At 39.5% G+C, this 72,089-nt stretch overlaps 2 protein-coding genes across 6 annotated transcripts in view; one reads left to right on the top strand and one right to left on the bottom strand.

The window, feature by feature from the left end:
- Positions 1–6,342: 6,342 nt before the first annotated feature.
- LOC121318561 (TBC1 domain family member 30-like) lies at positions 6,343–51,379 on the bottom strand. Of its 5 annotated transcripts, none has more exons than XM_041255358.1 (14): positions 50,785–51,379; positions 44,519–44,683; positions 36,253–36,314; positions 35,492–35,557; positions 29,220–29,345; positions 27,127–27,312; positions 26,653–26,821; positions 26,000–26,168; positions 23,856–23,961; positions 14,427–14,518; positions 13,160–13,299; positions 9,843–10,049; positions 8,945–9,013; positions 6,343–8,103 (listed from the first exon to the last, which is right to left on the bottom strand). In XM_041255358.1, exons 1-14 carry the CDS (start codon positions 51,308–51,310, stop codon positions 7,301–7,303), a joined length of 2,886 nt encoding a protein of 961 aa, XP_041111292.1. In that variant the 5' UTR covers positions 51,311–51,379; the 3' UTR covers positions 6,343–7,300. The 5 variants fall into 5 exon arrangements, with proteins under 5 accessions (XP_041111292.1, XP_041111296.1, XP_041111293.1 ...); XM_041255362.1 differs by lacking the exons at positions 44,519–44,683; positions 50,785–51,379 and adding exons at positions 38,484–38,559; positions 39,367–39,454; XM_041255359.1 differs by lacking the exon at positions 8,945–9,013.
- A 5,425-nt stretch (positions 51,380–56,804) lies between these two features.
- The window catches only part of LOC121318565 (N-acetylglucosamine-6-sulfatase-like), an 18,411-nt gene continuing 3,126 nt past the window's right edge, over positions 56,805–72,089 (top strand). Inside the window, exons 1-13 of the mRNA XM_041255368.1 lie at positions 56,805–57,116; positions 58,268–58,327; positions 60,200–60,406; positions 60,535–60,600; positions 61,407–61,505; positions 62,221–62,388; positions 62,722–62,804; positions 63,872–63,990; positions 64,587–64,690; positions 65,469–65,570; positions 67,481–67,591; positions 68,884–68,994; positions 69,847–70,007. Of these exons, the coding sequence (XP_041111302.1) occupies positions 56,964–57,116; positions 58,268–58,327; positions 60,200–60,406; positions 60,535–60,600; positions 61,407–61,505; positions 62,221–62,388; positions 62,722–62,804; positions 63,872–63,990; positions 64,587–64,690; positions 65,469–65,570; positions 67,481–67,591; positions 68,884–68,994; positions 69,847–70,007 (1,544 nt within the window). The 5' untranslated portion in view covers positions 56,805–56,963. The remainder of the gene's footprint in view (positions 57,117–58,267; positions 58,328–60,199; positions 60,407–60,534; positions 60,601–61,406; positions 61,506–62,220; positions 62,389–62,721; positions 62,805–63,871; positions 63,991–64,586; positions 64,691–65,468; positions 65,571–67,480; positions 67,592–68,883; positions 68,995–69,846; positions 70,008–72,089) is intronic.

A 72,089-nucleotide genomic window follows, 5' to 3' on the forward strand; every position in this document is an offset into this window, starting at 1 on the left:
TGGATACAATGTGTTGTGCTGTGTGTATATGAAGTGGATACAATGTGTTGTGCTGTGTGTATATGAAGTGGATACAATGTGTTGTGCTGTGTGTATATGAAGTGGATACAATGTGTTATGTTGTGTGTATATGAAGTGGATACAATGTGTTGTGCTGTGTGTATATGAAGTGGATACAATGTGTTGTGCTGTGTGTATATGAAGTGGATACAATGTGTTGTGCTGTGTGTATATGAAGTGGATACAATGTGTTGTGCTGTGTGTATATGAAGTGGATACAATGTGTTGTGCTGTGTGTATATGAAGTGGATACAATGTGTTGTGCTGTGTGTATGAAGTGGATACAATGTGTTGTGTTGTGTGTGTATGAAGTGGATACAATGTGTTGTGCTGTGTGTATATGAAGTGGATACAATGTGTTGTGTTGTGTGTATATGAAGTGGATACAATGTGTTGTGCTGTGTGTATATGAAGTGGATACAATGTGTTGTGTTGTGTGTATATGAAGTGGATACAATGTGTTGTGCTGTGTGTATATGAAGTGGATACAATGTGTTGTGCTGTGTGTATATGAAGTGGATACAATGTGTTGTGCTGTGTGTATATGAAGTGGATACAATGTGTTGTGCTGTGTGTATATGAAGTGGATACAATGTGTTGTGTTGTGTGTATATGAAGTGGATACAACGTGTTATGTTGTGTGTATATGAAGTGGATACAATGTGTTGTGCTGTGTGTATATGAAGTGGATACAATGTGTTGTGTTGTGTGTATATGAAGTGGATACAATGTGTTGTGCTGTGTGTATATGAAGTGGATACAATGTGTTGTGCTGTGTGTATATGAAGTGGATACAATGTGTTGTGTTGTGCTGTGTGTATGAAGTGGATACAATGTGTTGTGTTGTGTGTATATGAAGTGGATACAATGTGTTGTGCTGTGTGTTGTGCTGTGTGTATATGAAGTGGATACAATGTGTTGTGCTGTGTGTATATGAAGTGGATACAATGTGTTGTGTTGTGCTGTGTGTATGAAGTGGATACAATGTGTTGTGCTGTGTGTATATGAAGTGGATACAATGTGTTGTGCTGTGTGTATATGAAGTGGATACAATGTGTTGTGTTGTGTGTATATGAAGTGGATACAATGTGTTGTGCTGTGTGTATATGAAGTGGATACAATGTGTTGTGCTGTGTGTATATGAAGTGGATACAATGTGTTGTGTTGAAGTGATACTGTGTGTATATGAAGTGGATACAATGTGTTGTGCTGTGTGTATATGAAGTGGATACAATGTGTTGTGTTGTGTGTATATGAAGTGGATACAATGTGTTGTGCTGTGCTGTGTGTATGAAGTGGATACAATGTGTTGTGTTATGCTGTGTGTATATGAAGTGGATACAATGTGTTATGTTGTGTGTATATGAAATGGATACAATGCGTTGTGCTGTGTGTATATGAAGTGGATACAATATGTTTTGCTGTGTGTATATGAAGTGGATACAATGCCTTGTGTTGTGCTGTGTGTATATGAATGAGTGTGGAAGGGTTGACGAAAGACCAGGAAGCGAATGAAACACACAGTGAATATGGGGTGAAAACAAACAGACAGACTTCAAAACACACAAAACAAATTGCACAAGGGCCAAACCAAATAAACACAGAACACAAAAGAACAAGTATAGACCTGTAGCAATTGTTTGCCTGATAATTTAGACGCGTGTCTTTTCGCCTCCTGACACTCCAACCTGCACTGACAAACAGTAGGTATTTTATATCTTAAGCTGAGTGGTGTACTAGGTATCGATTAATCCTATCGACAAGGGCTAGCCAGCTATTCTCGCTGAACAAATGTCACCAATATAAAAACAGTGCTATTTTTACCTGTTATATCGCCACCCTGCTTTTTTGTTTTTATGGAATTGTTGCTTGGATGATTTGACACTAAATGAGTGTTTATGTTTTTAAGTATAAGCTGTTTCTCAGAAGTGACCATGTATGTTTCATACAGATGGGAAAGGATGATAAAAATGTCACTAGTAGATCTACTGTTGTGTTAAGAACTAGTAATGTTTTATTAAAATAGCCTGGAGATACTATAATTGTATAACTTAAAAAATAATAATAAAGTTTGAATGTATTTCAAACATATAAGGTTGTGTATGTGTGTGATTTTTTTATTTATTTTAATTTTGTTGTTGTTGACCGTCACTATAATGCCACCCTTGCTTATTGCTCATTTTTGCCCATGGCCCTTACCTGGCGGTATAAAGAGGGTTGACTGTACTTTAACTGTTAAAGTGGTTATAGTTAAGAAAATAACTATTGTACATAAATCTGCACTATTATGCACTTCCATTCGTTATGTAGGTCTCAAATGTGCAGTTTTGAAAGAAACGCATGCTACAGTGGATATGTATTGTCATTTTAAAGCATGATGTCTGGTTGGTTACCGTGTCGTAAGCTATTTCTAAACGAATAACAAAAGTAGGTCCCTACTTCAGGATTATCAAGTCATCAAAATGGGGTTAGCTGTAAATTTGTAAATTTGTTTAATGGTACTTTTAAAGATGGTACTGTGGTCACGTTTATCATCTGAGAAGAATTTATTGTATTTTACATTTTTTATTTGATTATAAAACGGGCAATATAAATCGAATAACTGTTGAGGCAATTCAATAGGTCAATGTCATTGAACTAGAGCTTTACAAAGCTGCATCATTTATAAAGTACAGTAAGCTGCTGTCCTTAGAGAGTACTAAGCCAGTGACAATCAAGTATTCAGTAGTCTCAATAAATGTGGCTTTCAATAAATGTGATTTGATAAGACAAATTGCCCCCTGAATAGTATATGAATAGTAGTTATAAAAGCAAATCTTTATATATTTTTTTCGTAGTGTAGAAATTAACACCAGTTAAGCCCCGTTAATGTGGATTTAATTACCTGTATTCATTCCATGTTCCATTGTAACAAATGATGTTGCTAATATGTATAAGGCACTCATTTGTGCATGAATTAACACTTCTCTCAATCCCTTAAATTAACTCTTACTCTTTAACACATAGTACATATGAAATCGTGAAATGTCCATTGATTTGAATGTAATGCATTTGCTATATAATTTAAATGCATTCCAGTAATTAGTCCTACAATACTTGAAACATTGTCTCCCTTAGGCTCAATCACTGGTTGGACTGTCTGTTTTGGCACAGGAATCCACAGCTACTGTAGGTGCCAGTACTCCTGTACTGGGCTGGCTTTGCTGTGCCAGGTTATTTTTATTTATTTATTTATTTATTTATTTATTTAAAAGCACGCTACTGCCCTCTGCTGTTGAAATAAACACACCACAAACAAATGCAGCAAGAGCTTCAGTACAATACATCTGAACTATGAAAATGTATTTGATAGCTAAAATGCATTTTGACCCCGTTTTGTATAAAGCAAAAAGATTATTCACATGTAAAGTTAATGTAAAGTATGTGTTTCACAGTCAAAGAAAGTGGATCCAATTTCCAGGAGGCAAATGTGACCGTGGAAGCAGTATTCAGGCCCTGGATTCTTTTTTGCTGAAACTCCTCCGGTTTCTTTGAAGAAACGTCACTGAAACATCAAGGTCAAGTCGGCTCTGATTGGTTGAAAACACCACTTCCAATAAATGTGTTCAACTTGGATATGATTTCTCTGACTGTGGTAAAAAGTTTGTAAGGATACATTGGCAGGAAGTCAAGCAGACGTGTTGTAGCAGCACGCATGGAGATTTATCAAATTAGTTTTAACTTTTTGTAAAAAGAGTACTTAACCCCACCGTAGAATCCCCCTGGATTGCATCATCAGGTTATTTTTAGTGATAATCGTGGGATAACCACAAATACAGTAAATGGTCGATACATTCTAGGGTTATCCCACAGTGCAACCGTGGTTTGTTAAAATTATTTTTAAAAAAAAGAAAAAAAAACAAGGGACATCTTTAAATTGTAGGAGACATGAAACATGCAATGTGTGTGTTGTCTGAGTGTGTTTAGTTCTATTAAATAAATCCTTCATTTCTTGTTAATAAGAGACCATGTCACACTTTCACAGGCAACTCCATTTATTTAGAACCACGATGCAAAATTGCACAAAAGGATTTTTTTCCTTCCTTCATTTTATGGTCAATTGTATATCATGCCTCTTCAGCACTTTACATTCAGTGACAAGATATTCACAGAACTGGAACATTGAAAACATCAGTATATTATTCATCAACAACGGCTTTTAATGCAGATTTGTGAGTGGCAGGCTGTCACTAACAGTTTGCAGTTTGTATCAGTTCAGAAATGGTGGTTACTTAAATTGGAATGACAAGGCTTTTGTGGACCAGCTAGGCTATCTAACTTTAAACTTTGGCAGCATAGGACTTCTTTCTTCAAAAAGCTATAAACATGAAAACATGTAGGATATACTGACACAGCCAATAAATAAATGGCACTGCAAAAAGGATAAGATGGAGTAAACATTTGCTTTGGAAGTGATTTCATCGAGTATACTGGCAGATCTTGTCTGTTGTCACATTCTTGTTTTATTTCATGTACTGAATCCTGTGAAGCAACTTAGCTAATTTTAAGGTCTTTTTTTTTTCTTTGTTTTTGCATCTATTTTTCAGTCCCTCTTTAAACAACTTCAGTGTGTTTGTTTGGCATTATGAAAGGGGATACATTTTAAAAGATGACAGTGCTGAAGATCCAAGGAACATGGAAGAATTTAGAATGGGCCAACAGACAAGGTCATTCCTGCAGAGGTAGCTCCATTAATGGTGAACCTCCACAGGAAACATTGCACAAGAGAGGCCTGCTGGCTATGACATCTAAATAAAACACAACAATTTTCACTTCACATAAAGAACAGTGCATCTGTACAATGCTGAAAGAATATATTTGAAGAACAGCAAAGTTCAAATACTGTCAAGTCAGTAATTCACTCGATCATAAAATCTGAATAAACTGCAAAACTGTCTTTTATTATTATTATTATTATTATTATTATTATTATTATAGTAGTATTATAATAGTATTATAACTAGTAATTTAACAGACTCTATTATCCAAAGCGACTTACAAAGACTAGGTTGTGAACTATGCTTCAACAACTGCTGCTGGAGAGTCACTTACAAAAGGACCTTTTACATCTCATTCGAAGGACGGAGCACAAGGAAGTTAAGTGACTTGCTCAGGGTCACACACAGTGAGTCAGTGGAGGAGCAGGGATTTAAACAGTGAAAATATTATTCCTGGACCCCATCCTTAGAAGTCCAGTGTGCCAGACACAATGTAAAGCAGGGATACACAGATTGAAGCAAGGCTGAACTAAGACAAAGGCTTGCTTCCCAGGTCTGCACTGCTCACTGCCACATCAAGTGGAATTTAGGATGTAGTGCATCTTACTCTCCACCAGGGGATACCTCCTACCAGACCAAAACTGGTGCCGGGATACAGAGAATGAAAAGCGGTTCAATGAAAGTTTGTGACCTTTTCCATGGCTTCAATGATGATGACCTCAGAAAAACAATAGCTTCACAATAGCCAGAAGACCTGGCCAGGGGTGCTTTGACAGTGTGAAAATGCAAACAAAGAGATCCAAAACATCCATGCTAAATTTGGCTTCGGGGGGCAAAGTACTGTAATTTAGTATGCTGATTTCATATAGATGCAGATTGTTATTGTACAAGCAGCTGTGGTCAGTTGTGAAGTTGTTAAGACGACAATAAGGCCCTTTAGTGTAGAAAGGAGCAAGAACCAAGGCTTTAAAACAAGTTTCTTACCTGTTATTAGCATCAGCAACATCATCACTAGTCCTCTTACCACTGTGCTGAATTGGGCTGATATTACAAACTTCCTGTGCTAAATGTCAGTTGGCCACAGGAAGTAATAAGACACCAGGAAGAGCAGTTTCAAGTACACAGTGTTAACAAAGCAGTCAACACTCACATATCTGACCCTATAAAAATTTGACTTCAGTGATGGTTAAACACAAGTGACTCATATCTGATTATTTCATTATTTCAGATTTTGTTGGTACAGCAGTAGTATTTTAATTCAGAATGACATGATAATGAAAATATCACTTGCAAATCTAAAGAGACGACACATTAACTGTAATGCAGTACATACTTTTAAATCCGGTACATACTGTAGCGGTATGTAAAATTTCCCATTAACGACCAAACAACAATGAAATCTAAATGTTACCCATGCACGGAACTGCGTAAAACGTAAAAGGCAATGCAATTTAGCAAAACCAAAAGATAAAAACAAAGTAAATAAAACAAAAACAACAATGATTAACTGTTATATTATCCTAGCTTGTCTCGTTCGCTTTGTTTTGGCTGCATTTTTTTCAGGTGAAACTGGAGGAAGAACTGTGTAACTGCACAATAACTGACAGACTGAGTTTGCATTAGAGAGAATAAAATAAAAAAAATGTGGGCTGTGATGGATGTTCAGATAAACTGTAACACTGAAGAGATGGGCTTTGTATCAGAAAACTGGGAGCGTTTAATACAAAGGTGGTAAAAACGACTGAAGTGTATCTGGGTAACAGATATCTGAGTGCTGACTGTAAAACCTTCCTAATGTTTCTGCCATCACTTAATTTACACATTTGCTTTTTTAAAAGACGCACACATAATGGTAAATGTGTATTTCATTTTTAATGTTTTATTTATTTATTTTAAATAATGAACAAAATGCATTGATTGCTCCAAGTAGACATCATCTTCATAGCTTTGTTAAAAAAAAAAAAAAAAAAAAAAACCCTTTAAAAAATCAAATACACATTTACCAAAATCTTTTACACAGGAAACTGACCTAAGAAGCGATGGTAATGCATTAGGTAAGATTTAAGGGAGTCATTTAGTTTATACCTTAAGCTTCCTAAAGATACATAGTGACTATAGCCAATTAAATTAATTGATACATAAAAAATATATACTAAAAAAAAACACCAATTATGGAACACATTGATCTTCCTCACTAAATGATCATCTGGACCTTTGCACAAAATAGGACTGTATAAAGGATGGAGTGTTTTGTTTGGTAGATTATTTGAAGCCCATTTTGGTTAATTACATTACAAGTTTGCAGTTCTTGATTCCTTTTGGTTCAAAGCAAAGTTTCATGAAACATTTTTTAACGTGTTGGACAAAAACAGGCCTTTAAAACCTGATTCTGTGAACAGGGCTCGTCGTTGCTGGTGCTAAAAAAGGTGTTTGGAATGGATTTCAAAGCCTTGTTCTGCACTCTTTAACACACTGACATTTCATCACCGCTTCTTGGTGCCGCTGCCTCCGTTGGAGATCCGGTTGACGTTTTTGCTCATATGAGGGAAGTGCACGGTGGGAGTCCGGGATGTGGGCCCGTACAGTCCTAAGTTCCTGGCCGCAGCCGACTTCCTGGGCGGCTTGACGCTGGGGAAAGGGCAGAAGGGCTGGGTCTTGAGGATGCTGGAGCCCCCGCTCTCAGAGCCAGAGGAGTCAGACGCTTTCCTTTGGCACCGGGGCAGCTCCGGATCAGGAGGCTCTGGATCAGTGGCGGTAGAGCTGAGCTCCAGAGCTTCCAGCTGGTGCTGAACCTCTGTGATGCTGGCGTCCCGGTAAGCTGGCACCGGGGACTGACCGTCAGCTTTCTCAACTGGCCTCTCCTTCTCCTCCTCCTCCTCCTCATCATCATCTTGCTGCTGCTCCAGGTGCTCCTCCTCCTCTATAACCCCAGCCAGTTCTTTTTCGTCCCCCCACTTCTCAGAGCCCCCTTTTGTTAAATCCCCTCCCGGTTTGGGGCTGTGCTCCCCTGGCTCCTCGATCAGTCCGATGGTGTCCCCGTAGCTCAGCTGGCCCCGGGCTCTGGCCAGGTTTTTGCGATGGACTCGGACGTGCGTGCGCCAGGGGGAATTAAGCTTGGTCTTCATGTCTTCATGGGGCAGAGGAGCCAGTTTGGCTCCAGGGATGTGCACAATGTTGTTCAGAGAGCCCCTCTGGGTCTGCTTCAGCTTTTTGCCCAGGAGGAGGTGGTTCATGGCCGGGGAATGATGGATCTGAGATGGCAGGAGGCTGGTGGCGGGTCCCTGGTCTGTGAAACCCAGAAAGAAAATAAATCAATCACTTAAATGGCCCCACATAAGGACAAAATCCACCACCACTGCTACCACCAGGAGATCTTCCACCAAGTTCATGAACTGTTTCTGAAGTACAAGAATATAGAATAGGGTTTGGGAATAAGACTCCCAGTGCGAACAGGCTTGATGTGATTCCAGGTTTTATTCAGACCTGCATGGTGTAATTAATATTTCACCAGAACCTGGAATGGTTGTTCAACGGGAATTATATTTCCAACCATGAAAGGATCAAAATCTTAACAGCTTCTACAAGTGAACCGTTAAATATGTTTTTAAAAAGGACAATAAACAAGAATTCCTGGTTTTGGCCCATAGTTGATGGTATAAAGTTTAAATACTGATGTCAACTGAAGGACCATAGAATTTTCTGAATTCTGTAATTGAGTCATGGGTGCTCAGTCACTGATGACTCAACTGCAAATAGCAGCTCCAATGACACGATTTGATGTAATGCAAAAGGCACATTGATTCTGAAAATCAAAGGTAAAATCCTCAATAACCAAACAAACAGAAGAATTGCAGAGGGAGGAGGGGGAGATCAATTCAAATCTTTTGGAAAATGTGGGGAACACTGTTACTATTCTGGGTGCACCCATTGAGGTCAAAACAATAAGCTAAAACCAAGCTTCATGGTTATATCCAAATGTATAGTCTTTAAGTTAGTAAAACTTTAAGTTCGCCAGTCTTGGCACACGAGACTGTCCTTGTACATTTCTTTCGCTGTCATCGTGATCTTTAACCACCGTCATATGATTCTGACTCCCAGATCCCAATATGAAAAGGTTGAACACTAACTTTCCGTGCCATTCCAGGACTGGCTCCTGGGATCAATCACAATCCCAGGGTTAGGCTCCTCCTCTGTACCTGATTGGGGGGAAAAAAACCCACAAAAAAGTGAAGCCAATGGGCACATGCATAAAACAAGACATGTTAGGAATGTTAACAGGCCATTTGTCCCATAGAGGATCTCCCGTAACTAGCAGATCATCATCAGTCCTGGAAATCAGAAGAGCTCTGTTAGACAGGGGTATGCTTGTATTGCGGAACCTCAATCTTTGATTACTTTACCTAAAATAACATTGTGTAGTCCATGATTAGTGCTAATGTAGCTTTGGAAAACCAGCCACTTATATTAGGTGAAATATAATTTTTAAAATTGCTTATGATTACATAATTACATACATTAACACAGTTATTGTCCCGATCATATCTTGGAAGAACATCTGTTGAATAATAATACAAAAGTACACTGTAGCTAGAATTCAATTAAAATACTTCTTTTGAAGTGTTAAATCCTTCTTTAAAAATATATAAATATACATAACAATAACAACAACTCAGAACATTTACTACAATGAATAATACCATAAATACCTTTTAAAACAATATAATCTGAAGGGGAAAAAATCAAAGTGTTTCTCTGTTAAATATTCATGTAAAATTAAGGCTTTTTTTGGGATGTACACAAAAGGTTTAAAAAAGTATTGAACAAAGTAGCTGTGAGGAAAGAAAAGTAAACACAGTGCAGTCTTTACTTTTCTTTCTAAGGACTTTTGTCTAAAACACCCTGAAATAAAAAAATATATATATCATTTAAACCTTTTGTGTACACCTCCCCCCTGATAACTGCAGTGTATATAAATGTACAATATACAGCAATGTGTTTAGCTCTTGTGTTCTACCCTACACTTACCTGCTTTGATATAGATGAGGTTAGCCTGCTGCTGCTGCCTTCGTTTGATCCGGGAGTACTGTCTCTTGAGAGCGCTGATGTCTGTGGTCATCCTCTCCATCATCATGCTGTTGAAGCTGGCTTGGTATTCACTGCGGCTCGAATCAATGGCTCCAGGGCTCAGCTCTGCAATGTTACTGAAGCGCAGGCTCTGTACCTCCTTGTGATCTGGAGACCAGAGAGCGAGGGAGAATAGGAAGGCGCCGGATCAAGCCACATGGAATGACATGGATTAGCAAGCAACCATACAAACGTCCAAAGCGTGTCTGAGCCATGAACTCCGAAGACAAATGGAAGATTTTCATTGGAGCCAGAAGTTCCAGTTGCCCTGGCAGTTGTTTCTGTTCCAGGGCCTAACACAGACCTGCTCTGAGCAGCGTTACCATGTTGCTTCATCCACAGTGAGCAAGTCTCTGGGTTCGATTACCCAGGCATTGCGCAGGGTCTCAGTCATGGTTAACACATCAGCCTCTTCCATAATAAAATAATACTAATCAAACCGGTTCATCCCTTAAGACTCTACCCTCCGCTGCTGCCTTTGTGTTAAGCTCCTTTAAAAGCCCTTGTCCTTCGCTCTGCTGAGGGGCTCTTGGTTGCTGGGGTTGCCAAGGCAGACTGTGCACGTCAGAGTCACTGTGGCTCAACAAAGCAAGGCTATCAATCAACAAGGTGCATTCTCTGTTAAAACGAATGATCATGTTCGAGCAACTCCTATGCACTTGCAAATGTTCTGTTTAGCTTATGTTATCATTTCAGTATGTTGCACAACATGCATCATCAGACAGGGTCTGCAAGCAGCAGAACGCTTTGTGTGTTTCAGAGCTGTGCCACTGCATTTCCTATTCTGTCAAGGAAACTTGTCTGAATTAGCCTAACGGCAATGAGATGATCTGACCATAGTTCTTCGTTTAAAAAAAATGTGTATATGCAGTATATGTTTTTGTAAACCAAAAAACAGGGATACAGTGGAGGGGCAAATGCAGGTACAGTAGTGTTCAAAAGTTTGGAAACATCAAATGATTTACAGCAAGAACGGGGTGGGGATTGTATTGACCATTTTTCTCACTTAGACCCTTTACTTACTAAATAATTGTCTTAAATATACATATATTAATGAGCCAGACATCTCACAAGTAGAATGGTACCCTGAAATGTTCTTTTTCTAGAAAAGCAGTAAAACTGTGAATGGCAAGTTTGTTTCCAGATAACTTCACTCAGACTACTTGCTCACTAAATATCTTGGTATCCCAGAATAGAAAACCATCTCTTTAAAAATATGCTTGAGATTTTAATGAGCAGTTCCTCATATAAGAGTTGTTGTACCCCAAATATGATTCGCTTACTACCAATGCAGAATGACTGGGTACGACATTTTCCATTTTCTCCTCAAAAATAGGATTCTGGTTAAGGACTGCCAAGGACAGCACTTGTCCTTGGTAGGCACCACTAAGAAAAACATTTTCTGAATAAAATAGAGAACAAATGCTCCACCCAGTCATTTCAGAATTGTTGGTAACAGAATCATATTTAGGTTACCGCTGAATTTGTGAGACGGATTGCTCATTAAAATCAACAGCATATTGAGCATGTAGTCTTTATCTGGTAACAAACTCCCCCTCCCCAGTTGTGCTGGTTTCCTAGAGAAAAGAAGAACATTTCAGGGGACCGTTCTACTAGATTTCTGGTTCATTAAAATATTCTGCATATTTTTTAAAAGAGGAGACTATTATCTATTCAGAGATGCCTGTGTATTTAAATGAGTAATACAACCCCCCACCCCTTGCTGTAAATCATTTGTACACTGCTGTACACACTATAGTCTAACAGAAAGCACTTTGCCATAACGTTGTAACGTGCTGAGGATATTCTTCAGCACGGTTATTGAGGTGTACACAGCGTTTCTCCATCTTTCCAACTGTACTTCACACTTTCATTTTTACAACTATCCAGCTGTTGTTTTTGAGTTGTTTTTTTTTTTCTTCAAATCACAGTACACACTAAATGTATGCAATAAACATGATGTCCAAAATATCTGACCTGCTGTTTGGACAGTAACTTACTAGGTAATAATCCTGGAAAAATAGTTCTAAGTCAATATCATTTAAAGTCATGTGGCATTATCACTGAACCTGCCAGGAATGGCTCTCTAAAGCATAGTAGCTGAAGTGGGCCAGTACTATAGAAACTTCCAATGTACAGCTATGGACAAAGGGTTTGCATCACCTCAAATTTAAGGATTGAGACATCATTAGCAAAAAAAATATTATTTTTTACAGCAAGACTAGGGTGGGGATGTAAAGTACCAGATGTAAAGCTATATGAAGATAATTTATATTTTTTATTTAACATCATGTAATCAAAAAACTACAAAATGATATTGCAAAAGTCCACCAGAAGACAAAATAGTAGTACATGATTTCATGTTAGAGTTCGAAATGTCACATTTTTTAATTTGTAATGTTTTTGTTAAGCATATGGAAAAGCAGAGCAGTGTGTAATTCAATATGTTAACATAACATTATTCAGTATTTTGCATCCAACTATATGAAGCAAAATGTATTAATTCTATAGGGTGATGCAAAAGTTTTGGCCACAGCTGTACAATGATTTAAAAACAATAAACAAAGTAAAATAAACTGTAATGTTTTACAAAGACAGCATTTTCCTTTCCTATAATCCAGAAAGTGGCACAAAACACTGGTGCAGCAGCATGCTCTCATAATGTTTTTAGCACATGGTATTTTTAGCAGTTTTAGCATTTCAGAATCAAAATTATAAAATGGCAGGAATAGAGGGAGTAATCTCATTGGCTAAAGTGTTCCAACCTGTGCAGATGTGTCACCATTGCAGCATGGCTTAGAACTTTCAGAACCACTCTGCCAGATTGGGTTGCCATTCTAGAAGTGCAAAAACACACTCCAGGGTGTTCAAATACAGCCCAATATCTGCAAGCCTGGGCTGTGTCACACCCCTAGGTTTGCCAATATTGGACCATATTTGAACTCCCTGTTGTGTGGTATTGCTTTCTTGTCTGTGACATGGCTAGTGGCTCCGTGGTTAACCCCTAATAATCAGGTAAGTACAATCCTTGAGCAATCAGTTTGCCACAGTGCATAACAACTGCCTTGCTTTATCTTTCCACTCTCACTACCATAATCCCAGTGCTTTGCCGTCGGAAAGCAACAGGTTACAACCATTTACTGTATGTATATATTTCTCTTATAGCCACTAGATGGCGCCACCTTGCTATTTCTAAAGTAGACCTTCAGCACACATACCTGTCAGATGCTTATGGTATCTCTGCAGCTCCGGGGCCAGCAAGCCACTGAAGGGCCCAAGACAACCCACTGCGTTGACCAACGAATCCTCGTCATCGATATCAATCTCCTCATCACTGTCTCGGCTCTTACCCAGCTTTCTGCAAGAACAGCAGCACAGCATCAGCCATGCGCTTTGGTCTACAGAGAGGGTGGCGACCCTCAAAAAAGTGTCCCAGAAGCATAGTACAGTTTAATACAGCACAGTGAAAGCATGGTAAAGCATAAAAATGTGGTAAAGCATATATATAAAAAAAAAATACAAAACAAGAACCCCCTTTTTAACAGGTAGAATTGGAATCGGTGAGAGGGCTTTCATTAAATAGCTTATTTTTTTAAAAGAGAGAGTGCATGATTATTTATATGGATGATGTATTAAAATAGTGCCCTAGTGCAAGAGAAGTACAGGTTGATGGGCAAATCCATTCTAAACATTCAGGGATGAAATAAGACTCTTATTGTATAGCAGTTTCACCCATTCCAGGTTTTAATACGTGCTTGATTAGCCTCAGTGTACAGGTAGCAAGCTCATAGCCTCTTATTTTGGATGCGACACAATACCAGGAAATATCCCTTAAAACTTTTCCATGTCCTCATCCATTCGTCTTGTATCGGATCAATTTTCCAATTCAACTCAGAACTGTCACCAAATCCACTGCAGTAAACTGCTTGCTTTTCTACCTGAAAGTCATCATATTGTGGAACTGAACATCGTTTAATTGACTGACAGGTGACATGGTAAGTTGGCAGTGACAGTTCAAATTCATATTTAGTTTGATTAGACATTTTTAAGTGGTATAAACTGATTAAGTGATTATTCAAACAGCTCTCTACAGGTGAGAGTCATTGGTGTTGATCGGGCTAATTTACCATTCAGAGTGAAACAAGTGAAGAACCAGCTGATTGGGTTTGTGTAGATCGCTGTTCTGTGCAGAATCTAAGATAAGCAGCGATCGTCACAAATCCAAGCAGCTGTTTCTTCACTCGTTTCACTCTGAATGGTGAATCAGCCCAATCAGCACCAGTGTTCTCACCTGACTGTCAGCACCTGATTTCTGTGGCAAGTTCAATCTGAAATATTAAATAATCCATTCGTGTAACACTAATAAAGTGGTAAATCATTACATAATTTGAATAACTGAAGTTTCTCATCAGTCTGTTTTCAAGGCAGGTAACTGTGTGTAGGTGTGGGACTCCGGTCTGCAGTCCCTTGTGCAGGAAGACTCACCCAGGGGCTGGGAAGGGGGTGATGTTGTATGTGTACTTCTCTCGCAGCTCAGCCAGGTGAGGGAATGGGAACACAGCCATGGAGTACACCATCTGAAAGGGGAAACTATTAGAGACGTTGACAAAGCACACATCCTTATACAAGGCAATCAAGGTATTTGTCCCGTTTTCCCATGCGTTTCCCATGGTCACATTTGCTATAGTTTACACTGTGCTGTGCCTTTACTATGGGAAACTCTGAGTGCTGATTTTGATGTTTAATAAAGTATTAGTATTAAACTGACTAATTGTTGTATTGAGCAACTCACTCTGGGTTCATCCACAGCACTGAGCCGGTAACAAATCCTACTTTAAAACAATTCAACAAGTTGCGTAAAAAAAGGTTATTTTAAAGTTATTGCTTTGAAAAAAACGTGGGAGGGGTGGTGAGCAGGAAATAGTGCCATGCCAACAATGGGAGTAGAGAGACTCTGAGTAAAATGCAACACTACCTTATTTATGAGTACTTTCAATAAATATTGTACATATTTTAACGCTAGCTTATGGGGTATGCCTTAACTACAACCTTACATTTTAACTAAAGTTACTTTGAATTACTGTACAAAAACTTGGTCTTACAATAAAAACAAAAACAATAATTATTTTTATTTGCTTTAATTGAAAACCCAGACTTATTGGTCGCGTGTTTCTGGCAATTCCCAGGCAGACTTCAAGCTGTCCCGTCATTTCTCTAGCTACCACACGCAGTATATTCACAACTGACCATTGAGACGTTGGGAAACGCTGAAGTACAAGAAGCTTGATAATGTGCAAACTCAATCTTGCTCTGCATATTCGTTACACATTAAATTTAGTTATCAGAAGTAATTCCTATTTTTCCAATGTGTAAAACACCCAGTACACAGCACTGGAGCACTGACTGTAATACTGTAGTACTTTACCTGCCTTGAATGGGAAGAGGGATAATTCCTGTACATTTTAGTTTGAAAGAACATTTGACGCAGCTTATTTGGAGCGCTGCCAGGCAGGATCTTGTTTAAAATGCATGAATTACACACTTGTGTCTCCTTCGGTAGACCGTAATTCAGTTGTTACATCACAGAACTAAACAAACAGTCACTTGATTATGACTTCTGACCTCTCGAATTTCTGCAATTACTCCACGGCTTCTTTGAACAAGTACTCAGCGTATCAACAGTTTTTGGTCGTCACTCATTTCAGTTTGCAGCAACCAATCAGCAAAAGTTCAAATTACAACGTTTCATATCTGAGGCTGTAGGGTCGACTCATTGCTGACTGATTTCTCGGCCTGCTAAGTTGCTGCTGAGTTTTATGTTTGATTAGGTATTTTTGTACTGCTTATTTATTGAGTTTGATGTTGTTTGCAGTGGTGCTGTGAGCCTTTTGTCAGGTCATCATTGGAAATAAGAATTTGTTCTAAATTCACACATCTGGATAAATAAAGGTTTTGATTGAATGATTGACCCTTGGTGTGACAATGTCTATTCTTCCCTATGGGCTTCAGTATTCAATCCAATCAGCTTTGATGATTCTGTTGTTATTACTTGGGGTGTAGGGAAGTATTACTCCAATGGCCTAGCTGCAATCACATCATGTGACCTAAAATACAGGAAATAATCAGGTACCAGGAAGCAGGGGCTTCAATTTCCTTAATTTAGAATTCTGGAAAAATCAGCAAATCCCAGATAAAAATTAAAAAAAAAAAAAAAAAAACACAAGTGAAGAACAAAAGTCTGCATACTGCCAGTGATAATGTTCCTGAAGCCCAAGAGATAATCTTTGGTGAGAGCTTCTTTTAAACTCACTAACCTTTCCATGCATTACAGAGGTTTCCTGTTCTAGATAAGTCGATGGTAAATGTGATACTGAATGGTCTGTTTACAGTGGCAGTCTGGTACCAGGTTAATGTGTGAAGACTGTCAGGCAAATTGATTAATTTCAGAGCTGTTGTGAGTATAAAAGGGAAATAAGCAGGAGAGACGCTCCAACGCAAACAATAAGATGTGAAAAAACAAAGCGCGTCTGTCCAGGGAAAGCTCTCCGCAGGTCATTAGGGGAGGGAAAGCTTCCCTGGATATACATTGTGCTTAAAAAACACTCAGCCTGCTGTTTGCGATTTTAAATCTAAATGTCAGTACCGGATACATGCATCTATGAAAGCGCTCCAAACTCTTTGCAATACAGCAACTCTACTTACTAATAAAAGGAATTGTAGCTAATGTGGCAAATAGAGGGTTGTAAATCAAGAACACTTGAAACAGGTGGGGTATTTCTAGTGTTGCTGTCTGTAAAAGGATAAAAATTAATTTGCCACAGTTGTAAGAAACGGTATAATACATAAACGAATGTAGTCATTTTTGTTTGCATTAAAAAGGGCTAAAAATAATGTTTGTACCAAGTGTATGGGAGAAAAGACTACATCTCCCACAAGAAAGGAGAAGCAAGGTTATCTTCTATCTACAGTTACTTTGGCAAGTAGAAATGGTATGGTTTGTGAAAGTAAATACGCTGACGGACATTAAAGAAAGCTTAATGCATATGGGAATGCGTTGTGTGGAAATAACAAACCCAAAGATAATGTGCAGTGACACGAATGTGCAAATATCTGACAAGTGGATGTACAAAGGTTTATTACTGATAAAGGCAAATCTACTGTATGGACAAGTAACAGTGACGCATGCTGATTACTCTGTGTAGACGGAAAACTGCACGAGTGTGATATACCAGTCACACAGATAATAAATGCACGGTTTCGGATGTGATTTAACAACTGGTTGTTGTCAAAGAGAAATGCTGTCAACAACAATTAAAAATAAAACCTGAGATTTAAGAGAACAGTGTTTGTAGCCTGAAAAGGAAAACTAACAAAGTCAAAAGAAACACGCAGACAGTGGTTTAATAGCGTGTTTTATTGTGAACTGTTTGTTGAGGCAAAACTGCTAAGCACATCTTTCTGAAACCAGCGATTCAACAGGGCTGGATGTTTAAAATCCCAGCTGAGGAACTGCAACCTGAAAAAGAAAAAAAACGGTGGATTACAAATACTTTAAGGGGGCAGGCTGCTTAATTGCAGGTACGAGGACAAGTACCCACCTGACCTTTTCCTGCTGACCAAAAGGGGACAGCACTGGGACATCAGCTTGTGCATGCATCATTGCCCACGGAGGGGCGCCACCGCACTCAAGCTGCATTCCCCAGCTCTCTGCCAGGGGAGCCTACTTACCTGTCACACGAGCACCCTCTGTTGGGGGGGAATTCAAAGGAACCTGAAAAAGGAAGAAAGCAAGTTAACCTTAAGCCAGTCTAGAAACACTGAACTAAAACAAAAATAATATAATAATAATAATTTACTTACCTGTGTGGTGATCCACAGGTCTAGCTTCCAGTGGCAAGTCTGGGAAGTACAATCTCAGCTACACACTTGGGTTAATATTTGATGAACTTTTAGTTTAATTGATTACCGAGACTGCAAGCCGGAAAGCCCAACGTTAGGGACCGGCCGTAGTATTTTGGTTTACTCTTGATTTGCTGCTTAATAAATATTCTCTTGCAACGTCTGTGGTCCAGCCTTCTCTGTCCTCACACTATACTTCTTTCAGCCAGCCTACACTCAGTGAATACCTACCTTTCAAACTAACAAAATAGTACCATAACATTTCTCTGCCATGCACATGTATTGTATTTGTCTGAAATGTGCAGTTTTGAAAGAAACGCATGTTATAGCGAACACGTATTTTAATTTTAAAACATAGGTCATATTTTATAAAGAGTTTACTCCAGTCTTTAATGAACTCCTTTTTTGAGAAAAGAAAACACATCTATTGACAACAAAACTAGTATCAAACATGCAAATCATGCAATTAAAGGTCTCTTCAGCACTCTCCGCTTGCAAGTTTCTCAGTTTCGTACATCACTGTTGAATTTTCATTGATCAAAAAATAGGAGTTAACTAAAAACTGGAGTGAAGGCTTTGAAAATAGGGCCTAACAACTGGACCTACACTAGGTTAAAGAAAACTGCTTTTTGACTGTCTTGTACATCTGGGGTAATTTCACCTGGACAGTGTGATTCTACCCACCCCTTCACTGGCTTCAGCCAGTAACATGCTTTTACCTAGAAGACACAAATGGAATCCAGTTAAAAGAGTAGCGTCAGTTTGGGCTACGATCATGGTTTTAGTTAAGTGCATGGATGTAGACTAGTATGAAAAGAAAGATGGCTTTGTTACTAAAAAACAAGGGGGTACAAATATTCAGAAAGGGAAACCAATATTCTGAGGGGACATATATTGTCTTACACCGGCTGCATTATGAACAGGAGTGTTTCTGTCAAGTAGAAGGGCAGACTGCCCTCTGCAGACAGGGGCTTACACAGACCCAGTCACTGAATCTGTTACAACCCTTTAGTGCTGAAAGATTTAATGAAGCCCCGAAACCCAGTAGCCACGCTGTTTAGCTGCAATATGCAAAGAGAGGCATTATTGGCACCGCAACACAGTGCTCTGACTGGCCTGGGATCAAGCAGCAATTGTAGGATAAGCAGAAGAAAAAAAAAAATAATAAGCTATAAAATTTCCCAGAGCTCAGATTCACTAAAGCACAATGACAACGCAGAAACCAAAGCTGACAGGAATACATGGAGAGGAGTCCACTGGGAAACCTTTAGAAGGAAACGGTTTCAAAATCTTGCTTACCGCTTTTCGTGCTTGGCTTGTACTCTATACTTTGATTTGGAATATGCAGATATTTGAATGACAAATTAAAAGACAATCCAGGGTAAATCCAAGGGTACAGCTTAATCAAACCAAGTGATTAAACAATAGTATGTGTCCTTTTTAAGAAAAACTTTGGTATAATATTATTAACAACAACAACTGTGTTAGGAGTTGGTTGCAATCTAATTCTGTAAATTGAAATCATCTAGCTATAAAATCAGCTTCAGTAAAAAAATACATTACTCGTGTGATAATAGATTACATTTTTTTTTCACTATTTCTTTTTTCCTTGCTTTAAAAGTTCAGCCTGCAGGTTTTAATAAAGCAGTGCTTCTCGGTTCTCAGAGAGGGTCATCTTCCAGCTGGAACAGCAGCACAAGCTTTACTGATATCTGAAATTCCTGCCTCAGCAAGGAAAGGGGGGGGGGGGGGGGGGGGGGGGGGGGGGCACATTCCCACAGCAACATGACTGCCCTCGAAATGTGCAGATTAGGGGACCCTACAAAACGGGTTGTTCTGTTGTTTCTACAAGCTAGCTTTCATCTTAGTTGTTCTAATTTTACAATTAAAACCACATGGCAAGTAAATGAGTGTTTAACAGCAGTGACTGGTTGAATGGACCCTAGCAGGATGTGCATCTGTTAAAGCCTCCATCGCTTTTTTTTAAATCTACAAGCTTACCCTTATAAAATTTTACCACAGTATTTTTGCAGTTTTCCCCCATGCTTTTCCCTGGTTATACTCTGCATTTAGCATTGTTTACCCTGGTTTGCCAAGTTTATTAATGTGCTTTGCCATACCTTGCAAATACCAATGTAAATTTTTTTTACAATGCTTTACCATGCTTTCACTGTGCTTTATTACACTTTGCTACTTTGCTGTGCTTTTACTATGGTAAACTTTTATAAAGATGATTTCCATTACATGAGAGTATATATTAAAACTTCATTCCGATTTGAACTCGGCTCTCACCAAGATAAGCACCAACTAAGACGTAGCTTTGCAGTAAACTAATGTGATCCATCTGCATCTCCAAACATTTGCATTACTTTCCATCTGTTGATGTAGATATTCTTCTGCCTGATGCTGATTGTTGAAGTGTAATGCTGGCTCCAGGGATCAGCTTATTTTGCCTCCCCAGCACATCAGCACACACATCGGCTGCGATGCTGGCTCCGGGGATGAACCATAGTGAGGTCTCCCCAGCGTGTCAGCATGACAACTATCTGGATTGAGCCAAGTAGGGTACATCTCTGGGGTCTTCAAGTGGGCATCTTCTGTCCTCTGTGTTTTGTCTACTAGCCTACAAGAGGGCTCAACAGTGATTCTGGTGTTCCAGCATCACCTCCCTCCGTCCCCCACTCAGCTCAGCCCAGCTTACTTACCCGTACATCAGCGTTGCTTTCTTTCTATTGTGCTTGAGATTCCCATCCAGAATCTTTCGGTCTTAACCACAGCCAGTTGCTGCTCCTTTCTGCTGCTTCAGATAAGTTTGTCACTGTGCGACGCAACTCTTGGCCACTGAACCAGACATCTGAGAAACCGGGTTGTAGAGTGTGCCACAAATCCGACAACCCACCTCCACTGGGTAAACTCGGACTCTCCATCCTCGCTGTTCCGCTTCAGCAGCTAGTTGAGCATACCAAAGTTCCTTCCTCTCATATGCCTCTTCCACAGCATCCTCCCATGGCACTTAACTCTACCAGATGAACAAGACGTGCTGATCCAGACCATAAGACAATGTCTGGTCGAAGGATAGTGGTGGCAATCTCAGGTGGAAAAATAAGCCATTGACCAACATCTGCCAGCATCTTCCAGTTGTCCTGGGCGAGGCTTGGTTTTAACACCTTTTCTTGGTGGTTGCTCTCCCGCATGGAGGAATATTGTCTTGTGTGTAATGCTTTGAATGAACTGGTGGCAACTTATTGGTCAGGTTACGCTTGTCTTCCAATGTTAAGGCCAAACATCGCAGCACCTGGACATGGCGCCAAGTAAACCGTCCTTGGCCAAGACCCACCTTACATCCTGTCAAAATGTGCCTTAATGTTGCAGGTGATGAACACAAAGGACATGAGGGATCCTCACCTACCAAGATGTTTAGGTTCTGTGGTGATAGGAGAACATCATATGTTGATCTGATGAGGAAACTGATCCTGCTCTGTTCCACTGTCCATAGGTCTTGCCAGCCGATCTTGCACTGTTCCACACTCCGTTGAGCTGGGGTTGTCTTGTGCCATGTAGGAGGAGCTGAACTGAGACCAAGACCTCCTCTTCCATGCTGAACTTGCCCCATAATATCTCCGATTCGATGGGCAGCCTTAGCATCTTCCACAGCTTTCTTTGCCGCCCATTTTCTTACAGTTTTCAACACAGGTGCTGCCTCCCTTACACATTTGTCACGTGAATCTACTAATGTCATTTCCAGTCAGACTTTGAAAAACAAACCATGGTAAACTAACAATCTGCTTAACCATTTACCATACCTCTCTGTGGTTTATCATGCTTTCAATGTGCTTTACTACACCTTGCTATGCTTTTACTATGGTAAACTTTTATAAGCGGTTGGATGTCCTTAAACTTAAAAGCAGTACTTTTGCGGTGGAATGGATAGGGCAAAGTAGAGACCAGGCTGGATGGATGTAACTGTCTGTAGCCTGGAGAGCTTAAACAGGGCCAGAGGTGATTTGAGCAATTGACAGAGCCTACTGTTAAAATATTGCCATTACAAGTACTTAGTAGTAACAAAATATCCCAGTAAAACTTAACTAATATAAAACATAAATTATCCTTTATAACAGATAATAGGAATCTTGTATTTTAATGCTCTGCTAGGAAGCAGAGATGTTAAAATCCAGAGTTCCAGAAAAAGAAGCGACTGGTAGTTTTCAAAAGATGAACTGTGTGAAAAAAGTCTTTCCTGTTCCATGACTTGAATGACAAAAGTGTTCTGTAGTGATACATATTTTAGGATGCAATGCCTACGAGTAAGAAAGTTACTAGTTATTTTTCACACCCAAACGGCGAAACACCAAAAAACTAGCACTCTTAACAACAACAGTGTCACAATCACCCGCCGTTGGTATGGTAACAGACCTGAATATTATATTAACAATAAGACAAGAAACCCCCCCCCCGATCTACAAGCAGATGAGAACTTGAAGCATATACTGTATGGAAGTTGCTGTAAATCAAGGGTAGTATATTAGGGCCCGTATTCATAAACTTACCGACTCCTTTATCGTGGCAGTAACAGTGTTCAACATGACAATATTTCATCGGGTGATGCATAAACGCCATTTACCGTCACACGTGGAATAACGTGCCCTTAGAGACCAATTTTCTCATTAGCATATTATTTGTCTGATTCATAAATCTGTATTGTGCCAAACGGGATTGTTATTGAAGTTTATTTTTAGTTACTAAATACAATTGCAAGAAATATGTAGCGTTTTCTAATCCAATTTCGCTATGAAACCGAATAGTATTGTGTGACAGGCAGGATTTTTCAAAGGCATCAGCTAAATAAATTATTATTAATAATAATAATAATAATAATAATAATAATAATAATAATAATAATAATAAGCTTCAAGAGAGTAATGATATGCAACTGAATTGAAGAATACTAATTTATTTATGAAAAGCTTCATAAATAAAAAGACAATAAATGAAATAGAAAGGATAATCTCTGAAAGACAACATTTAAAACTATTGCTGATTATATATGGATGGTTACTGCATTCTTCCACAGTTCAGCTACTAGAATGCAGACTTTGCTTACATGCCAGTTTGTTTATAGCTTCCAAAGTAATTTTTTTTTTAGTGGGGTGGTCCCAAACTTTTGCACACTACTTCCTGATCTTGCCTTGCTGTGAGCAGTGCTGAAATAAAGCTCCTTCTTTGCACTAATGGAGTACTTTGTCACGACACTACAAGCAGACCACTACTAGTCTAGCATATGCTTAAACCATGCAAAAATGTGCCAGAATGCACAAATTTGTACCCAGTGGGAGGGAGGCCACCCCCCTCCCAATGCGCCTCGATGACATTGGTGCCCCTAATACCTTGTAAGTGTCACATGCTTCAAAACACATTGAAAACCCTGAACCTATAGTACCACTATCATGTGACTTGTTACACTCACACATCACAGTTCCCCAACAGCCTGACACTGATCTGCCGTCTGTACTTTCTTGTGAACTGCAAAGGAAATCTGTACTAACATTAGAGGATTCTCAACCAAAAGTAAAATATCATGAGGGGTGACAACACATTACATCTCTGATGGTTACAGTTCTTTTTTCAAGAAGGCATGTGCACATAAGCTATATAAAAAAAATATTTATTTATTTATTAATCAATCAAAACTCGTATACTGCACCTACCCTAACCTCTCACTTGTGTATAGTACCTGTGTGTGCAATTATTATTATTTTTAAAACACTAATATTTTAGACAACTGGCGACGGTGTATGCCATTGGCGTCTTAAATAAGGGACACACCTCATTTGTTTATCTCTGACAATTGGTTAGAAAATCCCTCGGTAACAATCCGTGATGGTAAATCACATCTAAACCCATTACTGGCCAGTAAAATAACCAGGTGCCTTTTTTATTCACAAACTAATGTCTGGATAATGGTAAAAAATAAAGTAACGGGAGCTTTCAATTAGAATGAAGAACCGCTTCACTGACCTGCAGGAGATCACTGGAGTCGATAAGATTATGTTCCAGCATGTCTTGGGTCAGACACCCCATCATACTGTAGAACTCATCCGCACTCTGGCAATTCTCTATCCGTCTGGAAAAGAAATGAATGGAAAACTTCCATGAGACAGAAATGAACTGACACATCACACACAGGTGCTGGGATGAAAAGGTACGAAAGAAAACACATTTTGGAGCTGGGACCCTTTGACAAGCTCAAACAGGTATCTACAGCCAATGGTATATTATTAAGGATCAAGTGAGAGGATCATAGAATATGCTGCATTCTGCAAGTGAGTGACCTTCATCATTAATATGACCTGAGGATGAAATGGTAAAAGGAATATATATATATATATATATATATATATATATATATATATATATATATATATATATATATAGATAGATAGATAGATAGATAGATAGATAGATAGATAGATAGATAGATAGATAGATAGATAGATAGATAGATAGATATTTTGATCCGTGTTTATTAAAAACAAGAAATGCATATTGCAGGGGGAGTTTACTGGTCTAGGAGGTGCAGTGAGTGTTTTTTAAATTGCCAAGGTCAGTAAATTAAACAGAATATTAATTACTAAACACACAACTGGAATTATTAAACAAGTTATCCATAAGTTTCTTTATATTGTTTTTGTGGAATAAATTACTGTGCTGTCAACTTGCTGAGCACACTGCTAGTTTTGTACAAATTTGCAAAACAGGGACGATTTAAGAACTTCACTGCTTCTGACTGGGACAGAAAAAGACGGCTGTGAACTGGGCAATCACAGTTTTCCTGTGACGTCTGGTAATTCGACACATGACCACCTCTCAAAAAAAAAAAACAGCATGCACTGGGCTGCTCACAGACCCTGATTAGGACTAATCTTGGACAACAGTATCTTATTGTACTTTGGGTAAGGTAGTCCAAGATTGGGTTCTGCTCTATTAAATGATAAATGGTGCGCTAGTAAGGGACGTGCCTCAATTGGATAAACTGCCTCTTCTCATTCTCAGTATTTTTTTCATCTGGGGTTTATGACTGCAGCCAAATATGAATGCAAACTTCAGAGAGCTCTGTGGTGTGAAAATTCAGCCACAGGAACCAAGGTCACACTGCCGCGTTAAACAGGAAAAGGAAATGAGAAACATACTTTTCAACATCCAGGCCACATAAGTGCGATATGGAAACAAAAAAAAAAAACAGAAAAGAGCTCTAGGCCCAGCTCTGGTGTCCAGACAATAAGTAATGCTGCAGTCAGTAATGCTGTTTGGAAAGATACTCAGCAAGGCCTGTCAATGGATCAATTGGATTCGAACAGGCAATCTCCAATATCCAGGAGCACTTTGCCCCCCTACTCACAGACAAAAAGTGTTCACGAGTTACTTCATGCGAAGAAGAAGAAGACAAAAGTAAGAAAGTGAAGGACAGCCAACAGAAATCAGGGGTATAAAACTAGCCTAAGCACTGCCAGGTTACAGAGCATACATAAGTTGCAGTCTGCTAAAGCAAAATCAATTTGTTTTTTAGTTGAGCTGGTCTCTACAAAACCATACGGTTATACCAAAATATAGTTTCATAAAACAAACAGACAAGGCAGCTAGGGGTGCAATGATTCGGTGCATATCAATGAATTATGATACTTTAACATAATACATCGCACCTTAATAGAGGTCTGAATCAACGGCATCATCACACAAGACCAAATGTACAACACAGCTCACTGTAGTTCAACAAGTGGTTCTTGAGTGAAGAATACGTGTGTTAGTTGGTATAAATACATACCTTCCCTTTCTTTTAAAACCACCATTAAATGGCCATTTGATTTTATTATGCAGCATACAAGTAGCCCATCAGGACAATCACAGGTATCGTGATACATATCACATCGCGACCTGCATATCATGATACGCATCATATTATGACGTTAGTGTACTGTTATACCTCTACTAGCAGGTGCAAAGTTGAACATATTTGTGAATCTTGTAATAGAACTAAATGAGTGGAGATCTGAAACCCACAGCTGGGTGCAGTGCTGGTGCTAACCCTGAACAAATACAAGAACTGAAATCACAAGGAGAAATACAATAAGATGGAGAAGAAATACACTTGTCAGTGGACTTACTCTCCCAGCTTTGCCCAGATGGCCAGGGCGACCCTCAGCAGCACCTCCGACCCTTCGAAGAACACAGAGTCCCAGATTTGCAGCACGGTGTGGTTTGGGAGACAGGTGGCAAACATGGTGAGGAACCACTGCATGGTGAAGACATTGGTGAGGGGCGGCTCATAGCTACCTGGAGAGGGAGAGGAGAGAGAGGAGAGTGAGCAGCCAGGAGGGGAGAGGGGAGAGAGCAAAGATGGAGAAGGGAGAGGAAAGGGGTGAGGAGGGAGAGAGAGAGGAGAGAGAGAGAGAGAGAGAGAGAGAGAGAGAGAGAGAGAGAGTAAATGAGACAGGGGAGATAACGCAAGACAATTTACAAAATGACAGGAAGCTATTCACCTCATTTAGCATCAACATGCCTCAGTAACCCATTCCATAAAATGAACCGGATGTAAACGAACGATCGGTCTCATGAAAAGTACATCACAACGACCTTCATGTAAAAAACTGTGATATACTGATGGACACACAGGCATCCATTCCACATACCTACAAGAGCGTGGGCTATCAAATACTCTTAGCAAGTTTCATAACAATTGGATAAGCTATAAGTATGCATGTCCATGGTCTACTCTAGAATATAAAAAGCAGGCAGTGGCTTGTGGGATAGACTGCACCTCCATTTTCTCTGTTGGCTGCTCTCTGCAGATGATCCAGATGCTGGGAGAGTTCGGGGAGCTTGATCCTCAGCAGGTCTCTGAACACAGCCATGTCCACTGATAAAGCACGCAGGTTATTGGCAAAGTAGCTGTCAGGTAGAACCTTGTCAATCAGGTATATCATAACCTGGAATTACATCAAAAAATAGCTCAAGCAGGCAACAGGAGAAGACAAAGGGCTATACTGGGTTTGATTCTGATTTATAATATTTTTCTCCCCATTCTTGAATTAACTCAATGTTACACGATGAAAAACAAAGCTCCTTGAGTGTGCTTAAGGGGACTTGAAATATATAACTTAGCTGTTGTAGTTTTGTAAAGGTGTTTTATGCTTTTTAAAAAAAAAAAAAAAAAAAGGTGTTCATTAAAGACTGGAGGAAAATATGGCCCAATATCAGTTTCATTGGCCTCGGCAAAAAAAGACACCCAGACCTTGAGCGCCTCTCCCTCGTTGCCCTCCACGACCTCCAGGATGAGCGCGGCAAGCACATTGAAGCCCTGGCAGTATCCCACGGCCTTGTTCCAGCGAGCGTAGGCCAGCAGCACCCTCTTGAGCCCAACGCGGTCCTGCTCAGCCTCCTGCCCACAGTACGAGCTGCAGCCTGTCCGGTGCAAGTCCTGGAGCAGCCACAACACAAGAACAGGCCTTCTATTATATACTGTTAGCACAAGCTGGCATCAGTTTTACCCAGTAACCTAAAGCACCAATCAAATCGATCCACTGGTCTGGGGAAGACCGCTCTGTCAGGGACATTTGGGAGAGAACATTTCTATATGTGCCGCTGAAACCATCCCAACCCCAGCTTGGGAATCCCTTTCTTAAATCTGTATTAACTTTCAGTTCGCAGTTCTTTCTGTCACACCTTTTTCCCCTCGGCCTGCTTTTTGTTCGTTGGCTTTTTAAAATAAAGTCATTGTTCACTCCCACAATTGAGAGGGGACCCAATTCAAGGAATCTTCCGATACATATCAATCTCTTGTATCTGTAGTCTGTGTTAGTTTCATGGTTAGTTACCAGGATCCCTTAGAAATACTTACCACGGTAAATTAGCATGGTAATTCTGCAGTTTTCCCATGCTTTTGCCTTTTTTATATGAATATGTTTTACCACACCCCTCTGTGCTTTGCTTTACAATGCTTACCTATTGTTCACTTTATTAAGTAATTGAGAAAAATGACAGAAATCTTAAAACTGTACTGGAACAGCTTGGGTTTATATGGTTTTTGCAATCAATTACATGGTTTTAAGTGAGGGAGAACGAACGCAAATGGCATTTGGAGTGGCCTAGAAGTACTTAAAAGCCTAGGTTAGGACAACTGTACAGTGAGAATTCAATAATCCGATCAATGGCAAAGGTTTTATGTTGACTGCATTAGTCTTCATTTTACATTTGCTAATGCAACGTTCTGTATTTGCACTGAAGTGCAACTGCGGTACATCAAACTAAGCATTCTATTATTAGCTCCACTGTATCCATGGCAGCAGAGAGGAGCAGTCATGTCCTTTGATTCCACGCACTGAATTAGAGTCTGAAAATGACTCAGGCAATATTCCATCTTAGTTAACAAACACGAACCCCTGGACCTGTTCTGCTTCACGCATTGACATTGCAAATACAGGAACCTGAAGGACATGAGAAGGACTATCAGTACAGCTGCACTGTATACAATGAGACTAAACGGAAAACAAGCCCAAACAAGCACACTTTGTAGAATAAAATGCATGTGTACAGCATGTCCACAGAGCCTCAAGATCACTCATGTAGTGGGGACATGGCCTAAGTATTCACAGGTTTTACAATGGTATTGTTCAGCCTGCTTGAAAAACCAAGCTTGATATTCCTGAAATGGATTATTTAACAGCAGTAAAAGAACAGTTTCAGGAATGTTTCATATGTTTTACTATATTTGCAGAGCAAAGCTGTAGTAATGCTGAAGCACTTAAAATAAGTATATAATAACACAATCATCAATTAAAAAATAAACAGTGTGTGTGTATTTATATATAAAGAATCAGTAATAAAAATGACTGCTAACCAAAACACAATAGGAACTAACTTAACAGGCTAACTTGGCAGAATATTATTTATTAAACACATAATCAGAATTAAGCAAGTTGTCCACATGTGTCTTTATTTTATTTGTGTATAATAAATGGCTGTGCTGTCAATTTACTGAGCACACTGCTAGTTTTGTACTCTCGGGACGATTTAAACAGTTTTACTGTTTCTAACGGGAACAAAACATTAAGGCTGAAAAGTGGGACAATCCCAGTTTTCCCAGGATGCCTAGTAATCCCGTCCACAAGTGCCTCTTTCATCAGTCTTGAATCCTCAGCTGTAAACCACTCATAGTGATTGCCATCTCAGCAGTGTTAGAACATATAAAGTCACTAGCTAAAAACATTTGCCAATTTGCCCTTTTGTTCACCGGACGAGTTATGCACAAGGATTTTTCTTTTACCACAACACAGACGATAGCATCAGCCAAAGCCATTGCCTACTTGACTTTCTTCCAATGTTTACCTTGACTATCTGTATTCCCATGGTGTCATCGTCAGGATTGCTGTGGTCGTTGAAGGCAAAGCGCATGGTCTTGTCCCAATCTATGGAGATGGTGTGGAGATACTGATCCGCTAGTGTCAACCAAACCTGAGCAAGAGAAAACAAGTCATTACTATATTCATAAGCCTGCTCCCGCCCCTCTGAACCCAAGCCATAGCAAGCAGGTATAGGCAATGCAATGATCTAAACAGTGGCTGATTTGTATTTTGCTGCCCTAAAATGTATAAACCTGATTTGTTGCAAATCTCATTTCTGTGTATTTGCATTGTATGCAGTAATGTTAATAAGTGGATCAGGTCAGGCTCCTGAGTGGCGCATCCAATAAAAGCATTCCATGTGGAGCGCAGGATGTGCCCTATAGTCTGGGGATTGCAGGTTCGAGTCCAGGCTATGTCACAGTCGATCGTGACTGGGAGCTCCCAGGGGTTGGCGCACAATTGGCCAAGCACTGCCCAGGTAGGGAGGGCTTAGGTCAGCAGGGGAATCCACAGCTCAAAACGCATCAGCAACCCCTGTGGCAGATAGGGCGCCTGTGGTTCAGCAGTGGAGCCTCCAGATCTGTGTTGTCCTCCGGCTCTATAGGTCTGGTGGCCTCGCTGTGGATCCGGAGTGTGAAAAATGACGGATTGGCAGGAGCACGTTTCAGAGGACGTGCGCTCCGTTCCCAGATGCGGCGGCGGGGTTGCAAGCGGTGAGCCGAGGATACAGATAATAATTGGGGAGAAAACCAGGGTAAAAAATTGGAGACGACTAAATTTATAAATATAAAAAATCTAAGTGGGTCAGTAATCTATCCTGGGGGAAATCCCAACAGGATCAATATCAGCGGTACTGGATCTAGCATTTTTGCTTTTAGACCTAACGTAGGCCTGCCGATATACTTCAGGTTCTTATCTGCTTGTGGGTTTCATGCCTTATTGTTGGTGTTTTTAGCTGCATGCTGACCTTTGCCTAGCTGTCTTCTAACATAATCTTCAGGTCTGAACAATAGCAGCTGCAGGCCAACTAATCTGATCAACAGAAGTGACAAAAAACACAGGCTAAAATATATTATTACAGAACAGGAAATAACTTTTTTATTGTACAAGTTATGTACAGAGAGGTGTTTTTTTTTGTTTTTTTTTTTGCAACAACAAATACATGTTTTCTTCCCCATATGGTTCATCATTTGCAATCTGTATAATCTTTGCTTGTCAGACAAACATGGGATCCACTGAGATCCACCTCAAATGAAGCCCTGATTAATACACAGTTAAAGATCTAAATTCTGCCACTGCTCAGACCACTGAAATAGATATCGGGTTACCAGATTTCCAGAGTGAAATACCCGTTATGTTTTTTTATCAATTCATTGAAGCTGTAGCAACTCTGAGGCAGTTAAAATAAGAATATAATAACAATCATATTTAAAAATGAAACATTTGGAGTATATACACACACACACACACACACATATATACATTATTTTATATATATATATCCCTCCTAAAGTCCAACTTCCACTGCCTCAAAGAGGCAGGAGGGTGACAACTGGTTCTCCAGACAAAGTACAGTGGGATACTCGCCAACCCACCCAATGATGAAAGCACAGACAAAAACATGGCCCTCGCTGCCCGGAGGCTGTATTGCCACAGACCAAGGCAGCAGCCGGTTAGGCATGAAGGCTGCCACAGAATACTGACCCTGGCCACATACAACTTCAGACCTCTTCCAGGTGAAGTAAGACTTGAAGAGTTGGAAGAATAACTTGGAGGAATGATGTCTCATTTGATAGGACTAAGCGTATGACGAAAAGACGAAGGACTACTAGAACTTCTGTTCTACCGAGGCACTACGGACAGACGAACAGGAGGCGTGGATTAATCGGGAATCAAGAATAATGTAGTAGAGATTGACAGCATGTCAGAGAGGTCCGAAAGACTGACAGTGAAAGTTTCAAGGAAGTATGAACTTCAGATCATCCAAGTATATGCACCAAGCTATTCGGATGAAGAAGTCGAGGATTTTTATGAAGTAGTCCAAGAACTACATGAAAATGAGAAGATCCACTATAAATTCATCATCGGTGACTTCAACACCAAAATAGGAGCCCAGCAAGAAGATGAGAATTCGATAGACTAGTTGAACTTGCAGCAAACAAATTATCATGAACACCTTCTTCCAGAAGAAATCCATCAAGAAATGGACATGTGGAGTACCCAACGGACTGAAGAATGAAATTGACTACATACTCGCCAAGAAGAAGCACACCATATAAGAAGTCTCAGTACGAAACAATTTTAACACAGGAAGTGACCACAGACTTGTAAGATGCAAAATACACCTAAACACAGCCCTGGGGAGAGCGAAACTTGTGATGATGAAATTCAACACAATCAACGTAGAAATGCTCCAGAAGCAAAGCCTGGTGTTTCAGTTGAACTGAAGAATAGATTCAGTGCTCTTCAAGATCTGCAAAAAGATTAAGCAAATCGAGGTAAACAAAATCAATGAGGAAGTGTCACAAAGACCGCCGGAGTGGGGGACGTCCGACCAGAAACGAAAAATAAACAAAGAGAGAGATGGATTTTGGTGGAGCTGAGTGAATGGCTTCGCTCAGCATTTAATGAGTGAACAGAACAGGCAGAAAATAAACGGTTGTAACAAACACAAACAGGACCTGGCACATTCGCCAAAATAAATAGACAAACAAAAACGGACTAACGATACACAAAACAGGGTGAGCAGATATTTTAACTATTATTCTTACAATTATTCACTATTACCTCTGTCTCCTATCCCGTTCTCCACTCACTGAACACACAACCCCGAGTATATGAAAGCATGCTGCTTTTATGCAGCTATACCGAGGCTCAATCTCTAATCAATCATTCAACTGGAGTTGCGGTACAACTGCACATTAATTAATAAAGTGCAATTCCCTGTGCTCACATATTACATTTTACTTGCACGTGAAGTGCTGTGCAATCCTTGTGCCTAAATACAAATATACATTTTAAACACTTGTGTTACACAGACCCGTTTATATCCCATGTACCGATGACTATACACCAACATTAACACACCACACGCAACATATAACAGAAAATACACATGGGGCGGGCACTTCATCACAGGAAGTGACGCAAGTAATTGCAGAAACAGCAAAAACATCGCTGGAACACAGAGTAAAAAATACAACCAGAAGATCACATGAAACAAAAAACATGGAGAACGGAAATGAAACAAACAGCAGCTCTGAAGTCAAAGACTGAATACATTGAGCTCTGCAAGACAGTAAGGAAGAGCATTACTGATGATATATGGTTGTTCAACTGTAGGTTGGTAGAAAGCAAAACAAAGGCTAATCAACGGGGAAAAAATGAGTTTTAGCAATCAAACAAGATGATGGGACTAGCATCAAGAACCACAAATTGATTTAAGACTTATAGAAAATTATATCAAGATGAAAAGAGCGATGTTGCAGATTATGAAGACGAGACAGAAAAAACGCAACCAGAGGTAGAAGTTCCAGACGTTCTACTTGAAGAAGTGAAGCATGCTATCAAACATGTGAAGAAAGGAAAGGCACCCGGAGGAAATGGCATAACGATTGATATCACGAAAGAAGGTGAAAAACTGACAAAAATACTGTTGCATATTTTTACAGATTGTATTAAAGCAAAAGAAAGTGCCAAATGACTGGAAAAACGCATAGGTGATACTTTTACATAAGAACGGAGACAAAGAAGACCTCAAGAACTACAGACCTATTTAGCTTACTTCCTATAATCTACAACATTTTTATCAAGATACTCGCCAACAGACTTCAAGATAAATTTGACTAGGCACAATCAAACGAGCAAGCAGAATTCAGGTGTGGATCTGGCACAATGGATCATCTTCAAGTTGTACATCAAGCGATTCAAACCAGCAACGAGTACAAACAACCACATTGCCTGGGATTCATCAACTATTAAAAAGCCTTTGACTCTGTTTCGATCTCTAAAGATCTGTATTAAGCTCCCTGAAAAAACAAGCAATTGAGAAAACATACAGAGACTTGATCAGCACCACATATAAGAATGCAACATCCACAATAAGACTCCATGAAATAGCGACAAAATCAAGACTAAAAAAAGGAATTTGTCAAGGAGATACAATTTCCCCAAAGCTCTTCAAGGCCACCCTAGAAGACATTTTCAAAACACTGGACTGGGAAAATAAGGGGCTGAAGATCAATGGAGCCTGCTTGAATCACTTAAGATTTGCTGATAACATCCTCATTTACAACATGCCCAGAAGAATTACAAACAAGAATACAAAAATTATATGATGCTAGCATAAAAGCGGCTTTAAAAATGAACCTGAAGAAGACTCAAGTCATATTCAATAAATATACCATTAAATAGGCAATTGAAGTCAATGGGATCAAGCTTGAAGAAGTCAATAACTACTGTCACAGAGACGGCCGAAGTGGGCGGCGTCAGAACCAGGAAGGAATGAAATACACAGACAGGACAGATGAAATTAAATGATGATGGTGCTTGCTTGCGCTGGTTTATTGAAAATAAAAGGGTTTAAACAAACAAACAGAAACAGGACACGGCACTCTACGCCAAAATAAAAGAGACAAACAAAAACAGACTATACTTAACAAAACGGTGCACGGACAGACACACTGACAAACACGGCGAGTTGATAAATTAACAAGTATCGTGCTGGTCCCACCAGCAGGCAATAGCAATTGTAAATTATTTCTCCTCTCTCTCCCGTTCTCCACTCACCGAACACCCAACCGCCAGTATGTGAAAACGTGCATCTATATATACTGTTGTGCTGGGATTCAATAACTAATTAATTATTCACTTGAATCCCAGCAAGTGAACTAATTATGTGCAACCTCGTGCTCACATATTAACTACTTTAAATGTATGTTAAGTGATGTACAATCCTGTGCCTAAATACAAATATACATTTTAAACACTCGTGTTACAGACCCGTTTATATCCCGTGTACCAATAACTATACACCAACATTTAACAAACCACACGCAACATAACAGATAATATACACACGGGCGGGTACTTTGTCACACTACGTATACTTATGACAGTTAGTTTCAGCAACAGAGAACATAAATGTGCAAAATCAACAGAAGAGCAAAAATGGGCGGGAGTGCCTTTGGAAGATTAAGCATGGTTCTGAAAGGGATAAATACCCTTATGCCTCAAGAGGAAAGTCTTCGACCAATGCCTGCTGCCAGTGCTAACTTACGGATGCAAAACCTCAATGCAAAAATGACTCCAAAATTACAAATGACTCAATAGAGTATGGAAAGATGCATGCTGGGAATAATAATAAGAGACAGGAAAACGAAGGAATGGATAAGAGAGCAAACAAAAAGTACTCAATGTTATTATACAAGTCAAAAAACTGAAACGGCAGTGGTATGAACATGTAGCAAGAAAAACAGACCATCGCTGGGCCAAGCAGATAGTAGACTGGATCCCAAGAGATATAAAGCTACCAAGAAGACGGCAAGATGAAGTTAGGAAACAGGCCCGAGAAATGTGGATGAGGGATGCAGCAGACAGGCTTTTGTGGAAGAATCTTGGGGAGGCTTTCATCCAGCAGTGGATTGAAAAAGACTGAAAAAGATATATATATATATATATATATATATATATATATATATATATATATATATATATATATATATATATATATATATATTAAATCAGTTATGTCTATCTATCTATCTATAAAAAAAAGTCAGGGAAAGTAATGCGTTGTGATTTAAACTCAACAGCCTGTTCAGTAATGTTTTAATAGAATAAAACCTGTATTTAAAGCTAGTCTTTTGATTGTTTTATCTTTCATGTATCTTTTAAAGTGGGAGTGGTTTAAAACCTGTAGCAGTTGCCAGCTCCTTTTGAGTACTTTCTGTCATACACTGTGCTGGTCCCACCTGCTTCATACTATTTAGACCAGAGGCAGCCAGTACAGTTGAAAGGTCACTGAATCATATGATTTTTTTTTAGAATCGTGAAGTATTCAAATGTGCAATTAGGCTCAAATAATGCAGAGATTGCAGGCTTCAGCCTTAGAGACTAAACTGCTTCCCCCTCAACCCCTAAGATAAAGGGTGCTCCCTCCAGTCCAGGGCAGGCTTAAGGCATGGAGACTGAACTCCTCCCTCCTCACCCCATCAATAGAAGAGGTGAATTACTGTATATGAAGAAGGTACTCACCCTTTTCCTCCACTCTTTTGGGATTCCAGTGGGTAGCCTGGCCACAGCTTTGAGCGCATCATACCACTGCAGAACACAAGAGGCGATAGAGAGGTCTGAACACTGAGCGGGTATTTATACAAAGATGGCATTTATGCAAAAAATATATATTGCAGACATTTTTAAATGACAAACACTATGTTTTTTTCTTGAAATACATATAACTATTTCCAGTAAACATTACCTACTATGAACTTATTTTTATATACATATGGGTACATGTGTGTGTGTGGATGGATAGATAGATGACACACACACACATTATGGTAAACAGGTATTATTATTTGTTTAAAGATTTCTTATTGCTGTCTGGGTTTTTTTTTCAAACATTATTAGTGAACTAAGTTTCCAAATCCTTCCAGATATTTCAATGCTGCACTTTCAATGCATACCGCATTCTTCCTGAAGAGATATCAGGAAGACAGAGACCCTGAAACGCCAGGCAATAGAAAAGCAGAGAGTGGATATTGCGGTGCAGGGTTGTCTAGGGGAGTTTTACTCTCTGCATCTATTTTCAGATTATCTATGCAGGGACACTAAGCTATTTAGTGAGCACAGGGTGTGTGTGTGGTACAGTGAGCAATTAAGTAGTGATAGCACTAGTTCATTCCTCTGTCCCAATACTCGGAAAGTAATGTATATTAACAGAAATTAAAATTACAAGAGTTATTTATCGAAGAGAAGACCTTTTATAAACCTAATGAAAGAACGGGTGAATTTACCTGCTGGAATCCATTTTTGCCCAGTGAAGGTTCAATAGTAAACTTCAGTCTAGTATCGACTCCTGGGAAATAGAAATATCACAAAACCAATATAAATCAAACTGAAAAGGCAGGTGGTGGACAAGAAAATTAAAACACCATCCATATACAGCACATACTTTTGTTTTAAATGTGCTTTCCTTACATTCAATATTTATTTTAAATGGTATGAATATTAAAGATGACATGTTTAAGTAAACGTAACAATTCTGATAGCATTAACAATACTCTGAAAAACCTACATAGCACTGGTTTTTAATAAATCAACAAAGTGTATGCCTTCCTGTCGGTGGAATGACTACTTGTCTCAAGAACGCATCTCAGCACGCACCAGAGAACGGCAACATAGGCACTGGAAACGTAACTTGAGACTCTGATAGGGGCTGTTGTGTTGTGTTCGACTGGCAGGTGCTTCTGCGTACAAGCTTGTACAAAATTACAGATTATTCCCAAGAGGCTGTGTTATAATTGATGACACTGAACAAGAAATGCCTCTATAAAAATGTAAAACCTTGCCAACTTATGATAAGCCAAATCAGTGCCTTTTTGACTGTGAAAGGTGTTAGGGCAAGTGTTTATTATTTATTTTATCATCCCTTGCTGGGAATATTCAAATAATCACAAGCTACCACTGGTTTACAGCGGTAACATATTGCATTGGAGACCCCCCACCCACCACCCTGCAACATGATACTCAATAAACACCACAGTGCCTGCACACGTCAGGCCATCCGGCCATACTACAACAGAGCTATTGTTAGTTTAAACTGCGTCTTCCGCAAAACCTTAACAACAACCATTACCTACATCTCCATCAGGGCCGGCCTTAGGGCAAGGCAAGCAAGGCGCAGGCCCAGGGCCCCACACCTAAGGGGGCCCTGCGCACGTCACAAATTGCTTAGACTCTGAAGATGTCATACAGTCTGCCACAAACCGCCAAATAAAAATCTGCTTCAGGAAGCAAATTAATCCATATCAGACTCTTCACAATAACCATCATCTCCAAAATATTGATTTCTGCTTACCAATGTAACGTTACCACATTTGCAGTTTCTGACTGACAAAGTGGACATCCTCATGTGAGTGTACTCGATCATAAGAAATTTACGTAATGCTTTATAGTGCGTGTCATAAATTAATATTTAATAGATATGCAATTGCATATTAATGTTAAACTTATATTTAATAAATATGCAATTGCATGTTAAATTTACATAAATTTATTCCTTGTTACTTTATTGTATTTTCAATAAGGATATGTAAATAATGGGAAATTATTACACATTTTCAAGGTTAACAAAACGTAATATGAATGGAGGTGATATGCACTTACATTTTCAATCGACATTTGGTTAACATTTAGCAAGAAACCAGCTATTGAGTATTTATTAAATATTGATTTAATATGCAATTGCACATCTATTTAATATTAATTTATGCCACAGAATATAAACCGTTACCAAAATGTATTTTTAAAAATGCAACTTCTAAGGGTTAGCTGTCTGGTAGACTAATCAATAGCCTGTGCCTCTTTACTCCTCTTTATTCCACCGAAGAAAACCAAGACACAGCGCAGGAAAGTGCAGCATCGTCTTCTAAAGTTTTACTGGAGTCTTTTCTTAAAGTGAATAGGCTACTATTAATCGATAATGAAATCGAGACTGTGTATTAAAGTAAGACGGACCACCACACCAACGGTCTGAATAGGTATCTGCAACAAATTACATGTTTGGAATCACACTCGTAAATGCAGCGTGGTATAAACCAAAGCAGCTTCGTGGCTGGAATATTCAGAAAAAAACGTTATGATGTTTTGTTGGACATGTTGTTTTAGTGTAATTTACACAGCAACAACTAAAGAGCTCTCAAAAATGTGCAGTTTCCAAATGTGAAATGTTACACGTGGATTTGAGAAGTAGATCATTCAAATCTAATTTTAGTCTTATATAAAAAGGATAACAGTTGCAAACATTTTTTATTTCACTTAAATGACAGCACACATGCAGTATGGCTTGCCTACTTGATTACTGAAGGTGAGCAGTAGTCTACCGTTTTATTGATCTAATGTGTGGGTTTTTTTGTTTTGGGTTTTTTTTTTGTTTTGTTTTGTTTTGTTTTGGGGGGTCACCGCCTAGGGACCCACACAAACAATACACGATTATACAGCAGCCTTGAAGTCGCAGTTAACATACCAGTTATTGTGTTCTGTTGAAGTCGCTGTCCAAAACAGCAGTGCTGAATTTATTCCGTTTAACGCTGACATCCGGTCTAGTGTACAAAGGGGAAACGACAACAAACAGGAGCAACTCGGTTAAAATCAGCTCATAGCAAACCAAAAGCTGCTTTTTTAATGTTGAGTTTAGCGTATCTGTACAGAATCAGTTTATCATTAAACATTAAGCGCGGGTCTGGTTTGTTTTCAAGCAAAGGGCTCATGCCCCCGGGGCAGCCATTGTTGTCTTTTCTCAATATCCTGCCGTGCTGCTATCAGCACCTGGCTAGTGTTTAATCAAAAGTGTTAAACACCATGAACCTCAGAATTGAAAAATATGGTATTACCTGCTTCCATGACAGTGGTTATTTGGTTGTTACAATCTCTGAGCACAACATGGAAGCAGATTTACATTCATGTTTCCTGCCTGTTTTCGTTGAACTCAATAATTCCGTTCCCAATGCTCTAGAAGGATTACACGATTACAATCTCTGGGGCCGGGGGGGGGGGGGGGGGACCTCCTTGTTCATAGGGATTGTTGTACTTACATCTATTTGTTCAGTGTATGGGATTGTGCACACTTTCTGAACATACAGAAAATATAAATTTAATACGCTGAAGAGATTAATAAAACTAGGACGTTTTTAAGAAGAATACGATAAACAACGACTTCGTCAAAACATTGATATAGGATAACGGCCCGTGTCAAATGTGTATATAAAACGTGTTACTATTTACTTTGAAAATCGACACGTATGTGATCTATTTAAGATACTGCAATTTGTAAAGTGGCATATATAGGTATTCGCAACACAAATATAAAACATGTATCGAATATTTTATGACATAAGAAAGCAAATCACCTGGTTCTAAAGTGCACAGCAGGCGTGGCGCAGACCTGGAAATGCAGCTCCTCTTCTTAAGCACATTGCTGATGATACCACTAACCCCACCTGCATTCTGCCTTTTCAAACAACTCCTGGACCGTTTGCAAGAGGGTAGCCTGCCCTGCTTCATGGAGGTGAGGATCGGCGGGCAGGTGAGGTTTCCTCCAAATATATATTTAGTACTGAAGGACAACCGCGTAGTCTTATCCCGTTCTCTGCACGTCAAACCAGTCCAAAAATCCAAGGCTATTCCAAATGATCAGTGCATTAATATATTTGCATTCGATTTCCCTAATCCACTTATATAGAGAGAGATTTTTTTTTAATACTTGAAAGAAAAAAATACGTCGAACTGTGTATGGCTCAAAGAAAACGAAACGCGAACTTCACAAGCCAAAAGTGAGTTATTTCACAGACGAGTCTTTCCCAACAGCATCTGCAGTGCAGCAACGCAAAAGAACCTCATAGAAACCGTTCGTATACACCCACTTCTATCTACAGCGTCATCGAATTGGAGAGAAAATCAAACACGTAGCCCTGTGAACTGGAATCGCCTGTTCTCGCCACCACCACAAATTCACCGTCCACTTTTACTAAACTCAGTGACAACGTGTTGGATCTTTCTAAAAACCTACTAATTGCCTAACTTTTATTTTCCGAAAACATTGTTTTACGCTGACCTGGCGTGTTATAATGATCTGTTCGTCGTGAGAATATATTGGCATTCATAAAACAAATGGAATCAATAATAAAATCTATAGATGTATTATAATAAATGCTTATTCATATACAATAACAGTAATACCAACAATAATACTACTAATAATAGCAATCACAACCCTAACAATACTGTAATATCAATATGCGAAGGTACTGCTATAATGCGAGATCAGTTCATTGCCCTGTGTCGAGGTGTTGCCCGGCTCGTCTGGATATCCAGCTGGCTGTCTTGTCCTCCTCGTCTAACCCAGGACCTCGTCTCCGCCTCTGACGCTCCCGCTACTGCAGTATTACCCAGTTTTTTGTTTTTTTTTTTTTTTTAATTTTTTTTTTTTTTTTTTTTAATTCAGGACCTTTAATTTGTTCTCATACGGAGTCTTTATCTATTCTTAATATCCTACAGAAATTAATTATAGGATGTCTTTAATTTGTTCCCACATCTAGACGACAACGGACATTGACACTGTACATTTGTTGTGCTATAGCATAATAATAATAATAATAATAACAATAATAATAATAATAATAATAATAATAATAATACACAAACTGTCTAAGTGGCCCATCTGCTCACTAGATATGAGATTTCTGTGGTTTCCTATCTCCGAACCAGTACTGTACACTAAATACCCATGAACACTGCACATCAGGACAGAATGTGAAAACATCTCCATGGATATTCTGATCAATGTCCCAGCTGACTGGAATCAAATAACTACCCTGTGTCAGGCCAATGGCAAGTCTGTGCTCCCCTGGCTGCATGACTCACCCTTCACATCACATGGCCATCCCTTTACCAGGTGAGCCCTCAGGGGCACATTCATTCCACTTTCTTTAAAACCCCCAAAGGAGGTGAATCCCACATCTTGAAACCTCTTTGCCAACATGTTGACACTCCTGCAACTACTGCAGCAGTAGAAACGAAAGCCCATTTATAGCCCAGGAATCCAAACAAACCTGTCAGTGACATTCATACCTTTCCATGGCTGTAAATTCCAAATCAGAATCATCAATAACTTGAAAAATTAAACACCATGACCTATACTCGCTGCGTGCACAGGTAAAAATACAAGATCAACAAACGGTACAGACAGATGGACAGCTGCCTTCATATATCCCCAGATTCCTACATAAACCAAGTTTCATCACAACTGAATTCTCTAGATGTGCGTAAAAAATTGACATATGGACACAGACTGAGACAGGCAGGCATATGGATGTCTCCACATACCCACAGATTCTCAACGACTTGTGGAAAGAAAGCCCATTGCAAGTTTCAACACAATCAGACAAGCAGTTCACGAGACATATGCAATTATAACTATTGTAACTTGGGCATTTCAAATAGCAGGGATGGGAATAAGACTGCCTTTGCATAGTAGTTTGATCCATTCCTGATTTTACTATAAGTTTAATAAGACACACCTGAGTTTGTTATCTATACAAACTGCAGCTAAATCAAGCTGGTAGTAAAATCTGGAATGGGGGAAACTTCTGTGCAATAGGCATTTTATTTCCATCCCTGAATTAGGTAGAAAAATGGGGGAAAATATATATTTTTATTCCATCAGGTTTTTTTTTTTTTTTTTTTGACACAATCTTTCATGTGAAATCCAGTTAAACTCTAATTTAAAAATAAATAAAATGTTTAGAAATCTGGACCTCTAACCATTTCAAGTGGTTAATATAAGTTGCTGCAGGTCAGTACAGCAGAGGACAAGGCTTTCTGCCCACCGTGAATTCTTCTCAATCAGAACAGCTACGCAGATCTGATGGTTTTACACTCCACCGGGCACTCTGTAAAATGGGTATAGCTTTTTTAGTGATCTCTCTCAAAATATAATCTACTTTCCCATTATCAACCACAAGGAGAAAAAATGAAATCTGTTGCTCTTTTCCAGCATTTCATATTATAGTGGTTTAAAACCTTAGAGTGCTGACCACACAATACCTCACTGCACTTTTTCTATATTGAATCACTGTGAAATACATGTAACAGGAGTCTGACTCCCATCCCTGTATACAGCAGTTTCACCCATTCTAGGTTTTAATACAAGCAGCCACAGTGTATAGGTAACAACCTCACATGAATCTTATTAACTCATAGTAAAACCAGGAATGGATCAAAATGCTATGCAATGGGAGTCTTATTTCAGAGACTTCACAAGGGGCATGACAAGCGCCAGTGCAACCGGCTGGCCCCTCAACATAGGGACTGCATTGACCAGCGTGTCCATCAGGACAGACTCACCGGGTGTGCCTTGAATGGCTATAAGCAGGTCATGCAGACGTGCGCACAGGGTTACCAGAGGGAAAAACCGGGTCATTATTTTTTCTTCAATTCAACTCTGAAGCAATTAAAATAAGTACACAATAACACAATCATAATTAAAAATTGAGTATATATACATATATATATATATATATATATATATATATATATATATATATATATATATATATATATATATATATATATATATATATATACACACACACACACACACACACATACAGTGCCTTGCAAAAGTATTCAGACCCCTGACCAATTCTCTCATATTACTTAATTACAAATGGTACTTTGAAATTTCGTTCTGTTCGATATTTTATTTTAAAACACTTAAACTAAAAATCAATTATTGTAAGGTGACATTGGTTTTATGTTGGGGAAATATTTAAGAAAAATAAATGAATCTCTACTGCATAAGTCTCAAAAGTGCAGTTTTGAAAGAAATTGTCAGTTAAATAAAGGTCTCAGTTTGCCTTCCAGGAAATTTGACACGTTTGCACTTTCTAGCTCATTTATGCCCTTTATATACCTACCTGCATACAAACCTCAGGGTGTGAGAATTTCAATTTTCAGTCTGTAAATCAGTGACAGAGGAACAATGGACACTTGTGTGAAAATGTTAGACCACTTTGTCCTTTACTTAGGCATCTTAAACAACTTCTAAAAAGTCTCATGCATTTTACTGCGTGTGGCTATGTGTTCCTTTTCTCTCACTGTATTTAATGAAATGCATGTGTGGCTTATTAAAGTCATCAGTTAAATTAGACAGTCACTAATTTAACCGATTAGCTTGTCAAAATAGGTAGTGGTATGATGTCATATGTATTAGCCAATCAAAGCAACAGAAGCAATGGGGTGTTCTAATAAAATGTGCACCATGCTGTATGTGCGTGTCATGAAGAACAGAAGGAATATTTCTGTTAGCTACAATCACTTTGAATACAAGGATGACATAGTTGATAGAAAGCATCTCTTGAAAAAGGGAAGATATTTTTCTTGCATGCCAAGTATCAAACCAACTGCTGTCGGGGCAGAAAAGACTGCTTCACGCCATACACATACAGCAGTGTGCACATTTATTAGAGGAAGCATGCTTTCAGGATGAAACTGCTGCTTACTGTACTGTACCTGGTTCTACACAGTGCTGCCCTGGCTGCATGGTGATGAAAAAGGAAACACAAGTTAAATATTTCAGATCTGCAATTTTCTGTTTTCAGAAAGAACATCTGGAGAGCCAGTCAGTGAAAATGGAGGAGGGCAGAGAGAGAGAGAGAGACCCAATAACCCTAAAATATAATTTGCATAATCTAGTCATTAGAGTGTACGCCGAGCCACTCAGAACGTACAACCCAACCCTTTTCATATCACTTCAAAAGGACGGAGTGAAATTGGGACATTATCATTATGGGTGCAGTGGCATAAACAACCAAGTGATCTGAGGCAATGCAGTAGTATCTGCTGCCTAAAGCAACCTATTTTCATGTATGTTTCAAAGTGTTCAGTGGCTTCCTCTAATCAAGTTGAGTGTATTTCTTGTGCGCTCTTTGCTGCGTTTGGCTCACGAGTCTTGTCTGTCATACAGAGTGCAAGAAAAAAGTATACTCTGAACCTGATTAGAGGGAGCAACTGAACATTTACAAAAACATTAGAAGTCATTAATAAAAGGAGACAAAACCCTGACATTAACTTACTTTATCTGTTTAAACTGTTTAAAAGGTTTTGAATGCTCTGTCATTGACACTAAGTATAGTTGCTGCAAATATGTTCTAATGGGAACATGACTTCTAATGTATTAAATAACCATAGTAGCTAGTTTGGGTAAATAAATATTTAAAGAGGAGAAAACTCTGTATCAGAGTTCTCTTACCTAATGCATTCTTGCTTAGAATCACTTTGTGTCATTTTAAAACCTCTAAGTACAACTGGTTCACCACTGGTGCAACCACTAACCTGTCCCCATGCAACACTCTCCACTAATGGAGTGTTTTGAACTCATGAATGAGACACATTTCTTTCTGCTCAATGTGTTACATCTACTAGGGGAAGTGTGCAGGGGGACAGGTTCATGGTTACCCTCTGGTGTACCAGCTGCCCGTTAGCTGTGATTCGGAGACTCACGTCTTTTCTGTGACACTGCTTGCAAGCAGGCAGTTATGATGTCATTGTTCTTCTGCACTTTGTTGGCTAGCCGGTCCTTCCTCTTCACCTGGCGGACCAGCTTTGCAGACTGCACCGCGATCCGATAGTTCACTTCCTGTACAATCCTCTTCAGCTCGTCAGTATCTGAATTGGATATTAAATAGACTGTTTCAAGACACTGAATAGGCAAGACTAGGAGTGCAAAAAGAATATTTGCAAATATTATAGATAACTACAGTAGTGGAGAGTTTTGCATCAACTCAAATAGAGAGATTTTTTTTTTTTTTTAAACTATATGAACATAATTTGTTTAACATCATATAATCAAAGAAACTACAAAATGATACTACAAAAGGCTACCGGAAGCCACAGTAGTAGTACGGTATTTCATGTTAAATTTTGAAATGTCACAAGCATATGGAAAACTACAAAGTGGTAATTAATTCAACATAAATGTAACATTATTCAGCCGGTTTCACTCCACTTCATGAAGCAAAATTTGATAGAATTTTACAGGGTGATGCAACACTTTTGACCATAGCTGTACATTTATATTGTTGTTGCCATTTCTCATAGGTTTCAAAAGGTTACATGCAAAATGATGACATGTAAAGGTCAGTATATGAAAACGTACATGAAATTAAAGTGGTGGATCACTGATGTTTACATTTTCACAGCTTTGTTTTAGCCTGTGAGTAATGTTTGTGGGGGTGGGTCTTCAATGCCTCTTGTGCACTGCACAACAGATGTATTTGTCCGACAAAAGTTTCTATACAGTAGAAATTCCAAAAGAGCAGGGAAGAGGTAAACGTGATTCAAGCGTCCACCAGCATATTGTGATTTTTACATGACACATTCAAACAAAGGAAGACCCAGGTGTAATTTTCAGGTATGCGGTACAATGCTGCCTAAACAACACCTGCTAAAAAAAGCAGGGAAATGCCCACTCAAAACGTTATGTTGTTTTAACGCTGCAACGAAGGGTACATTTTGACCTTGGAAATTTCGGAACACATTACCTAAGGAAGGTTCAAACCTTCGCGTTAAAGCACAATACAGGCGGAGCTCATTTGCATACAAACTCCAGATTTAGCTGGCCAGTTAACTATTTAGTTAAATGTTAAATCTTGTTAAGAGATTTAAGATTTAGTTAAACATTTAGCTAAATGTGAAATCTTGCAATTAGATTTATAAATGATATCTGAATCTACACATTTAAAAAAAATATTTATTTATTTTCACAACATTTATAAATCTGGGGAAAAAATACAAGATTTAAAGTTAAATCTGGAAAAAATAAAAAATATTTTTTTTTTTTTTTTTTTTTTTTTTTTTTTTTTACACATTGCACACCATACACTTATTTGGATACTATACCCTGCTCCAGTTGTATGTAATGTAAATGATTTGGTAGCGGATTTTATTAATAACTTTTGTTTACGTAAGATGCATTATACAAATCAAAAGATCGAATTGTGCATGCGAGCGACATTTAAGGTGTGACTTATAGTATTCAAACATTGGGAAACAGTTTCTGTTAATAGGATGAAGAGAAAAAAACAAAACACAGTGAGTGAACCCGTTGGACAAGCCTTCAGTGTTTTTGAATCCCTGGCTAGAACACAGCCCTAGTTGTTTTCACTATTTTTTTTATGTAATGTATCACATTTTTCAACCATTGGGAAAATAACAAATGTAAATATGTATCATATGCAATACCTTGGGTCTTGTAAATTTGTTTACTTTGTGGTGACTTCTCATGTTGTCTTGTTCATAGTGAATTGTTTTTTTTTCTTTTAAGCGAAATTGGTTGTCTGTTTCCAGTTTAAGTTTGTAAAAAAAAAAAAAAAAAAAAAAAAAAAAAATGTACAATTAGCTTTAGCATTTGATTAAAATGTTCCTACAAACCTTATGACTATAGCAACTGATTGTACATGTACCAAAATATGACAGGGTACCTCTTCTGACCTTACACGGGTCAAGTTTTGGTAGGTGTACCACATTCTGACGATGTACCACTTTCTGGCCCTACACCAGTATAGAAGCATGTTTTTATTTAGATGTCACGTCATAGTGGAACTGTCCAACAACCTTTGTATGTAAGTGACCCTGCATGTCTATTAGAATGTAGATTAACATATGTGTGTATATATTAACGCTTAAAGAATAAACTGGACAGCCAACAAGGTCGGACTCCTGAACAGCGAAATGCACATTACAATAAACTATATTCAAAAAATGTACTAAACAAATAGTATAAAACATAATTTAAAGGGTTTCTGAACACTAGTAACATAATATTACACCTGGGTCTTTATAACTGCTGGGTTGGAAATTGGATCGAACTACCACGGGAGTCCTTTTGTGGTTTTACCACAAGTTTAGTATACACTGTGGATAATCAAGCTCCTATTAAAACATGGAATGGCTGAAACTGCTATGTAGTAGGAGTCTTTCTTCCCTATCCCTGCTGTACTAACTTCCTAAGTTGATAAACACGTGTCAGAATTGCAGCCACTTTTATAGTAAAATAAATAAATACCAAACAAATTTAACAAGCACAGTCTAACTTTATAAATATTATATTGATAAATTCAAAAAGCAATTATTACAGCTAGATAAATTGAGACCATAATGCATGATCCAAATTGTGATTATATAAATATATAGATAGAGATAGATATTTACCCACACACATACAGAGTGCCTATAGAAAGTTTATACCCCCTTGAACTTCACATTTTTTTGTGTCAGTGCCTCAAAGTTTCATGCATTTAAATGAGGATTTTTTTCCACTTTATTGAGAAAAAAATGATATATTAAAAATACAAAAGAAAGATCATAACTGCATAAGTCTCCACCCTCCTGAGTTCATACTTGGTGGAAGCACCTTTTGCAGCAATTACAGCTGTGAGTCTGTTGGAATCGGTCTTTACCATCTTTGCACACCTAGATTTGGCAATATTCTTCTTTACAAAACTGTTCAAGCTCTGTCAAGTTGCTTGGGGAGCGTTGATGGACAGCAATCTTCAAGTCGTACCACAAATTTTCCATTGGATTTAGGTCAGGGCTCTGACTGGGTCACTCAAGGACATTTACCTTTTTATTCCTTAGCCACTCCAGTGTAGCTTTGGTTGTGTGCTTTGGGTCATTGTAACGCTGAAAGGTGAACTTCCGTCCCAATTTCAGCTTTCTTGCAGAGGGCAGCAGATTTTCTTCAAGGACTTCTCTATACTTTGTTCCATTCATTTTCCTGACAAGTGCCCCAGTCCCTGCCGATGAGAAACATCCCCATAATATGATGCTGCCACCACCGTCCTTCACAGTAGGGATGGTGTTCTTTGGGTGTTGCGCTGTGTTGGGTTAGCGCTAAACATAACGCTTTGCATTTAGGCCCAAAAATTCAATTTTAGTTCTGTCAGACCACAAAACTTTTTGCCACATAGCTAAAGAATCTCCCAAGTGTTTTTTTGCATAAATCAAAAAGGGATTCAATGTGGGATTCCTTGACTAATGGCTTCCTTCTTGCCACCTTACCATACAGGCAAGATTTGTGGAGTGCTTTGGATATTGTTGTCACATGCACATTTTGACCAGTCTTGACCATAAAAGCCTGTAGTTCTTGCAAAGTTGCCACTGGCCTCTTGGTTGCCTCTCTGATCAGTCTCCTTCTTGCTTGGTCATCCAGTTTGGAGGGAAGGCCTGATCTAGGCAGGGTCTTGGTGGTGCCTTACACCTTCCACTTCTTAATAATCGTCTTGACCATGCTCCAAGGCCTTTGATATTTCTTTATACCCATCTCCTGATCTGTGCCTTTCAACAACTTTGTCCCGGAGTTCTTTTGAAAGCGCCTTGGTGCTCAAGGCTGAGCGTTTGCTTTGAAATGCACTACCCAGCAGAGTGAACCTACAGGAACTGCTGAATTTATCTTGAAATCACGTTAATCACTACAATTTAGCACAGGTGGAGGCTACTTAACTTGGTGTGTGATTTTGAAGGTGATTGGTTACACCTGAGCTAATTTAGGATTGCTATTACAAGTGGGGTGGACCAACCAAGCTATTTCATTTTTTATTTTAATTAAAATTAATTTTCTACAAATTTCTGGAATATTTTTTTCACTTGGAAGTTGTGGGGTAGGATTTGCAGATAAATTAAAAAAGAAAAACTATTTTAATTCCAGGTTATAAGGCAACAAAAGGTGAACATTTTGAAAGGGGGTGTAGACTTTCTACATACACACACACACACACACACACACACACACACACAGTGCCTTGCAAAAGTATTCAGACCCCTGACCAATTCTCTCATATTACTGAATTACAAATGGTACAATGAAATTTCTTTCTCTTCTATATTTTATTTTTAAACACTGAAACTCAGAATCAATTATTGCAAGGTGACATTGGTTTTATGTTGGGAAATACTTTTAAGAAAAATAAAAAACTGAAATATCTTGCTTGCATAAGTATTCAACCCCTGTGCTGTGGAAGTTCCCAGTTTGCACCGATGAAAGAAATTGCCTTAACGAGGACACAATTACCTTACCATTGGCCTCCACCTGTGAACCATTAAAGTTGCTGTCACATTTTCTGAATAAAAACCCCACTGTTGAAGGATCATTGGTAAGACTGTGAATCTGAAGGAAAATGAAGACCAAAGAGCATTCTACAGAAGTTAGAGATAAAGTAATACAAATGCATAGATTAGGGAAAGGGTACAAAATAATATCCAAGTGTTTGGATATCCCAGTGAGCACAGTTGGATCAATAATCAGGAAGTGGAAGCTGCATCACACCACCCAGGCACTGCCATGTAAAGGCCGTCCCACTCAAACAAGGAGACTTGTGAGAGAAGCCACAGAGAGGCCAACAATCACTTTGAAGGAGCTACAGAGTTCAGTGGCTGGGAGTGGAGTAATGGTGCACCAGTCAACCATATCAAGAGCTCTGCATAACACTGGCCTGTATGGGAGGGTGGCAAGAAAGAAGCAGTTACTCAAAAAGTACCATCTGAAAGCACGTCTGGAGTTTGCCAGAAAGCATGAGAGTGACCCAGCTGCGATGTGGGAAAAGGTTTTGTGGTCAGATGAGATCAAGATAGAGCTTTTTGGCCAAAACTCAAAGTGCTATGTGTGGCGCAAACCTAACGCTGCCCATGCCTCAAGACACACCATCCCTACAGTGAAGTATGGTGGTGGCAGCATCATGTTATTGGGAAGCTTCTCATCAGCAGGGACTGGGCATCTTGTTACAATTTAAGGAAGAATGGATGGAGCAAAATACAGGAAAATACTGCAAGAGAACCTGCTTCAGTCCGCTAAAAAACTGAAGCTTGGGAGGAAATTCACCTTTCAGCAGGACAATGATCCCAAGCACAAGGCCAAAGCAACATTGGAGTGGCTCAAGAACAAAAAGTGAATGTCCTACAGTGGCCCAGTCAAAGTCCTGATCTCAATCCCATTGAGAATCTGTGGCACTATTTGAAAATTGCGGTCCACAAGCGTTGTCCAACCAACCTGAACAACCTGGAGCAAATCTGCCAAGAAGAATAGGCCAAAATCACTGCGACACTGTGCAAAGCTGGTACATACTTCCCCCAAAAGACTTAAAGCTGTTACTGCAGCGAAAGGTGGCTCTACCAAATATTAGTGTGTGGGGGTTGAATACTTATGCAAGCAAGATATTTCAGTTTTTTATTTTTCTTTAAAAAATTTCCCAACATAAAACCAATGTCACCTTACAATAATTGATTTTGAGTTTAAGTGTTTTAAAATAAAATATTGATAAACAGATAAATATATTCATAAACAGCGGTGTTTACATGTCTAGGTGTAACACTGCTGTTTAGCCATTTGGAACTCTAAATAATTGTTAAACGTCGTGGGTTTAATCTGTGACGCTTTTTGCTAAATTAAATGTTTAGATTTTAAACACCAGCCCTGTTACAAACATGTACAAATGTTTACAGAGTGTTACAAATCATAAACACGTCCAAGAATCTACAAAATATACTGTTTTAGATGTTTAATTTCCTAAACACATTTACAATTGCGTAAACGCACCCACATCATACAATATATATATATATCCCCATATATATATATATATATATATATATATATATATATATATATATATATATATATATATATATATATGTGTGTGTGTGTGTGTGTGTGTGTGTGTGTGTGTGTGTGACATCCCATTGCAGCAATACGGTACCACTGTGAATTCCCCTACCTTTTTGAGCCAGATACTGCACCTGGTGTCGTTTGGTCTGCTTCTCTTGTAGCTCTTGCAGAAAGTTTGACTCTGTATTGCTCCGGCCAAGGAAAGCATCCGAACCGGACGCCTCAGTAGAGCTATCCACGCTGTCAACGCTCTTCCTGCTGTTACAGGTATAGGTGTCATACAGCTCTATCAGGAGATAATCCACAATAGAAGATCTTGGGGCATGTTTGTTTCCCGCACCCCCGTGTCTAGCGTCACAGGGATCGTCACTGTCGCTGCTAAGTCGAACTATATCCTCCGAATCGTGGTTTTGGCTCAGATGTCTGGTTGATGGAGCGCTCTGGCCGAACAGAACGGCACCCCCTTCAGACTGTCCAAACTCAGTCGGTGGAGCAGCGGCAGGTACCCACTGCTGAAACGCAGGGAACCCGTCGTAAGATGCAAAAACGTCGTTTTCCCCATTCAAACAGTTGTCATCGCAAGAAATGTCGACGTCCAAAAGTTCATTCTGGCTGAGGTGTCCATGCGACGCCATTTTTCCCACAGTGTCCCATTGGGTTTACACCTCGCACAGCGCCTAATGCAAACAATAAGCAGAAGCTACACCGGCTAGTACAGCACAAGCACTGTAACTTTTTTAATCGGCTCTAGTTTCAAAGTGCCTGCTGGAGACGGCACAGTTCCGGGTCTAACCCATTCCACTTTTGGGAAGGGTTGAATTCTTGCTCTGTTTGTATTCCTGTTTCCTTCCTGTAATTGAGAACAGCGTGGACGCCCCTCCAGCTCCAGTAGAACAGCCCGTTTATAATCCCTCGCTGCATCGACCTGTTTAGTTACAGGTGGATCACTGGAAAGGGGCAGGCACCGTGGTACACACCTGTGCAGGTAAACAAATCAAATGCGTAAAACTGACGTACTCGGTGCTGCAGAGCTCGTAGGTGCTGCTTTTGCTTCACGCTGACTCACTATTCATATTTGAACTTCGGCTGCTGCAAAAAAAACTAGAAACCAAAAAAAAAAAAAAGCTGCTGTGAAGGAAACTGCATATTTTTTGTTTTGTTGAAAATAGTGAAATACATGTCGATGTGGAAGGAGAACGCAACGAGTTTTTCTAAGTCCATTAAACAAATAAAGACATTACATTCAAATTCAAGTTTTCGGAATTAAAATGTGTAGGTACTATAATATATTTTGCAGGATATATTATTATTATTATTATTATTATTATTATTATTATTTTAACGATTACCGTGTGTCACATTGCTTAGACATGTTATTAGAAATACAGCAGTGGTATCCATGCCTCAATGTTATGAGAGGGGGTTTGTTTTAAATACTGCTTTCATATTTTCAGTTATGTCCAAATACAGGAACGACTGCAATCACATCAATCAGAAATACGCATGCGCATGTAGCACACCTGCTTGTCGATAAATTGTACCCCTCACATGTATCCTAGGCTATAACAGAATCCACAGTTAATCGTTACCTCTGTATTAGGGTAGGACAGTGGTTCTCAACTCTGCTTCTCCGTTGTAAAACACATGTATTCAATGTAGGCCTGTTCAAATGCAGGGACGGCTATAGATTAATTGTGTATTTCATTGCTGTTTCCTAAATTATCAGTTGGTGTCCCCTTCATAATAGTTACCCCCCACCACCCCCCCAAAAAAATAAAAATACTATGATAACCTCTGGGACACATACGATTGAACTGATGTAAAGGAGACGTAAATCTATTTAAATCACATTAAGCACCTAACTGTGGCGTTCTTTAAATAACTGGAGAACCATCGTGCATCAGTGTCAATTAGGAGAGAATATTTCTGTACTTGGCTGTGCGTGGTAGCTAAAACCATCTTGAAATTTCTCAGTTAAAGTTTTCAACATGGGTCCACACGCCAAGCACATACAACGACAAGGCTTGCTTTCGATGATTTTCAGATCCTTATAGATTTGAAAAGGAGACCTCCTGGTAGTAAGCCCTTTTCTATAAGCACTGGACCACACATCCTTGCATGGTTATAATAGTAATACTGTCTCTACTAAAGACAAGATCTTTCTACTTTGTTTCCCACAAGTGTTTTTTTCATCATTAACAGGAGACTAAAGGCAAGAGAGCAATACTAATTTGAGTCTCCCCTTCAACACCTTTATGAGCTTCCCTGTCTCGCATAATGCAAAAAGCCTTTGTGGGAAACTAACTAGAAGCCTCTTTAATCCGTGTTTAAATTATTACAGCTAAATAAATTAATAATTGCAACCGAATACCACGAATGATCTTGTTGGGTGGAAATAAATGCTTTTGCACACCCTGTTTGTTCTTAGCCCTGTTAACTTTGCTGAAGTTAACCCATTTTACACGTTAATTAAAGACACTGCTGAGTTGAGCAGTTAGGCTGCTGAGCTGGGCAGTTACACAGTTCTGTTAGAACTCGTTACAATTCAAACTGACAAGAGTTCCGTAACCACAGCTACACTACAATCAGCTGTCCTGAACATTCTAAAAACGTCAGGTTATTACCATAACCCTGGTTCCCTGAAAAGAGAATGACAACCATTTCCAAATGGGAAAAGCCTCTCTGACCATCAATCACTGAGCATATATAAAGAAGTTGCCCTATCATGGCCCTGCTGTGAGGGGCAAGTCCCTCCCACCTCCTGTTGAAGAGGGAAGTCCTCACAGTAGCCATCGCCATTTTCTTTCGAAAACAGAGGTCAGCTGGGGACACAACCTCAAATGGTAATGGTTGTCATTCTCTTTCAGGGAACCAGGGTTACAGTAATAACCTAACGTTCCCTTTCAATTCGAATGACAACCATTACCGAATGGGAAAGCAGTACCAAAGCTGTCATGGCTCCAGATTACCGACAGTACAGCCTCACAGCGATAGCCTCAGAGCCCACATGACGCATAAGGGCATGCCGCCTGCAACACTCTAGCGCTCAGAGAGGGTCTCGTTCGGTCAGACCCAGAGTTGAAGCTGAGCTGGGTTCAGGTGCCATAATAGGCCCTCCACTTGGCTCAGGAGGTCCTTGCGCAGCAGGAGCTGCCACGGCTGATCCGACAACATGTCGGAGAGGAGAGCAAACCAGGGGCGTCACGGCCATCTGGGTGCAACCAGCAAAACCTGTGCTGTCTCCACCCTGATCCTGTCTAATGTCAGGGGTAGTAATGGTTGCGGAGGGAACGCATACAATAGCCCCTGTGGCCAGGGGTGAGCTAGCGTGTCTACTCCCAGGGGAGTTGAGAGGAATTTCACCCAGGCTTGAAGCAGACGCATTCTCAGAAGCCCTAGTGGAAGGATTCTCAAGGCGGCTGCCATCAGCCCCAACAACCTTTGATATACTTTGACCTGTAGGAGCCCGTGCTCTGAATGGGGAGAGTGTGGTCTCCAACGACCAAATCCTGTCTTCCGGCAGTGAGGCAAGCATGCTCACAGAGTTCAGTTTGATCCCCAGGAACATTGTGGACTGAGACAGTACGAAACTGATCTTCTGCTGATGTATTCAGTGCCCTATCTTCGCCGCATGATCTATGACCTGTCTTCTGTGCGCTTCTGCGAGTGCTTTTGACTGCGCGCAAACTAACCAATCGTCCAGATAGTTAAGGATCCAAATACCCCGCAGCCTGAGTGGAGCCAGTGCTGCATCCATGCACTTTGAAAATGTGCGGGGCTCCAGCAAGAGGCCAAATGGCAGCACGCAGAATTCGTACGCGTTGCCTTGAAAGGCGAAGCGCATGCATGCAGATATTTTCTGTGCGCGGGATGGATCAGGACATGAAAATAGGTGTCTTGCAGGTCAATCGATGTGAACCAGTCGCCTGGTTGGACGGATTGGAGGATACGCTGTGCTGTCAACATGTTGAACTTCCTCTGTTTGAGGAACAAGTTGAGGACCCTGAGGTCCATAATTGGTCTGAAACCGCCATCCCTTTTTGGCACCAGGAAGTACCTGGAGTAAAAGCCGCTGAGGGCATCGCTTGGGCTTACCAAGTGTACAGCATTCTTCCTTTGAAAATCAATCTCCTGTTGAAGGAGTATTGCCCTCGCTGGTTTGACGGTGGTGAGGAGCTGTGGCAAAGTGGTGAATACATACAGGTGAGTGCAGTGCAGAGCGGATTAATAACACAGACAAATGATTTACAGGTGCAAGAGTGTTTATTAATGCTTATAATGTCAAGAGCCTTATGGCAAAACCTGCAAACAATAACAATGATGGAAGTGGTACAGTGGCATGTATCACTCCTGTTTGTAACATCCCACGGGTTTGACCCGCAACCAAAAGTCCCATCTTTCCTCACCCACACAAAACACAAACACAGACACAGTTCCTACAGTGCATGAATGAAGTGCTCGTGGTGCAAAGACAGTTCCGAAGTGAAAAGCAAGTGTTGATGTCCGGGTTAATACTGGGCTGCGGCTACAGCTCCGGATCGTGTGAGAATTCTTTAAAGAAAAACGACACAAAACAAACAGTGTTACGAGACAGATGAATACACAGAACACTCACGAGACTTGCTGGGGATAGGTCTACTCTCCGTCACTTACTTCTCCTCAAAAATTTCCGACATGAAGGCAGTCCAGCTCACCTGCCAGTGCTTTGGCCGCGTGTTTTGACCCTAGGCATCTGGCACAGGATCGGTGCTCGTCCTGCCTGGGCAGCTTCGTCGCGCACCGGTCACACTGGTGGAACCCAGCAGAGGACACAGTCGACTGGACAGACGTGCTTTGCAGGTGAAGCTTCTGCGCTTGATGAAGCAGCCTGTAGACGCTTCCAAACGATTCACCGGTGCCGAATCAGTCAGTGCTGGGATCGATGTCGAGGCAAATGCTGTCGGTGCCGACTTCGGCATTGAGACGTGCACGGTCGGTGCAGAGAGGTTGGTGCTGAGGTCAGTGCCAGGTCAGTCGGTGCCAAGGTCGTTGCCGATGGGTAGTGTGGTCGGTGCTGGGCTGCAGACGGCTCCAAAGGGGTTCTCTGGTGCTGGGAATGGCACTGAGGAAAGCACGGTCTGTGCCGAGTGGTCGGTGCCCAATCAATAGGGGCCGGATAGGCGCTGTTTTTCTCAGCCTTGCAAGTCGGCGGAAAAACCGCGATCGGTGCCGGGGTATGCAGCCATTGTGCGAGGGCAAGTGTAGCCGCACAAGGAAAGCCCGAGGCTTGAGAGGGGTGCTAGGCCCGAGCTGTTTTTTTTTTTTTTTTTTTTTATTGGTCGCTGTGATCGATTAAATCAATGAGCAAGCCCGCGGAGTCTCCTTACAGCACAATAACAGCTCTCCACACGGTGTATCATGTGTAGTAAAAACAGTAATGGCCACTCGCCAATCCCTTAGGGGGGGTCGAAACCAGCTCTAGTCAGAAAAATGACATGAGAATAAAGCGAGAGCACTCAAGAGTGTAATTTTACCGTGGATTAATTAAATTTATTTGGTCAAACCAAACACATCAGCCACATTTGGTACCAGAAAGCAAAAGCTATCTACAACCTGTCTCAGTGAGATGAGAGAGAAAATGGCGACGTGCTACTGTGAGGACGTCTCTCTTCAACAGGAGGTGGGAGGTACTCCCCCTCACAAAAGGGCCCTGATAGGGCAGCTTTATTATATATGCTCAGTAATTGACGGTCAGGGAGGCTCTTCCCATTCTGTAATGGTTGTCATTCCAATTGAAAGGGAAATACTGCTTAGTGTCATTTTAGGTCAATTTTTTTTTTCCAGTATAAGCTTCAACTTCAGTCGTTAGTATTGGCAAAATGTTGTCGAATTTTTAGATTTTGAAAAATATTTTGAGGTTGTGAAGGAAAAAACATTCAAATGAAAAAAAAAAACAGATAATATCATGGAATGTTTATTCATTGCGTAAAAAAATAAAATAAATGCTAGAAATATGGGTATTTAAAAATAAATACATCCATACATAAATAATCTTATCGAGTGACCACCATTTACTTACAGCAGCGGCTCCGTCATTATCAGCTGACTCTCGTCATTATCAGCTGACCCCCTTTTACCCCCCGTGTTTCATCACGTGATCTGGAAGAGAGAAGCACAGAAAACTAGACAGTGAGCTCTAAAAATATAAGTGCGCATTGATTGTCTGGGGACGAAAACCAAATTTCACTGTCATATAGAAGTCGTTTTCTTTACCGTAACAACAACGGCGGTCCTTATTCGGCGCTTGAGATGGCCTCAATGAAATTCTGTTTTAACTCTTTATTGGTTTGTTCAATGTTAGTTTGCACGTTTTTTAATAACAAGGTAGTTGGGGGTAGGTCGGGAAAACCAAACATAATTTTGCTTCTGACAGACGACCTCGATGTTGTAATAGGTGGTATGGTAAGTGACTTTTAATTTGGTAAAAAAAAAAAAAAAAAAAAGTGTGCTTTTTTTGTATTTGCATACATACGAAACGTACCGAAGAAAACATTTACCGAGTGCTTTACATTTTTTGTATTTGAAAAGTTTAAATTCTGCGAACCTGTATGTGTTGTTTAGCTTTCAATTATGAACTGCTTTAAATAATGCAATAGTAGACGTCAAGACAACATTTAATTTGACCGTTTTTGCTTGTTTACTTCAGTACATAATCCGCATATATTGTATAATAATGTTGAACTTCCCGAGTGTATCTTGTTTAATAATTAAATTGTCAGTTAATGTTAATTATTTAGTACAGTTAAGACCTATTCGCATATTAATATGATTTGCAGCAAAGCTGCCGTATCTGGAAGTCATGTAAAAATTACACTGCTGTCTAGCATAGCATTAGGTTCATTCCACTGTGTCGATAAGCAGGCCTTGTTGACAGTCCACTTTATTTGCCACTCCCTCATGTTCATTTTTTTCCTGTCCAAGTACTACTAACGCTGGTTTCAGGAACTGAAAATGAAAGCAAGCCCCAAGCTAATTATTAAATAATTATTAAATATTAATATCAAATTATTTGCTGGAGAACAAGGTTGGATCAAAGACCAGGTGGAAAGGCCAGCTTTGCTCCCACCCCTGTCGGAGGGTCAGACAGGGGTTCTCTAACTGGTGTCAGCAGCCACCGATCCATCATAATAAGAGCAAACTTAACACTGCAAATAAGTTTACTGATTGTGTCCAGTGCCTGCTAATGTGCACACCACGTAGTAAGTCGATAAACAGTTGGCAGTGGACTTCATCTTTTAATAATTAATATGCAAGCTTAAAAGACACTTGCCATCTAGAAACTTTGACAAGCCAGGAAGTTTATTATTATTATTATTATTATTATTATTATTATTACTACTACTGTATATTCTATTTGGTTAGAACACAACATCACCCAGGGCATTAAGTTTTGTCTAGTAAAAGGTTTTACCTATGAACTAAAGCCTGAAATAAGGCCACACTATTGCACAATTTACTGTAAAACTCCACACAGTAATGTCAACAAGACATACAGAACAACCAACCAGGTGTTTTTTTTGTTTGTTTGTTTGTTTTGTTTTTTTCTATTGCAGAATCCACTGATCAAGACCAGAAAGCTTATTGGCGATGCAGGAGTAACCTTCACAAATACAGTAAGCTTTTTGCAGCATGTGATAAAACCTTAACTGTGAAATACAGGGTGTCCTGTGAGACAGGCATCACAGGCATAATTGTTAGTGTTGCTTGTCTCGCTATTCCTTGTCTAATGTCTTTAATCAAAGAATAACTAATTCAAATTGCTTTGATGTGCCGTACGGATAGTCAACCAAGTGTGACTGCCCCATTAACCAGAGCATCCTAATCGACAGAATAGGTGATATTTCGTATGGCACTTGATTTATATGACACCTTGTATATCAATTACTTTAGCAATGTTAGATGTGGCATAATTTAGTTGACTTACTGTATGCTTAGATGTGCCAGGGTTCTTTTTTATTTAGTTGTTATGTTTTCAAATACTGTTCAGCACTATAAATTTAAAAGGTTTTGCTTCCTCGTATCCTCCTGTGTCACTTCCTGTGAAGCAGCACAGCCTCGTTTCCAATGTCTGCCTAAGTGAGGCTCAACAGTGACAGCAAGGTTGACCTACAGCACAGGAAACAGAACTTTAAATTACTAAATCATTTGTGTTGTATTTTACAAATATGTATATCTTTAATGTAAGTTAAAACAAGTGAAGAAGGAACAAAAAGTTCTAAACTCTTAGCATTGTGAGATTTCTCAGCTAACATCATCTGGTTCTTCACTTGCTTTTTTCTAACGTGCAGGGTTTTTAAAAAAATGTTCTGGAACGGGATGTTGTAGATTCCTGGTACCTAATCACTATGTACTGTAGGTCACATGGTCTTATTGCAGTTAGGCCATTGGAGAAAATCTGTCCTCTAACCCAGGAAGTGATTTAGGTACAAGGAAGCAATGTACTATGAAGCATTAAAAAGTGCAATTGTATCTGAGATATAACAAGTGTAACGATACACTGAGGTCATTAGACAATACAGTATGTATCAATGTGCTATATTGTCCAGATGGTCATATGGTAAGTTATAAAATGAAGTGATCATTAATGATAGACTTATTTTGTTAAAAGACAAACTTAAAGGGTACATCAGGACCTTTTTATTTTATTGTGTTACATGATCCCATGTGTTTTAATTATTATATATTTTTTTTATATTTTGACCACTTTTTTAACTTTTACATTGCATTCCCTGCCTCAAGATGGCTTCCCATGTACCCATGTTGACCTCTCAGAACTACATTTCCCATAATCCTCCTGCTCACTGGTAAATCCATCTCATTTACATATGTGAGCAGGAGGATGATGGAAAATGTAGTTCTGAGAGGTCCAATACTGTGTTTGCTACAAAAAGGATATTGCTGCTCTAGAAAGAGTGCAAAAAAGAGCAACCAGAATTATTCCGGGTTTAAAGGCATGTCATATGCAGACAGGCTAACTGAATTGAATCTGTTCAGTCTTGAACAAAGAAGACTACCCAGCTAATTCAAGCATTCAAAATTCTAAAAGGTATTGACAGTGTCAACCCAAGGGACTATTTCAGCCTGAAAAAAGAAACAAGAACCAGGGGTCACAAGTGGAGATTGGATAAAGGGGCATTTAGAACAGAAAAAAGGAAGCACTTTTTTACACAGAGAATCGTGGGAATCTGGAACCAACTCCCCAGTAATGTTGTTGAAGCTGACACCCTGGGATCCTTCAAGAAGCTGCTTGATGAGATTCTGGGATCTATAAGCTACCAACGACCAAACGAGCAAGATGGGCCGAATGGCCTCCTTTCGTTTGTAAACTTTGTTATGTTCTTCTGCTCTTATGTTCTTATGTATGTTGAAAAATATATTGCTGCAATACAGATGAGAGTAGTGGGTTTCTTGTAAGCACTGCAGTGCAGGGGTGTAAAGCCTTGATGATCACTCCTTTAACTCTTGTGTGCTCCCACTCTCCAAAGTACGTGGCTAGTCCACTGTGCTGCCCCAGCAGAGCCAGCATCCTGACTGGGAAGTACCCTCACAATCACCGCGTGGTCAACAACACCCTAGAGGGGAATTGCAGCAGCATAGCCTGGCAGAAAACACAGGAGCCCGTCACCTTTCCAGCCCTACTGCGCCAGCACTGCGGATACCAGACCTTCTTCGCAGGGAAGTATTTAAATCAGGTAACAGGAATTAAAGGTGTGCAGTAACAACTGAGGAGTTCCAAGTCTGGCGCTTTCCTTTAAATCAATTAATCAGAGAATGCATATCCTGCAGTCCTGTACTCGTGTTCTGTGCTTGTTGTTTTCAGTACGGAACGAAGGAAGCTGGAGGCATCGAGCACATCCCGCCCGGTTGGGATTACTGGTACGCTCTGGTAAGAGAATCATTCAACGGCTCAATCAACACCGCACCTGTCTGAGCTGCATTGGAAGCAACCCGAGCCAATACTTCCACGTTAAACATTATCCACGTTCTCTAGACATGCTGGAGTAGAGTGGTGATCTTGACAGTCAGATAAAAAGCATGCATTAATAATACACTGAAACGCTGTGTAGCTCTAGATACAGAAGCAGAGTCCAGCCAGGGTGGTGGAAGTATTAGTAATGTTGAAGAGGGGTTACAGAACATCCTGCTGTGTTTGCATCAGACACCAGAGGGGTTAGAGAACATCCTGCTGTGTTTACAGCAGACACCACAGACCTTTGCTGTATCCTGTGTTCAAGAAAAACAGATGCATAAGAACAAACTACTTGTTAATAATAAAGGACAGACAGAATATTACAGGAAGGTGAGATCTCAAGCCTGCCAGTGCACACCTTGTCTTGGTGTAGCTCAGACTGGCTGTCAGAGTAAGACTGGGAGTCGGGTGGGCTCCACCCAGGTAGGAGAGATCAACCCTGGTATCTGTGCCATCTCGCTGTCTGGACCATTGTGTACACCAGCCATAATATAGAGTGGACCTGAAACTGCCATTAGCTGGGAGAGCACAGAGAGAGAGGCTGCAGAACAGAGAGCACAGAGAGAGGGGGAAACGGAGAGGGATGACATTGAAACTTTGGGTACCTGATTAGTTGTTGGTGCCATTGTATGTAATTCTTTAAAAATGTGTTACTGTACTAGCTGTACTGTGTAAATGTATTATATTGTATACAATTTCTACTGTCTTGTTTTCTTTGTTAGGAGAAGAACTCCAAATATTATAACTACACGCTGTCAGTGAATGGAAAAGCAGAGAAGCATGGTCAGGACTACCACCAGGATTACCTGACTGATGTGCTGGTAAGGAGAATCAGCGACGGGGCACAATTTCAGTTTATTAACTTGTTAGCTTGTGGTGGCTGTCGTATAGCTTGCAGTAATAAGCAACAGTCCAGGAGCCATTCCTGATTTTACTAGGAGTTTAATGAAGCATGCCTGAGCTTGTTACCTCTACAATGTGGCTAGTAAAACCTGGAATGGGTGAAACTGCTGTGCAATAGGAGTCTTTAATTCTATCCCTGCAATTAGATATTCATTCAGACATTATCTTTGAACATTTGTAATTCTCGATTTACGGTATGTTTTGCAACTCTAATAAATAAAAGCAAACAAAACAAGGATCGGCATTAAAACCATTTGCTGGGGGGAAACCACTGAGTTTAAAAAAAAAAAATTAAGATCATAATTGTGTTCCCAAGAATCCAAGGTGTAAACTGTTAATTAATTGATGGTGGCAGTCCATATTCATAGGAACCCTTAAGAGTCTAACAGCTGGTTTCGCATGTCGTGATTAGCACTAATCCTGGATTGCCTAATCTTACCTTGGGTAAAGTCACTGCTAATTGGGTTATGTGAAAACAGCTGTGAAAATAGTACTTTATTACATCTTAGTGAATTTTTCTAGGCTTGAAATTATTTAGGTCGCCCCTTGCTTTGCATATAAAACGTTATAGTTCTTTTCAGGTTTGGAATCGTTTGTTTAAAGCAAGCGTTCTCTTTCTGTTGTTGCTGGCAGGCGAATTTCTCCATGGATTTCTTGGAGTACAAGCGGAATTACCAGCCTTTCTTCATGATGATCTCCACCCCTGCTCCCCACTACCCCTGGACCTCCGCTCCCCAGTATGAGAAGAGCTTCTCTGATGTCAAGGCGCCGCGGGACCCCATCTTCAACGTGCACGGGAAGGTGAAGACTAAACTAAACAGGGCTTTCAAAGGCTGCTGAAAGGGGCATTTTAAAATCTTAAGCCTGCGTTATGACAGTGTGTTAACCCTTTCAGGGCCAAGCATTTTTCAGTGGGATGCTTCCCGAGGACCAGGCTTTTTTTGGCTGTAGTTGACTCTTCCTATAAAAATCTATTTCTGAGACAAAGCGCAGAGCAGTTGCTTCTGGCAATTCAATGTCTTATAAAAGGATTGGCAGAAGATGGAATGTGTCTGCATCCCTTCATTTGTACATATTTGCTGTAACACACTGTTAGTGTATTAACTGTTTCCTGTTGCTCTTCCCTCTTTCTAGGATAAGCACTGGTTGATCAGACAAGCCAAGACTCCAATGACAAACTCCTCAGTTCAGTTCCTAGACGATGCCTATAGAAAAAGGTAAAGTTCTCTTCATGGTGACTGCTGACCATGATAGCAAGGCTGAGATGGCAATAAGCCATGTCTGATAATGCTGCAGTAATCTTGTTTCGTGGATCAATACAGAAAACTGAGTCACAGACACGTACTTGACATGCTGGATTTTCAGTTTCAAGTCTTATGTTCAGGGTTTAGTATTTGCAGTATATGCTCCTATAGACAGGGTTATTGGGCCAGTATTAAACTAAAGGACAAGTTGTGCTAATTAAACTCTGTTTTGCCGCAACTGTTAATATAATGTACTGTGTAAATCCAAAGATAATGTCAAAGCTGACTTAGCGTTGTGTGGCACTACAATGTTTTTATAGTGCTTGCTTTTTCTTGTTTGGTTGTGAAAATTAAAAAAACCTGCATAGCTCAAAGCTCGGTTCTCGTTTTCATGCTTTATTGCCCTGGTTGTTATGAAGAGCACTTTGTTTCAGCTAAAGTAAATATTTTATTGCCGGTAACCAACCTGCAACTTAATCCAAGCAAAACGCCTTGTTTTGAAGGTTTTCCTAACTATTTTGGCTTGCATACTGCATACCTTTCTTTGCATTGGCAGATTGTACCCAGAACTTTAGATTGAATTTCATCAGGATAAAGGACAAATGAAATATTTACAATGCAAGTTGTTTCACCTTTAATTGAATTAACATTAGCAGTACTTTTAATGTGAGCATCATCTTTCAACAACCACCAGTATTTTTAAAATGTGGGTTGTACTAAATATTGAAATATTAAGTGGATGCAAAGTAGGGAAAATGACCCTAAAATGAGCAGAATTGCACAAGTGGGCCTACAATGGATCCACTACAAATGGAAACAATGAGAATGTGTCAGTAGACCAGGTAATTTCTGTAACTACCCTCTGCTAGTTCCATTAAAGGTTAAACAACTTCCATAGTAAATATTACATTTTTGTCCATCATTTTTAGGTAAAATTCCCATATTGTAGACCCTTGTCCTTTAAAAAAAATAGTTAACTAATCCTGTTATTTATTATATGCATGTCTCTGACATGCTTGTTTTTGTTTTTTTATTTTCAGATGGCGCACCCTGCTCTCGGTGGATGATCTTGTGGAGAAGGTGGTGAAGAAACTGGAAACTCGAGGAGAGCTTGACAACACCTACATCTTTTTCACCTCGGACAACGGCTATCACACAGGTACCGGCAAGGACATCAAGCACTACCACGGAGACGCTGTCCCACGGAGACGCTGGCATGGGGGATCTCTGAGTGGCTCCCTAGGCAAAGGCACAAGAGTTGGGTGCGCATGTATATTTCAGCACACACTTACAGAATGTGCCTTTGTCCGCCAGGTGGTGATAGCTGTTGTCTGTATGCATTCACGTTTATTTTAAATTGACAGTTTGACTGCCAACAGGATTGGGGTCCATTCTTGTTCTTCAGTTTCTTTTCCAATTCAATTTCCTTTTAATTAATCCCAACAGACCATTGATCAAAATTGCAATTGGCAGTATTCCGTGAAAATTAGTTTCTCACACTGACAACAAATTACTTAAATTGAAGTCCCTGTTAGTCAATTAAATTGGCCTCAAATGAAAACAGTTGAACAGTCACAACAATTATGCCTCTAAAGTATCAATTCCAATTCCTAATAGAATTGAAATTGAAAAACAGGAAATTACCCCAATCCTGACTGCAAATAGATCCAGCTGCAACGGTTGTGATGTCATCAAACTGAAACTGAAATTTTTATTTTCTATAACACACAACACTAAGACTGATTGTGCTCCTAGGTCAGTTTTCCTTGCCTGTGGACAAGCGGCAGCTTTATGAGTTTGATATCAAGATCCCCTTGCTTGTAAGAGGACCCGGGATCAAACCGAATCAGACAAACAAGGTAGGTGCTCTGTACAGGACGCTGGGTTTGCAAACAGCTGCTATTGCAGGGGGCTGAGCAGATTCTGTGAATCCTATCTCGGGGTGTCTGTTTAGTAACAGCACATGCCACCTGAAGCTTCAAATTAGAGCCTGATATTGTAGCCACATCATATAAAGTTTAAGAACAGCTCAGAAGACACAGGTAACTTTAGATTATGGGGATAAAACTATTGTAATCCCATGTTGCTAAAAAAATATGTAATTGCTGAGAAATTTAGTATGATTATTTACACTTCAGAGAAAAAAAGGCATATGTACAACTATGGCCAAACATTTTGCATCACCCTATGTAATTACACATTTAAAGTCAAATGAAAGCTGCTGAATAATGTTATGTTAACATATTGAATTGCACCACTTTGTAGTTTTCCATGTGTTTAATGAAAAACTGAGCGAAATGGAAACGTGACATTTTGAAATCTAACATGAAATACTGTATTACTGTTATGGCTTCCCGTAGACTTTTATGATATCATTTTGTAGTTTCTTTGACTACATAATGTTAAATAAAAGTTCTGAATTATGTTCATATAGTTTATTTGTTTTTAATTGTCTCAATCGTAAAGTTGTAGGTGATGCAAAACCTTTGTCCATGACTGTACTGTATGTGGCTATTGATGGGGCTTGTGTGAAAGATAGTGGGCTAGTTTTCACATTGCACATGGTACCAATGGGCCCCTTTGCAGGCAGTGTCTCTGTAAGAGATTGAGTTCTAAATCCACTGTCTTTTCTTGCAGATGCTGGTTGCAAATGTTGATCTGGGACCTACGATCATGGATATCGCTGGATACGACATTAACAAGACACAAATGGATGGCATGTCTTTTCTACCACTAATGGTAAGTTAGTGTTATGTAGATCGAGACAAGACTCCTGTTGCATAGCCCTCCGATCCATTCCAGATTTTGTTTGCTTTGTTGTTACTTGAGTCGTTTATTACTTACTTACTAACTCTTTAAGCAAATGTCAATGCATGAATTTTAGTTTAGCTTTTTAATAGCATGAGTTGGTCCCTAGATTACTGCTTTGCTGAATTTGGCACAACCAGTAGTACCTCGTTTCCATGCACCACACAACCCATGTTGAAAATCCTGCTGCCTCTGACCAGTCAAGTGACGAGTGGGCATAAATATTGAATCCACATCTGGGGAGAGCAGGCTTCTCTATGCTTTAATATTCTCATTGTTTGAAAAATAAAGAGATCCAAAGAATTGTTATTTTGGGGAAACAAAGCAATAGCGTCCATCCTTTCGGTTTTGTAAACCAATGAAGGCAACCTTAGCCGCAAGGCTTGCTGGAAAAGAACCGCCAACATCTGTGAAATTCTCATTGCATGGAAACGGAGTCTTTCACTCACCGGGTAGACTAGCAATGGGGGTTGAGGAGGAATGCAGGAGGACCCGGATCAGCCAGTCCTTGTTCTTGGACCGGTCTGTCACATCCTAAACAAGAAGAACTTTAATTTACCCTTTGGCGATTTGTGAGTGGAGCCTGCTACTTTAGTCTTACGTGATATGATCTTGTAGGTTTTTAATGTAATATTTCAGACTGGCACTTTTTTATATAATAGTACAGGGAATAGAAATAAGACTCCTACTTCATAGCAATAGATTCCAGATTTTAAAATGAGCCTGATTAACCACAGTGTGTAGATAACAAGCTCAGGTGTGTCTTATTAAACTCCTTGTGAAACCAGGAATGGATAAAACTGCTGTGCAATGGGAGTCTCATTTCATTCCCTGCATTAGTATATTTTTATTAAAATCTGAATGCAATTTGCATTTAACATTTTTCTTTGTGGTCTTGAAATTAGGAGTGGGACTTGGTTTCAAGTAAATACATTATGCTTTATACTGGAAATGGATTTACTATCAAGCCTGTAAATGTGTGTTTACATTTACAGTAGAGTTACAGGTTTAATACCAAGTCAGTTTTTATAGCGTTCTCACCTTGTGTAAATGGTTCTATTAACCTCATACACATTTAGTCATACACTATAGTCATATGTACATTTTAGGTTTTTTACTGCTTTTGTTTCAAATTTAATATAGTATTCGATTACAGTGGTTTTCAATGTATCCCTATACTAGAAATCACAAAACTTTTTGAAGAAATGTCAAAATCAATCAAAAAAGAAAATCCTGATAACAGGACATTTTCGGTTAAGCACTTAAAATACTATGCCATTTATATTTTCTTTTTGCTGTTTTTAAGCCTTTATAGCCTGAATTGTTAGGAATAATATCGATTTATTCTGCTGTGTGTCAATGTGAAGGCAGCACATACACATTTCAACCTCAAGTCTGATTTAATATTCAATTCCATACGCTCTGGCAGATATAGTTATTGACAGTTTTAGTACTAATTTATATAACCAAAAAGAAGCAGCACACAAAGTATAGGTGGCCATCGAAGACCAGCGCGTCATCCACCTAGCACAGGGTCCAGCAATAAAAGTTCCTGTATGAAACTGACATACAGACAATCCCTAACTACCTGTGGCCCAGTACTTCACAGGGAGACCCAGCACTTCAAACCTGAATGTGTATGTGACAATGCTTTTATACCCAGGTGGTCATTCTAAATAGAATTAGGCAATTTAATTTTTATTATTAAATCAATTAGCCTGCCCGCATGAACCACTTTCTGAGAGATACCCCCACACATACATACACTAAAGCTTCCTACATCCAGTGCACCGGTCACAGGGCCACGACAGCTTGTCAATAAAAGAATCCTGTTCTTTCAGAACGGCAAAGGGAAGAACGTGACGTGGCGCACTGACTTCCTGGTCGAGTATGAGGGGGAAGGACACAACCAGAGTGACCCATCCTGCCCGGCCCTAGGACCGGGAGTGGCAGTAAGTAGCAGAAATCACAGGGGCTGCAGGGAGCGGGCTTTCAGCTTCTGCCCCCAAGTGGTAAAAAAACAAAAATCATTCTCGATTTTATTATTTATTGTACTGAAAAAGTTATTATCAATTTACTTGTAAAACGGGCAGTAATCCTGTTTTTTTCAGTTATCTAAAGCTATGGATCCAGGGATGGAAGTAAGACTCCCATTGTACAGCAGTTTGATCCATTCTTGGTTTTAGTATGAATTTAATAAGACACACCTGAGCTTGTTAGCTGTATGCTGAGTAAACCCAAGCCTGTGGTAAAAACTGCAATGGATGAAACTGCTTTGTAGTAGGAGTCCTAGTTCCATCTCTGGGATCTGCTGCCAAGGTGTTTCTCTCTATTCTTGTCGATGACAGGTTTGTCCATAAAGAGATGCTTGAGGTTTAATTAAACTGGGCATCAACAAAATATACAATATTACTTCAGTGCCTCCTCTGTTGACTTCATTATCTTCACAAATATTGAAACATAATTGTTTATGAGGCTGTCCTTGGCAAAATCCAGATTACCTTAATAAATTGTTAATTGCCTCTAGCAGTATTTATAATCTTTGGACTCTCACTTCCTAAAGTTTATATGGAATTTGGGAGGTCTTGGAATAAACTTCAGGATGATTTAAAACTCATTTTGATATCTTTACAAGAGTATAAACACAAAACTGACATCTATGTAGCAGACATGTTTTCATTTTTTATTTTTTTATGATAAGTCGCCCTTGAAAAAGAGATTTACCTGATGATAGATATGCTTCTGACAACAAAAAAGTTATAAAAAGGCTCCTCTCAAATGGGACTCTTGATTCAAGAAATACCAAGTCTCTGTTCGCACAAGACACCCTTCAATCTTCAGGCTCCTGTCATCGTGTAACAGCTGCATGAAGGATTTTCAAAATAAGATGCATTCATTTTATTTACCTATTTTACCCAAGTAAAAAAGTAACTAAAACTAAACTGAATAAATGTCTTCTGGTATATTAAACATCTAGGCTTTCTGCATTCATTTAATATAGTTTGGATTAAAATAATATTAGTTCTTCTAAAAGGCCTTGCCTTGTTTACATTGTCTATTCCGAGCATGAAAAGTGTATCAAACATAATTCTACTTCACAGCATGATGTTCTTTTAGAAACCATCCTTAGTCATCCAGCAGATGGCGCCATATAACTACTTTTATTTTCGAATGTGTCTAAAATGTTGGTTGTGGTCATTCAATTACTTTTTTTTTTTTTAATCTTCTTTTTTTTTTTGTTCAGGAGTGTTTCCCAGATTGTGTCTGTGAAGATGCCTTCAACAACACGTACGCGTGTGTAAGGACGATTTCACCCTCTTCAGACTTGCAGTATTGTGAGTTTGATGACAGTGAGGTAAGGCTGTTCTCCTGCCTGCTTGTGTAATGCATTGCGGAACAGTGTGCTTGTGTTCTTTCTTCAAGGAACCTAACCCATTAAGTAATTTGAGGACAGGCTGCCTTGTATTTTTGGAGCATTTTGAACTGGCATCAACCTGTTATTTTAATATTCTTTAACTGTATTGTTCTGATTTTGTTAACTGTACTTTTTTTTTTTTTTTTTTTTAACTGGAAATGAGCAAAATATTTCTCCCTAAAAGAATCTGTTGGACTTGCCCCAAATCCATATTTTATTAGTTAATTAGTGTGCAGTAGCCAAGCAACCATTATCTGCAGTGGTCTAATGCACATTGAGTATCTAGTGCCAGTTTGTATTTCAATGTCAATTTTCACGGTGGCTTTAGTGGTGTGGATTACTAATGTCCATGAAGAACCAGACTGAAACACCATAACTTAATTATCTCATCATCCCGGGGAGACAGACTGGATTCAAAGCAAGTCCCACTGGTGAAAGGAGATTGTTTTTTATCTGCAGACATATTGCACCTAAATGCAGACAAACCTGCCTAATATCACTGCTATTAGAACCCTCGGTTTAACATTGTCACATTGGAACGTCCCGAATGTCAGATAAAGTATTATGAAATAAGCTAAAGAAAACAACCTTGAGTGACCATGTTTAATAATTAATGTCCATAAAACACCAGATGACCTTTTTTAATATATATATATTGGCCTGTACAACAAGTTGCTTGTAAAATTGCCTGATGTTACATGGCTTCATTAGAGGTAAGACCATGTATTTTAAACCGTTGGTTTGCACTCCTATGCAAGGGCAGTGCTTAACAATGTGAGCTCCTACTTTTAGGTGTTTGTGGAGGTGTACAACATGACTGCAGACCCCTTCCAGCTGACCAACATAGCCAAGAGCATCGACCAGGAGGTGCTGGAGAAGATGAACCACCGGCTCATGATGCTACAGTCCTGCTGGGGGCCATCCTGCCGCTCCGCCGGGGTCTTCGACTCAGGGTATGTGCAGCATGCTCCTCTCATTCAGGGCATGCGCAGCACACTCCCCTCATTCGGGGCGTGCGCAGCACACTGCCCTCATTCGGGGCGTGCGCAGCAAATTGCTTTTTGTTTAAAAAAAATAATAGCAATTGGAATTCATTAAGGCTGTAAATATTTAAAGATATATATATTATATATATATATATATATATATATATATATATATATATATATATATATATAAATATACACACACACACACACACACACACAGTACTGTGCAAAAGTTTTAGGCAGGTGTGAAAAAATGCTGTAAAGTAAGAATGCTTTCAAAAAGTAGTTATATATAGTGAATTAACAAAATGCAAAGTGAGTGAACAAAAAAAAAAATTAAATCAAATCCATGTTTGGTGTGACCACCCTTTGCCTTCAAAACAGCATCAATTCTTCTAGGTACACTTGCACAAAGTCAGGGATTTTGTAGGCATATAGTCAGGTGTATGATACCAATTATACCAAACCGGTGCTAATGATCATCAATTTAATATGTAGGTTGAAACACAATCATTAACTGAAACAGAAACAGCTGTGTAGGAGGAATAAAACTGGGTGAGGAACAGCCAAACTCAGCTAACAAGGTGAGGTTGCTGAAGACAGTTTACTGTCAAAAGTCATACACCATGGCAAGACTGAGCACAGCAACAAGACACAAGGTAGTTATACTGCATCAGCAAGGTCTCTCCCAGGCAGAAATTTCAAGGCAGACAGGGGTTTCCAGATGTGCTGTCCAAGCTCTTTTGAAGAAGCACAAAGTAACGGGCAACTTTGAGGACCGTAGACGAGGTGGTCGGCCAAGGAAACTTACTGCAGCAGATGAAAGACATATTATGCTTACTTCCCTTCGCAATCGGAAGATGTCCAGCAATGCCATCAGCTCAGAATTGGCAGAAAACAGTGGGACCCTGGTACACCCATCTACTATCCAGAGAAGTCTGGTCAGAAGTGGCCTTCGTGGAAGACTTGCGGCCAAAAAGCCATACCTCCGACGTGGAAACAAGGCCAAGTGACTCAGCTATGCACGAAAACACAGAATTAGGGTGCAGAAAAATGGCAGCAGGTGCTCTGGACTGATGTCAAAATTTGAAATATTTGGCTGTAGCAGAAGGCAGTTTGTTCGCCGAAGAGCTGGAGAGCGGTACACGAATGAGTGTCTGCAGGCAACAGTGAAGCATGGTGGAGGTTCCTTGCAAGTTTGGGGCTGCATTTCTGCAAATGGAGTTGGGGATTTGGACAGAATTAATGGTCTACTCAATGCTGAGAAGTACAGGCAAATACTTATCCATCATGCAATACCATCAGGGAGGCATCTGATTGGCCCCAAATTTATTCTGCAGCGTGACAACGACCCCAAACATACAGCAAAAGTCATTAAGAACTATCTTCAGCGTAAAGAAGAACAAGGAGTCCTGGAAGTGATGGTATGGCCCCCACAGAGCCCTGATCTCAACATCATCGAGCCTGTCTGGGATTACATGAAGAGAGAGAAGCAACTGAGGCTGCCTAAAGCCACAGAAGAACTGTGGTTAGTTCCCCAAGATGTTTGGGCCAACTACCCTCCGAGTTCCTTCAAAAACTGAGTGCAAGTGTACCTAGAAGAATTGATGCTGTTTTGAAGGCAAAGGGTGGTCACACCAAATATTGATTTGATGTAGCTTTTTCTTCTGTTCACTCACTTTGCATTTTGTTAATTGATAAATATAAACTATTAACATGTTTATTTTTGAAAGCATTCTTACTTTACAGCATTTTTTCACACCTGCCTAAAACTTTTGCACAGTAGTATATATATATATATATATATATATATATATATATATATATATATATATATATATATATATATATATATATATATATATATATATATATATGTGGCTAATGAAAATAGAAATCCTAAACGGCATAATATTTTACTAAAACAAATTTTTATGCGAATTTCAGTGTTTAATCTTTTTCAGTGTGATGATGCATTGTAAATCACTATTACTGAAATACTTTGTTTGAAAACCGATGTACATTTTGAAATAAATCGTCTACTTT

Source organism: Polyodon spathula, chromosome 7 (assembly GCF_017654505.1).
Source record: "Polyodon spathula isolate WHYD16114869_AA chromosome 7, ASM1765450v1, whole genome shotgun sequence".
Lineage (NCBI taxonomy): Eukaryota > Metazoa > Chordata > Actinopteri > Acipenseriformes > Polyodontidae > Polyodon > Polyodon spathula.

Coding starts and splice junctions, on each gene's coding strand:
- LOC121318561 (XM_041255358.1), bottom strand. CDS start 51,310: ATGGCGTCGCATGGACACCTCAGCCAGAATGAACTTTTGGACGTCGAC. Junction 35,558..36,252: donor GCAAAAATGGATTCCAGCAG/GTAAATTCACCC, acceptor TGTGTTCTGCAG/TGGTATGATGCGCTCAAAGC. Junction 27,313..29,219: donor TGGGAATACAGATAGTCAAG/GTAAACATTGGA, acceptor TGGCTGCTCCAG/GACTTGCACCGGACAGGCTG.